Below are 72,089 nucleotides of genomic sequence, written 5' to 3' on the forward strand. Positions count from 1 at the left end.
CTCTTCCATGCTGTGTCTCAGGAACCTCTTCAATACGGTCCGGATTGCTAGCTCTCGTTCATAGTTTTGCTACAGATGATACACGAGGAATCTTTTTATGGCGGTTCTTCCTTCTAATGACCGGCATATCTATGATTCTTTTCTCCCAGATGAAGCAGCAGGCATCGGTCCGTAGAACCTATAAAAAAGAGATGGTTGTGGCACAAATTATTCTTGTGCACCTACGTCACTCAGCTCGCGCGCAACCCCGCCCCGTTATGTTATGGAAGAATTGAGCTTATTGTCGGGCTGGTTATTCAGAGCTGGCAATTGGCTGTCAGATTTCATCCCACAACTAGAAGAAGATCGCTTCGGGGGTCACTGTGGTGTGGCTGAATGTAGAGCAGTCCGCCCTTACAGCCTTCGATCGGTAGATTATTTATAACTTCGGAAGATGGTCAAGGTAGCTTACTTCCAAGCCACTGCACTAGATGCGCATGTAGTCGGCCCAGAATGCCTCTGTTCTATACTAAAAGACTCCTTCGAATGAATGGGGAAGTCGCTCTTTGATCTGCGGAATAAGGCCTACGAGCTCTCTCTTTTATGGCTCCATACCAAGGAACCGAATCGCAACGGATCGAAGCCCTCCTTTTCCTTCCAATTAGTGGGATTATATCTCTTACTTGGAAAATTGTGGTCGACCCCGACTACACCTTCCTCAGAATCGAGACTTTTTACAATTTCCACTAACGAGCTTTCTCGCGAGCTCTTTCTTCTCGGGAACATCTCGAAATCGAGCGGGCAGCAAGAATTAGAATAAACTTAGAAAACATTTGTTTCCATGTAGTCGACATTCTAGAAGCAAAGCTTCCCGACCGCCTGCCTCCTTGTGTGGAAATGCTTTTCATGATCTCCGGCTCTTTCCCACCAGCTCGTTATTTACTAGACATCTAGGCGAACCCGCCGGTACAAACGAATATCGTTTTGAATAAGAGACGGGAGGGTGCAATGAATGCGCTGTAGCTAGCCTTGTCAGCTAGTTTCATTTATCTCCTGTAGAAAGAATAGTCTGGAATAGGGACTGAAGGTCCAGTTAGATCAATTTATATATCAATTACTTTATATCAGCTTTCTGTCGACAAATTACGTGATTGGTTGATAATTGCTCGGGAATTCATTGATAATGACTTTGCTAGGTTCTAGGGGGCTACTCTTCTTTTTTGTCGATCGAGCCGCTCTCCCTCATTCCACTCGTCCAGCCCTCTTCACGAACTTGTACAATCGATGCCACAAAGATAGCCAACTCTATTATCAAAGAAATAAGGAAACGGGCGACGATTTGGCACCAGATATCCGGAGGTGTGGAAAGAGCAGATGCGAGAAGCGGAAAAACCATCAAAAAACGACGATTGTTCGTGGAGGTTTCCGCAGAAAGACCCCTTGGTTCTGGCAAACAGATCACAATTACAGGTACCTGAGAGCATACCGATGGAATGAATGAAATACGAACAGTTAACAGAATATGGTCATAGATCTTGGGTTGTAACTTGATCATGAGCGAATTTGTTGATGTTGCACCCATGAAGTATGAAAAGTGCCAAACATTGGGAACTACCCGGGGAAGAGTTAAAAACAGGAACAAGAAGAAGCGAGAACCACTTAAATGGAGGAATCGATTGTATTTCGTCCTTTGTTCCCCATAGCAACTGGGGATCAAAAAGCACCAAATTTGATGACTTATTAAGGGAAAGACAAGTACGAACATGCTATTGAAGATGTTGCAACATATATCGGGAAGGCCTCCGTTGATTGTGTACGAAAAAAATACGAGTCCAAAGGCAGGGTAAGAAAGGGTTTAGCTAATAGAGATATTAACTCTTCCGGGAACCAGTAACGCGTAAACCATGTCAAACCAAAACCGATCAATATCCGAACGAAACGGATTCGAACTTCTCCTAGAAAAGTTTCCGGTGTGAAATGAAATTCATAGGATATATATGAGTAATTCAAAGGAGAAAGAAAAAAACTTATTCATTTAAAGATTTCTCTGACATAGGCGGGGCCACCTTCTTTGAGCCCTTGCCTCACTAGACCTAAAAAGTGGAGTTCCAATCTGTCTCTTTCCCACACGTGCAACTCTAGCCGGTCCAGTCGTTTCCTTATATTCATTCACTAGCATTTCAAGTTTCTTTGCCATTTTTTGTTTCATCCGACTTAGATTGAACTCATGCATGCTGTCGAAAGTCATCTTTTGTTCGAAGTCTTGTCCAGCCTTATAAGCACCAAAAAGTGCTATCAATCTTCCGATTGTAAGGTGACTAGATTGAGTGGGTTAGAGGGACCTCAGAGCAAGCAAGCAGTCACTGCAAGGAAAGCAAAGAGAGAAGCTAGTCCCGAAAGGGCTTAAGACAACTAATCCCAGGTACGGGAGTCTTGAGTACGCTAATGAGTAAGGGGATTCCCACTTCCATAGTGGAAGGCATAGTATGAGGTACTGCCCGGCTCTCTTCTACCCTATCCACACCGCCTGATCGAGAGCCCGACCCATTCCTTTCCTAAGGGACCTAGCGACCTTACCCCTATCTCACTCAGCATTCGGGACACCTAATCTTAAAAGCCCTTAAAAGCCCTAAGGCTCCGCTATTCTTCCAACTTTCATCGTCTCAGTCCTGTCCCGCCTTGAGTATCAGTGGTTAGAGTATTGGTGAGCGACTAGTTAGAATTTTGACGAGAAAGAAGTGAGTGTGCTACGCTAAAGCCGAGAACACTTTCCGCTGACCAATATCTTACCTTGCTTACTGAACTTGTTAGCTGCAGAAGTCACTCTAAGAGAACAATTTCATTGCCTCAAGTCAAACAATAACTCTAACTCTTAGCGCAAAGGCATAGATTCGAGTCTCAATACTATCTTTTCACATTGATCCTAGGGTAACGAATGGACCCAGAGAGGAGAGGCAGCAAGTAAAGTCTTACTCAAAACTAGCTTTGCCACACGAAGGGATTTCAAACATCGATGCTCATCAATAGTAGGTCTTTTTTCATAGATAGAAAGAGTCGTGAAGTTTTACAACCAGGAATTGAACTGTCTGCGATTCATCCACCAATACTGAATACGATGGTGAAGTTGATATATACTTAAGACCACATACATGCAAATCGAACATTGACGACAAAGCAAAGGTTCGAATCTAGAGACATACCTTTCCAAGGAGCTCACATTCTATCTGATTATTGCCGATTCCGCTAATAGAAGACTCATAGCTCTAAGCGATAGACCTGAGTCCCCATACTCTCACAGTAGGTATTCCTCGATAATTAGATTATAGCTTCTACTGTTCCCATGCCGATTGATTCCTTCCATTGAGGTATCAACCGATTGGGGAGAAAGGAGAAGAATGTGAAATGAAGGAAAAAGTTGTTACTTAGTTGCCAGGTTAGGAAGTATATTGGGTATAGAGATCTTTGGATTCTTTCTACCACTATAGATTTGGAGCCAATCAGGTAGCACCGCATGTCAAACTGTGTCAGGCAGGAGACAGAAGGAAAAAGTTCCATATCATAGAAACATTTTCTTTTTTTATAGAGAAAAAAGCACTAATAGAATATGTCTAATATTCCAAGAATGACTAGAATGAATTCTATACAGATGTATGTTCTCACGTAGCTAACACTCTTAATAGATCAGCATCTTTTAAATGTTGTTCCTGACGATGTCATTTATCGGATTTTCTGGGAAGTTGCCCTTTTGAAGGATATTACCATGATTAATTGTTAACATCAGTTACACCACTGTATAGTTGCTACGTTGAAGGATGAAATCTATCATGACTTATTAGTTCCGTACCTCTATACCAGGAATGTCAAAATACCCGGTTGGATGTTACCCAGGGATTTGTTAGATAGATTGGTGCAAAATGACCCAAGAAATGTTAAGCTTTTAATAACAATTTACCGAAGCTTGGCTAATTTGGGGGAGGAAAGCCCGTACTTTCAAGAAATTCTTTCTTATCTAGAGGATTGTTTCGGATCGGATGAGGGCGAGAGCGGAGGTTGAGACGGAAATGGATGAACGACATAGGTTTGCGGGTGACCCTTTTTTAGATGGACTTGCCCCAGGGAACAGGGAATCGGAAAGCTGCAACCTAACTATCGATAGAATAGGCCATTTCTTCCCTTTAGTTCCAGAGATCACTATGTTCACCGCCCATCATGGATTAGTTCTTCTTGCTAACGTAGATTTCTTCCCTATTGCTGTTTGTCGACTCAGAACGAATGCGTTAATGACTCTCTTTCCCGATAGAAAGAAGAGACTGTATAGATAGCCTCTCGGGGCAAAGCTTCACTCTCACTCTCTGACATTCTTTCGCAAAGTAGCTTGACTCCATAAAAGTCCAAAAGAAGTGAACTCTAAATGCACTGACTTCCCAGACTCATCACCTGTTTCCACCACTTTGCTTCAATAAGGCGATAAAAAAGAAAGTGGGCCCGGGCAAAAGAAAATTTGGATGGTTTGAGCCGCCCTCAATGGTCTGCTATTTCGTTCGTTGTAGCAGAGCGAATAAGGTGTCATTCTCAGTCTCAATTCCTTGTATGGTATGGAAAATGGCATTAATGAGTTGGAGTAAATGCTAATAACATAAAAGTCTCTGATGCTGAAGAAAGGTCGTAGCATATTATAATGTCTTGCTTACTTTCTCCTCTTAGAAGGAGGGTGAAGCTTATAGGTAGTCGCCTAAGCGCTAAGAAGCTTACATCATGCTACTTCAATTATATGCTTAACACATGCAATTCGATGCCCCTAGTCTTTAGGTCTTTAGCAAGCCGTGCATTCGCCAAAGAGCCTACTAGATAGCCCTGCTCTCTTTCTATCAACTGGGCAAATGAGAGTGCCCTTTCTCATTCATTCAGTCGACTATCGCCTTTCATAGAAGAGCGTAGAAGAGCTGGGCTGAGATATTTACGATTTCGTGAGCTCACCTAACGTCCTGAATAAGTCAGTTCGAGGGGATTGGTTGTTCTCGAAGAAGTATTAAGGAAGCCCAGTGGTATCGTATAATAAGAGAGAGGATCGTAAGAGGCTCGACTAGGTAGGAGAGGAAAGAAGTAGCGAGACTGGTACGGAGAGGATAGCGGCGGAGCTAGGTGCATTTTGTGGTGATACAAACAAATATGTATGTCCCCTGCTCTCTCCATGTTTTTCCTGGATCTGTCCCGAACTTCTCCTTATCCACTCGTCCATCGGATTAACTTCAACTCGTGAATCAGATCAACTGGTGAATGGGCAGGAACTTACATAGCGATATCCCCGTCGGAAGGTTCTATGAGCACTAAGAAAAAGGCATTACGACGTCTTAGGCTTGCTGGCCTGATTGAAATTGAAAACTTGGCTCAATTGAAGCCAAACCGGGTTCCTCGCTAGAGTCTATTGAGATGCCAGTCAACGGTTGGCAGGGCTTGTTATGCCCAAAAAAAGGCTTTTGATAAAGGATTCTCGGATTGGCATTATGCCTTGCCTTGATTAGAGTTCGAAATCCCTATCCAAGCTAATCCAACTCGGATTTTACTTAATCTCCAACCCCAGAACCAAAAACCTCCTAGTATTTTTGAGCTTGGTCATCCTTTCTGTGAGGTAGCTTGTCTCCTCCAGCTTGTCTAGTTAATGGGGCTCTCTATTCAAAGATTCAAGAAGTCACTCCGCTTTCTGGGATGGAGAAGTTTCCCTTTCTTTGATTCATTCGCCCTACGTGATCATCTACTTTCTTCCAGTGGAGAAGGGACAGACCTTCCCCGTCTAGTCGAATAAGTCAAAGCGATTTTGGTCACAGAAATGGGAGAGACAAAAGCAAATATCAAATCTTAGCCAATCCCTTTTCAGAAGGCTCTGAAAGACCTCTCGCCTGTGCTTGTGCGTTCCTATCTCTTATGAATGGAGTCAACCGGATCGTGAAGATCTTACTTTATAGAAGCTGCGGAACCAAACCTGGAGTTGATCTGCTCTGAGTCCTCAACTTCGAACCAACTCAAGATCGAATTTAAGGCTAGGTTTTATATAAACAAAACTGGGGTTGGCTCTCACGTTTATTCGTATTCAAGGAGTCAATCTAGCGTAAGCCGTAATACTAGATCGATACGAGATAGCAGTCAAAAGCAGCACCCATTGAGGAATAAAAAAAATCCACCCCCTAACTAGACTATAGAAGATCTTCTTGTTTTGGCTAAACGAATCTCCCCTGTACTGTAACAGGGTCAACACTACCTTTTGAGGTTGGTGTCCGAGCTTTCCGCCCAGCTTTCTTCGATCGTATGCCACGAACTATGTCTTAGATACGTCAGGGCCGAGGGGGCAGACATTGAATACTTCCCTGGTGCCTTAGAACACCTTTCTTTGTAATATGCCTAAAGAGTAAGCCTTAACTAGACTTGACGATCCAAATAGGCCCCCTCTACCTATGAAGTCAGATTCATATACCTTTATGAAAGAGAAGAGTGGGTAGCGCGAAGAAATGGTTCAATCACCACTCCTCCTAGAAGAAGAGGATCCGTACAGACGAGTCCAGGTCTGCTATGTTCCCTTACAAGTTACAAGTTACAAGTAGTAGGCATAGAGTACGAAAGTTCAACCAGATTGCCACATAGAACTACACATAGAATTTGACAAGTTCTCATCTCACAGGAGTGCAATTGATGAATCTAAAAAGTCTTTTACCAAATCGGCTAAAATAGAGCATTCTATCGCAAGAATGGGACTCCATAGGTGTTAAGGTGTTACCAAGGCGACATGAGTGATTCATGCCGCTGGCCTGCCTAGGCGCACAACAGAAGGAAGCAAGAGCAGTTCTGGGGGACAGACTAGGTATCCATCCACATCCAATCTATCCGCTTACCGGCTTGCTTGTGACCCGTGAAAGCGCAACATATCCACAGGTTGATCCCTAGTTTCGACAGGAGAAGGAGTGTAATCAATATTGCATTAGGTTTATGTAGACTTATTATAGCTTAGTAAACTAGCCCAAATCCATTAATCCATTCTATGGCTAAAATTGTGCGATCTATCGCGATTATGGGATCCCATGGGTGTTACGCTACATTAAAGCCTAAACTACGGATATCGGCTAAAGAGAGCTTCCATTGGTAGTTTACTTACTTAGTGTCCTACGCTAAGGGACGAAGAAGGCTCTACAATCTCTGAACCTTTCAAACTTGGCTTTCTTGGCAATCCTAATATGATTCAAGTTGCTCCTTGTGATACATGTGGTGGACATCATCCGGGGAAGCCTTGTTATAGACAGACTGGAGCATCTTTCTTGTGTGGTAGTATGGCACATAGGGCAAAGGATTGTACAGTGTCGCGTAATACTAGTGATGGAGGAAGTGGTAGTGGAGGTCAGCAGAATCAACAAAATCCTTTAGCACATCAGCATCAGGTACCACTTCATAAGGGAACATGTGGATGAAGGTACAGTGGAATTGCACTTTGTTCCAACAGATCAACAACTAGCAGATATCTTCACAAAACCATTGTGTGAAGCCACTTTTACAAGATTGGTAAATGAACTTGGAATGGTTTCAGGTTCTTTCTCTAAATCTGCGTAGTTTTGTTCTGTTATATCAGACTTTATGATCAGTATTTACAGAATTTAATCTCTTTGTGTATTCTGTGCTTAATTGACAAATGTGTTTAAGTACCGACTGTTGTCTGATATATGTTTCTAAACTCTGATAAGTGATATGTCTGTTTAAGTAACTATTCAATCCTATGAGGATAACTGTGCTAGATGCTGACCCAGTAGTCTTTAATAAACAAGGGATCCCATGTAAGAAGAAATTATTTATGTGGACATCTAATGACACAAGCAAATTCTGATAATTGAGCTTAGTTAAGTTTACTTTGTCTATCTTATTACTAAGTCACAAACTAGAATAATGCTACTCATCTGTTAAGTTCTGATGCTAGTAAATCTGCTGAATGCACTAAGTGCTGATAAACCTCACTTATCAAAAGAAAAAGCAAAAGGATCAAAGAATAAAATCAGATACTCCTTTGAGATCTAGAGTAAAAATGTGGAAGGGACGACCCAAGTACATTGCTGGTATTAAGTAAATATGCATTAGAAAAGCAAAATATTTTCTTGGTGACTTTTCACACTCTATGATTACTGGAGAAATACTCTGATAATAGCATAAATTCTGATAAGCAGTCGTGACTCACTTACACTGAGAAGCCACTGTGAAATGGAATTTAAAAAGATGCATAAAATTAGCACAAAAGAGTTGAGGTGTACTCAAGCATGAACTCATTCAACAGTAGGTTTCAGAATAATGACAGCTCTTTAGCAAAGTTTTAGTTATGCCTTATTTCTAAGATGTACTGAAGTGAATCAGACTTTACTCTTTGTCTGACATTTAGCTTAATCCACACACTAATCACTCCATATGAATGAAGAAAATTACTGTGGTGATCTATGTTGTTTTAGAGGAACAGTCATTGTGTCACATTGCACAAATTTTGAGGACAAGTTCTGGGTGCATGTTCTGATGATTAAGTTCTGAAGAATATAAATCAGAACTTGTTTGAGGACTTACTAAGATAGGCATTCCTTTTTCGAGATAAGAAATTATGTTCTGATGACTGTTAAGTTCTGATATAAGTCTAAATTCTGATATTACAGTCCAATTCTTTACTTGACTTATCTGTGGATAAAATTTGATAACAGTCTCGGTTCAAAATAGAATATGTTGAAGTGGGAGATTAATAGTCACTATGGTTAGGGTTAGTGGTACTCGTACTTGAACAGTCAACTTTTACTTGCTTCTTGTGCGCATTAAATCATGTTTTCCCTTTCCAATGAATGTTTTTCTTTTTCCAAGTCTGGGGAGACGAGGTAAAATTAATTCTACCTGTCAGCATTCAATTTCTTTGCGTCTCCTGGCACTCTCTTGCCTATATAAGCAACCACTTCACATCAGCCTTCCCATCAAATCTTTTCTCACACACTTACCTTCATACTTTTTCTATCAAAAACACCATGGTCAGATACAACATGTTTTTGAACTACGAAACCTTCAATATGGAGCTAAGTTGTGCCGATTGGCAGCAGGAATAGCACGTCACTGCCATTCCTGATGATATATGGGACTCTGTGCCCCAGGAGGTACTCACCCACCTTCTGTTCTTCAATATGGATTACCATCGCCATCTGGAGCGATTGGAGGAGTAAAGGCTGGAAGCTCTCCGCCAGCAAGAGCGAATCATTTGACTCGCCATTCTGTTTGTCGAGAGTAGGAAGAAGAAATGATTTATTTTCTTCTTCCTGTTTTTCTTCATCATCAGCCTTGCCCTGCTTCTTGAGCTAGGACTAAGGCTGTTGATGTTAGGTTAGCAGCTTAGGGAAATCTTGTATAAATTCTGATGTAATTTCAATTCCATGAATGTATTCTCTTGATATATTAATGAAATTTGTTTTTGTTTCAAGATTTTGTCTCTGAGATATTTTGTAATGCATTGATAAATCCTGATAAATATTCATATTCTGATGACCATATAAATTCTGTTTTAATTTAAGTTCTGATTTTACTTTATCAGTACTTACTCATCTGATTTAGTTTGGTCATTTTCACTTGACTTCTTTTCAGAATATTAATGTTGCAGTGAAAAATAATTAAATAAGTGGGAACGGTTTCAATTTTGAATTAAAACTGTTTCACCTTGATTAATGGAATATCTGGGTAAGTGGAACGGTTTTTCCTTGAAAAACGGCAAGTGGGTAAGTAATGATTACTGTTTTCTCGTGCCCAGTAACTATCCGTTATTACTGCATGTCTGACAGGTGTCCAACGGTTACATTTTTTTTAAAAAAAAGGAGTATAAGTAAGACAGAGAGAAGATTTTTAATCTTTTATTTCCTTTCATACTTTTTCTCTACTTGCTTCTACTCTCTTTCTTTTTCTCACGTTGGTTTTTCATACAGACATTTTATCAAACACCTAACAGGCACTCTTAAATCTCAATTTTTCACATGGCACCTAAGGATTTAATCATTGATGGAGCTAAATTTGTTCCAAACAACTATGCTGCAATTCTTGATCATGCTGAAGCTCCATCTGAATTGCATTTTGTGCAAGATCTTCTTGCACACAGTGAGATTGGGTATGCATTGACCCAGCCTTCAGTCTTTTCGAGCCAACAAGTTCTGACATTTTGGCGGACTGGGCACTTTGATAATGGTGGTACACATGGCACTCCCAGTATTGTTTTCGAAGTGGGTGATTCTCCATATGCAGTCACTCCTGGTACAATACGCAAGGCTCTACATCTCCCAGAAGGATGTACATTTTCAATTCCAGAGGAATCAGCTCTTCAGGATTTAATGGCCCATTTGGGGTATGAACAGAGTTTGGCAAAGCTTGGGCAGTTGAAACGGGCTCATATCAGAAGAGAATGGAGCTTCTTCTTCGACTGCATCACTGAAGCTTTTGGGAACAAGTGTTCGAATTTTGATGCTATCCCAATTCTGAGTCAGCACATCGGGTATGCTATTATAAACCAAACTCATTTTGATTTTGCAACTACTATAATTGGTTTTATTGGGGATAGGATGACAGAGGATAGGAATGTTATTTACTTTGCTAGATTTTGTCAACTTATATATACTTTTTGTACTGATGAACCTAAATTAGTCAGTTCCTCAACTCCACCTTTTAAGGTTGCAAAACGTTACTTTAATGACCTGATAAATGTTGACACTAAGAAATCAGTGGTTAGACCTTTACAGATTCCTCAGTCTGTAAAACAAATCTTAGTAAATGCTGATCCTGATACTTATAGCTCTGTTTATTCTGATGTCCAACCAACAACAACCACCCAAACACCACAACAACCATCAGCACCTACCACTCATTCTACTCAACCAACCCTCAGGCAATATATTAAATCCTATATCTCCACTTCACAGACCGTTCAACCCTCATCCTCAGCACCTACTGTGAAGTCTTCATCTTCCAAACCTAAGAGGACAAAGACTGTTCCTCAAACACTTCAGAAGAAAAGGAAGATTGCTTTGAGAGATGAATCTGATACTGAGGAACAGGTTCCTTTTTCAGAACATGTTGTTAAAGAAGCTGAGAAAGTGACTTCTCCGAAGGATTCTGGAATTGGGGGATCTAGGCTTCTCAAGAGGCTTAGAAAAATGACAGTTCCTGAAACTCCCAAGGAATCCAAATCTTCAAAGAGATACAAGAAACAGAGGGCAAAAAGACCTGTTTCAGATGATGAAGAAGCAGCAACTCAGGCAGGGGATCAGGAATCTCTGATCTCACAAGAAAAGGAATTTGCTAAAGTCACTTCTTCTCCATCAACTCCATCTCAGGAAGCTATTTCTGAAAAGGTCAACACACCATCTGTATCTCCTGTTGATCCAGGCACAAGTGCTGATATTGATGTTCACAACTTGGTTGTGCCTGAAGTAATTCTATTAGAAGCTCCAACAACATATAATCCATCAACAACACCTGTTACTGATGCTGTTCAAACTCCAGAGTTATCTACTACACCTTCTCTGCATCTAGATGCTGATGATCAGAATTTAGGTGAGCATCAGGATATGGCTGTTGATCAGAACTTAGAACCAGATCAGCAATTAGACGATGCTGAAGCCTCCATTGCTACTCACACTGTTGTCTTATCCGCAGATACTGATTCTATAAGTTCTGATGCTGCAAATGCTGGAGATACTGGTGATGCTGCAGGTCCTTTAGGACATGCTCCTCAACAAACTATTCTTAAGTCTGAACTTGTTAAGAAGTTTGTTACCAGAGAAGCACCAGTGCCTTGGAGTGAAACTCCTGCAGGACAGGAGTGGACTAAGGAATGGAACTCAGTTTCCTGTGTTCCAAATGAAAAGCATCTTGCTGAGCACTTGACTAAAGCTGATGAAATATTAAATTCTGATGATTTTAAAACCCAGCTTAGAGTCACTGCATTGAGTACTAAACATCTACAAGGTCTTCATTCAACTACTCATGCAGAGCTACACAAGATTCAGGAAGAATTCATCAAACAGGAACAAGTTCAAAAGATTGATAAGAAAAAGTTCTTCCAACCTACCTTTGACAGGATTGCTTATATTGAGAAGACTCAAGAGAAACAACAAGCTCAGATTAATGATATTCTGACAAATCAAGCTTCTCAGCAATCTCAACTTACTGAAATCCAAGCCTCAGTGGAATTGCTTGTCTCTCTTCTACTTCCTGCTGATGCCAAAAAGGGGGAGAAAGTAATTAAGTCCAAATACAAGACTGACAAAACACTGAAAGGGAAGGATAATGAAAAGGATGATCAAGGACGCCCTGGAATGGGTAGAGGTCATAGTCAAGGTAGAGGTTTCACATCAAGAAAAGCTGAAATCACAAGTCACAGAACAAGTTCTGATACTGGGAAAAGAATAAGTTCTGCTACTGGTAAAAGGATAAGTTCTGATGAACTTTAAGATCTTGATGAAAAAATGTCAAGATAGTTATTTCTTCAGGAAAATCCAGGAATGGACTTGGAGAGTTTAATGGAAGAAGAAGCCAGACTTAAATCAGAGAAAGTCACATCTAAATCTGAAACTTCTAGTAAAAAGCCACTTCCAAAACTCAAAGGCATTGTGATCAAAGAAAGGACACATACTGAAGCAACATTGGCTAAATCACAACCGCAGATAGATCCAAGATCCAAGGGTAAAGAAAAGGTTGGTGAACCTATCAAGGTTTATGTGCCTCCTGAGAATGAAGAAATCACTGAAAAAAGGATGATCTTGCTCTGACTTCAAGAAAAGTTCTTAAAACAACCTCTGACATGGCTCAAGTTGTTCAGAGTCAAGATAAAGTAAGTTCTGATATTTCAAAGAAGCAAGTAACCTCTAACACAGCTCAAGTTAACTTGATATCAGAAGATAGATAAAGTAAGTTCTGACTTCAAGAAAAGTTCTTAACTCAACCTTTGAAGACTGCTGCAAGTGGTTTTGAAGCAAGAGTAGTTACTGGAAAGGAAGCAAGAGATAAAACTGGATTGGGAAGTGCTGATGAAAGAAGAATACATAATACTACCAATTATCCAACTTCCTTGAGTGAACCAGGTATTGGAGCAACTCCTGAGAGATTGAATCAACTAGAATCTGTACAAATGGTTTACCATACCTACTTGAAAGAACACATCTTGTTGTACTTCATGACAGATGGTAGGGTTTATCATATAAGGCAAAATGTCATTCCATTGAAGTATTTTGAAGAATTGGAACATGTACTATTCTTACTTCAAGTGGATGACAGATTGACAGGAACTGCTGCAAACTATTTAAAGGATCAGATTCAGAGACAGAAAAGGCTTTATTCTGTTAAGTCTGACAGCACATATGTTCCAAAGTACAGATGTCACAAGGGTGATATAGTTGAAATGAAGCCCAATTCTGCTCAAATTATCACTACCTTTCTAGGTTACAGGGCTGTGAAATTCAATCTTGAGTCTGATAAAGCTTATTTGATCAGACTGGATCAGGATATAAGAAAAGCAAAGATTAATGATCTCAGGGCTGCAATCTTTCAAATTGGTGAAGATATTGCAGAGCTTAAAGATGCTAAAAGGAGGATGATTGATGAACTTAGATATGCTGAGAGATGTTTATTGAAGAACTATCTCAGAACAACTCCTGACATCAGAGAGATCAGAAGATGAAGCCAAGTCAAAGATCTACAACTGCTTAAATTCTGATATTTGTACAAACTAAAGCTGTTATCAGAAGTTAAATGTTGGTAAAGAAAGGACTGTAAGTTGTAGTTATCTAGTCTAATTCTCATACATTTGTACTTAATGTTTTTGACATCATCAAATATCTGTTAAACTTGTATATTATGCTAACTTACAAGTTGGGGGAGATTGTTAGATATATTTGATAATGTCATGGTTGATATGATTTATGTTTAGTTTTCAGATCTTACTTAACAGGACAAATCAGTACTTAACTAGGAATCAGTACTTATACTGGAAGTCAGGACTTAAGGATATCAGTACTTATATTATCAGGAGATAATCATCAGAAGATGGATATCAGAACTTAAGTGCTGAAGGACGATCAGATAAGGACAGTAGCTGATTAAAGGAAAGAAGATCGAGATAAACATAAGAAGAGATATGCATGAAGAAGGAGTTTTGTGAAGAATGGAATACTTGGAAGAAAAGATATTTGATTGATATATTTTAGGAAGCAGAATTATATTCCATATCAATTAGCGATTATCTTGTAACTGTGTAGTATATAAACACAGACATAGGGTTTACACTATGAGTGTTATCATATTCGAGAAGATTATTCATTGTAACTCTAGCAGCTCTCGTGATATTTGTTCATCACTAAGAGGTAACAGTTCTATACTGTAACAGAGTTTATTGTTTCAATAAAGTTTGTTTTCTGTTACTTAAGATATTAAAGTTCGATTTGATTGTATTTTACACTGTATTCACCCCCTCTACAGTGTGTGTGACCTAATAATATAGAACGTATTTGAGTTTCCAAATGAATCAAACCATGCGATTCTGAGTGAAATCGGGAGTCACCGGATTTCTTGAAGCTCGCCAGAATCTGCGAGTTTTCCGGCAAGTTCTACTATAATATTCATATCTAAAGCAAGTCTCTTGAGGGTAATTGTACGAATAGACATAACATAATGCAATTGTGAAGGCGTAGATATTGGTACCAACATTTGCTTGTATGATTTTGTTTATGGTATTAACATTTGCTCGTCTCATTCTATTTTACTAATTTTCTCAAATTTTTTAAGTTAATAAATATAAAAAATAGTGATAAACATACTCTTCTCCATGTCATTTGCTATACCTACTCTTCTACTTGTCATTTGCTATAGCTACTCTTCTCCATGTTATCTGCTATAACTGAACGAGTTAGTTAGAAAAGATTTTATTTAGATTCGATTAGTTAGTTAGAATTTTTGTGTAAAATCTTCTAATTAGCACTACCACTGGACGATATAAAGACAGAAGATTAGTTTATTGCTCTAATAATTTGTAACAAACTTTATGAATCTTAAACAAATACATCTTCTTCGTTTAAGTTTTACCGCATTTTAATGGCAAAAATAATCGAGTTTATCATCAAGGTACTTTATTAATTTATATGTTATTCATTTGTATACATTATCACCATTCAATAACATGTTTAGATGTAAGGTTTTATTTTTGAGATAAGTTCGGTCATCAATTCAATCTTTCTCTATATAAATGACGATAATCTTGATAATATATTCTTTAATAAATCGTCAGAAAGTTGGTTTACTAACAGAAATCTTATATATCTTTTAAACTTTATGTCACTGATATCGTATTTGAGTCGAGTTGAATCAAGTCATAGTATTCAGTGTTCCAGTTGCTATCAAGTTGTCAACTCGAACATTAATCGATTCAAAAATTTGTCAAACTTTATTTTCCTCACAAACTATATGTTTTGCTGGCATGCCTCTATATCGAGCATGTTAACAAACTATAAAGTCTGTGTTCCATAATAATTTGGTTTGATTGATTTATAAAACCTAAAAAAATCGTATTTAAATTCATGTAGTATAAAAAAAACTAGCCCAATTCGAATCAGTTGAACCGAACACTCAATTGTTTGTGGGCTTCTCGTCTATAAAGGACAGGTGAATGTTTACCAATTTTGTAATAAAAGAATTTAGCTACTTACAATTTTTTTCATATTAACTTAAATTTTCACAATTATTTTTAATTTGTGCAATTAATTCTATTAGGATGAAGATGCTGATCAATACAACCATACAAGCACAAAAAAATAAGACAACGTGTAATTAATTCAGAGAACCTATTTTACATCTAAAGCATCATATTACTAATTGAAAATTAATTGCAAAATATTTTCAATAATTCACAGTACAACTATTTCAAAGTATTTACTCTTGTTATAAAAGTCAATACAGTATTAAGTTACTATCGGGACTAGTGTTTATTAATTTTATTGTATAACTTCAGGATGTAATGCGTGAACTTAACTAGTCATTTTTTAATGCTCCATTCTTTCAGAATTAGTTTTACTTCTATTAGTAGCAGGCTTAATAGAAAGGCGATTATAACACCGGTCAGTGGTCAGTCATCTAGTATAACAACTTGAAAGGTAAAAGAGCAAGTGCTTCTATTTAGTTCAAACTTTTGGAGCTCTGTTTGCTGTATGGCTGTTTTCATAGTTTGGAATTGTGCTCTACTGTTTTGACTGAGAAAGGTTACAGGTAGGCTTTGGCCGCTTTGCCTTTGGACAAGCGGCTTTTATTGGCAGGTTTTCATTTCCCAGTGTATGTTTGCCTTATATGTTAGCAAATGTTATTGATAGCTGGTGTAAATATGTCAAGATTGATCCAACTTGGTCAGAGAGCCCTGAATCCTAATTATAGTTTATAATCATTAGTATCATATAAATTGGGAAGGGAACAAATGCATGTCGGAAACTAAAAGCCGAGTAGAGTTGATCAGCACAAAAATTTTCTAGTAAGAGCAGAAAGTTTCGTTGCTTGTTAACACAAGGACTGGCAGTTCTCTGATAAGGCGAGATAGTCTTGGTTGATCAGGATGCTACTAGTTGATAATATTTGTAGCTCATGTCTGATCATTTTTTCCGTTACTTGAAGTGGCAGAGAATTTAATATCATTCTGATTAAACTGATCATATTTTTCGTTACTGTGCTCTTTTTCGTGCTCTGATATGTACTCAACTTAGAATATATATTTGTATGATGGACCTGTATTTTAATGTTACAATTTTATGTATATTTTAGGGAAATGCCCGACCGACGACGATGATGTTGATGATGGTGGGGGCAGTGAAAGGACAGAATCTGATGATGACAATGACCGAGATATGAGTGTGTCTTATAACGTAATCTCTCGTGGCGGTCTTATAATTAGGGGTTAAATATTGATGTAATGGGTTATGAATGTTTGCAGGATAATTTGAATTATCCTTGTGAACTAAATTTATGGAAATTTGTAAGATGATCTAAGCTAATGTCAGATTGTTTTAACTTTTTGTATAGTCAAAATGATTTTCTGATAATATTTATGTAAAGTATGGTATCTTTCATATTTAGGTTGGTTTAAATATGTGGATGATTTCTTATTATTGGTTTTGCATATTTTTATATATTTTGGTGTTGAATTGTGCTACGATTGTATATAGATTGAGATTTGTGATTGGACAGGGAAAAAAGCTGGAATCAGAAAAAATAGCAGGATGCTGCTTTTGGAGAGAGAATTTAACGACGGAATTATGGGTAACTTATGACGAAATTTTGTAATTATGTTGGGTACCTACGACGGAATTCTGGGTTACTTGGGACGATTGTTCTTGATGATTTTATTCATTTTTTGTTTTAAATTAATCTTGGAAAGCTTGTGGGCCCAAGATGATAACTTACGACATACAAATTGTCATAAATTAAAGATAAAATGACAGTATATTCCGTCGAAAGTGTAATTATCATCCCACCAAAAGTGGGCTCCACTTCCCTAACTTGCGACGTTTTGCTTCAATTTGTGACGAAATGTATACAAAATGACGAAGACGAATAGGGTGTATTTATAATAATACAAAACCTTATATATTAACCTACAAGTTATCCATATTAGATATTGATCCAAATTTTAGGCCCATTAGTTTAATTCAATTTTAATATCCTAATCTTTATCTAATTTCAATACTTTTTATTCTGTTATTCAATTATTAATATAATTCTAAAAATTATGAGATATTACAGTTATATATGGTATGAGACTTAACAATGATTTGTAAATATTATAGTACGAAGGCCTGAGAGCGGAACTAGTTATCTGTGAAATAGACCATTGCACAAGGTGTCAGTGATCTGTGAAGGAAACTAAGTACTACCATTAAAATAATTATTAAGTGAGGATGAATATGAAGGTTATATGGTTTATACGAAGACTCAGAGAGAAGACGTGAAGATATAACAGTTAAAGGGTTAAATTGTGCTACAGAAACTAAGTCAAGGTGATCACTGCCTTGTAGTAGGAGTCACCAAGGCTATTCTATTACCTAGTAGGAGTAGGTATCTTAAAGTACGGCTAAACAACTAAGTACTAGAAGTGGTCTTGAACTAGTTGGAGTAACATGGAAGAAATGAGATTAAAAATTAAGTCAAAAGTGTGACGTGTTCACTCTCGTCACAAGTAGCCTCCTTTGTATACCTAGTAGGTGCAAGTAGCCTTAATTTTCTAAGGCAAAACACTCTCTTGGAGCTAGTAGGCGCAAATGAAGCCTTATGGTGCCTTGTAAGCGCGCAAGTGAGTGAAGAAACTAAGGCAAAACATCTTTTTGTCCCCTCTTAGCGTAAGTGTGTATAAAAACTAAGTACAAAGAGCCCTTGCGACAACTATAGGCGTAGGTACTGCCATGTACATTCCTTGTAGCCGAAAGTCACTCAAGATTCTAAGTAAAGAAGGTTCCAAATATAATAGCTATGCTTATAACTAATAAATAATGCCGCAAATAATTTTACAATTATACTCACAGTTCAATAAGAAAAATTTGAGACTATGTTGAGACATCTTTTACTTCATTTGCAACAAGTTTTCTCCATTTTTCACTCGTATATATTGCAACTACGTAAATTATTATAAAAAATAAACAATAACTCAAAGACACGTAAAATTAAAATATTTATTATCACTAGAATCGTCAAAACCTGAAAAAAGAAGAAGGAGAATAAATGTTACACAATAAATCATCACTTAAACGTCTAAAAAAATGAACTATTTACCAAGATTTTTTTTATATTAAAAATTATATACTTTTTTTAAGCATAAAAATTGAAATTTTAAAATTTATATACACCGCATTATGATCAGTGTTCTAAAAAACGTTCGATTAACCGATTAATCGAAGTTCGGACGTGTCCCGTCTCGAATAATCGAAAATCGGATCAAACTGCGTTTTTTTTAAAAATTGATCAAAAGTCGGCTAATTCGATCAAAAATCGGGCAGTTCGGTCAAATGGTGAAAATTAATAAATAAATATTTTTTTAAGAAAAATTGAAATTCAATATAATATTTAATCTTTAATTATAATATATTAACTAATACTGACTATCATATGCACCTAAATCCTAATATTTAATAATTGAACAAGTTTCTTCAATTAAATTACTCTTATTCATCATTCACAATTCATCATTCACAATCTCCTGTAGTTGATTTTCTATGTATCTAATTTTAGCAGATTACGAAATTATATTTAATTTATATATAGTGGTGAGTAACTTTCGAACTACTAAATAGTTAATATTAATTATTATGCATAAATCAACTATCAAAAAAATGTATTAAACACTTAAATAGCAAATATGAATTAATGATATGTGATATTGTTTTTAGAGTTATTTGCAAAATGCATCCCCCTGATTTGGCCCAAATACGTTTTTTACTTATACTTTATATAATTGCACTTTGCATCCCCTAACTATTTTTGGCACGACAAATTGCACCATTTTCGTTAATTTTGTTAATATTCTCAGGGGTATTTTAGGAAATTATAATATTTAATTATAATTTTATTATTATTTAAGCTTTTTGACCCTCTAAATGATACTTTTCAGAAAAATTTAAAGAACGGAAGTTGTACAGAACAAAAAAATCTTTTCAAAATAATAACATTAAAAAACTATCAAAAATTTTACGAAACCAAAATTAAATTAAATCTATACTTAATGAATTTATTAAAAAGAATTATAAAAAAAGAATATTTCAGTTTTAAACCTTTTTATTTCTGGAAGATCTTTTCATTTCCTACAACTTTCATTCTTTAATTTTTTTCAAAATGTATCGTTTAGAGGGTTAAAAACGTTAATTAAAGATTTAAAAATAATTAAATGTTTTAATTTCCTAAAATACCCCTGAGAATTTTAACAAAATTAACGAAAAGCGTGCAATTTGTCGCGCCAAAAATAGTTAGAGGATGCAAAGTTCAATTATATAAAGTATAGGTAAAAAACGCATTTGGGCCAAAACATGGGGATGTATTTTGCAAATAACTCTTGTTTTTATAAAATTTATGAAAGGTTAATGAAATTTAAATATAACTATATTATTATTTAATTTATTAAATTATTTCCGATAGATATTTCGATTAATCAATCTGATTAATTATTGATTATTCGATTGATCACTACAAGGTACAGGCACTGAACAATGCCAATTTCCCATTTTAGAAACGGCCCACTAAAAAAACATCGAAAATCTATAGCAAAACGACAACGCCTGCCCAAACCCTTTCCAGTTAAAGTCTTTCCGAAATCGTTCATAAACAGGCCTGTCTGAATCAGCAACATTCACACGTGCCCTTGCAAAACACACAGAACCGGCGCCAATTTTTCAATCTCTCTCTCTCTCTCTCTTTAAAATTCAGTGTTGTGTATCTACTTCAAGACATGCCTCAAGGTTCTTTTCTCTCTACTCTCTCTTCTTGTTTCTTGAAATTATTATTTATTTATTTATTCATGATTATATTGATAGATTGTCTAATTAAATTTGTATATGTTGAATTACAGAGCTTCCAGGTTTCTATTATGATGCTGAGAAGAATAGATACGTCCCTGTTAAAGGCCCTATTCCTGGCTCTTCTCGAATTAATAATAGTCCTTCTTCCTCGAATACTGCTAGTAAATCTTCGATTGAACCTAAACAGGTGTATTTTTTTTTAATTTATTTCGTTTGTTTACCGGAGAATAATTTGATTTTGGAGAATATATATTTCGGGTGAAGTGTTTTTCTGGATAATGAATTGCGGGAAATATTATGAAAAATAGTATGAATAATTGTGAGAACATGTTTTAATAAAGAAAAAGCAGAAAATACTGCATTTGTTTGATTTTTGAAGCCAAACAGATGTTAGAAATTAGGAAAACATTTTCTGTGGAACTATCAAAGCTGAAATTCGTTCCACTACAGTGTGTTTATAGTTTGGTAATTGAATTTACTGTTTTGTGTTTTGTTTATTTACTAGCTATGTGTGCTTCTCCTGTATTTGTACTCATGTTTGAATAGGGAATGCTGTTTGTGATTATTAGTGATCTGGTACATGTTGTTGCTAGTCCTGCTTAATTTAGTTTAGCCAGAAAAGATGATTTCACATAATTGCTTTTTGACATAATGCAATTAGTGTGATTTGACTCAAATCCCATACCCGCCCATGTCATGTCCATCTTCACTCGCCGGAAAATCCAACCATACCCATGTTCGACACTTTTCCGGCACAGACGCTGGATTCGGATTAAATCCACCATCCGAAAAACGAACGCATATGTGTAGATAGTCAGAAGGTGAAGTTTCAAAGAGAGAGAGAGATCATTAAAAATAAAGATGAGCGGGGAAGAAGAAAAAGGTTATGGAATTCTGTGTAGGTGTGTGAAGGAGAATACGTGTCCTTTCTGTTTCACTTTTTGGAAGTGCAATGTATTAGGATAGTGCCTCTTTGTTTTACTTTTTGAAGTGCGATGTATTTTATTATATAGATGTATTTCCGTGTCCAAATTGGAGTGTCGAACCTTTATGAATGTGTCCTTGAGTCTTTGATTTTGGAGTTTAAAGGTTTTGACACTCCAATCTGTGTCCGTGTTGAATCCTTTCAAAAAAGTTCAAACCTAAAAGGATATGGGTACTAGGACAATAGAGAGTCCTGGTGATAGAGGGTAAAAGTGTTTGTCTTTGTGGATGTAATATTCCTATACTATAAATTAGAAAATAGTAGCTTAAGGTTTTTGTTTGTAAAGTATTAACTTCGCAATTATTGAGAAATGCTATTTATTTGCAGATCACATTTCTATTCATACATGTCTTTATTTTAAAGATAATTAATATTTATTTTAGTTGATGAGTAATGCCTTTCTCTTGTTCAGTCTCCTCAGAGCTAACAAATTATTTTGTGCATCACAGGCTAAAGTACGTAAGGAAGTAAAAAGGACAACTATAAAAATGCTTCTAAGTAGGGAGTTGTATGGCCGTGTCATCATTTCTGCGAAAGGAAAATACAACTTCAGAGAGGAATATACAAAAAGACTAGTATCAGAACCTAAGGCATGCCCATCTAATCATAAGCACATAATTTAATACCTTTTATTGTATTAGTTTCCAAATTGTGTTATACATCTAAGTGTGCTTGTATTCCCATGGCATGAACCTGGGTGCAATTCTGGAATGGTAAGTTTCTAGTAAAATTCCAACATCATATTAATTAATACCTATAAAGAATTTGTGAGTCTGTTAAGTGTACCGTGCTGTAATTCAATACTTCTTTCTAACCCTCTCAGGAGGTTCCGCATAGTCTGTATGTGATGTTTTGCGTAGAATTGATGATATTAACAATTACTCCCTCCATCCCATTTTAATAGTCCACTTTGTAAATTCACACATAATAAGAAATAGAAGATACAATGTCCATTTTCTGATTTTCACACAATAATATAACTTAGTTTTTACACATTACATTAATTACACGTAATCAAACAAAAAAGTAAATGTACACGTGTATATATACACACACAAAAACTATAAAATAATGGGCATTTTGTATTTTTATACAAGAACATTTATGAGTAGGGTCTTTTAGTTAATATTAAAACTATAAAATTTGCATCTGTTAAAGAACATGACAAATATTTTGGGAAATTTTTATTTTGCAAAATGGACTACTAAAATGGAATGGAGGGAGTATCATGTTGCAATTAAAGGTGTTATACTCAATTTCAAATTTTTGGTACAATGCGCACTGGAAATCAGCCACTATTGCTTGATATTTGTACATTGTTACTTTCCAATATGTTTTATTATTAGACAAATGCTGAAGTTTATCTCAAATAGTCAAAGTAGTAACTGTAGATTAATTTCATCCTTTTGTGAGACATTCACGATTGGTATATTATTATTATTACTAGTACTTAGATTTAGTTTGTATATTATACTTCAGATTTGGAGGTATAGTGGGACCGATGGTACTTCTTATCGTGCCTAGGAGCAAGTAGATGTCATTACTTCCATGCCAGATGGGGAAGTTAAAACTGACCTTCTACTAGCAGGCGGTAAGAATGGTTCTCTCAGGTATGCCTTTAACTTTACTTTTATGGTATCTTTGAATACATTTTAATTTCAGACTTGCACTACAGTAGCTGGATTTGGTGTAAATTGGTCTTTTTAAAGGAAATTGCCAATATTTGGGACATTTGTACAATTATAATATTATCTATATATGCATAACTCCGTGTACTCTTACTCGTGTTTTATAGACATGCATGACTGGAATGTTTAGAAATCAACAGTAATGCATTTTTTTTAATAATTCATTTGTTTATGTGATTGATTTAGACGTAGGTGTTAAAATAGTAATATTATTTTACAAACAACAAATGAAATCAATTTATGAGATTGAGACCATTTATGCTCGGGATCTTCGGAAAGCCCGGTGGTACCCGTGTCGTCAAGACACGACCTGGAAAATGGACACTTTATCTCAAACAACATATTATAACCTATCTGTAAATGTTTGTTATGCAATATAATTTAACCCTTTAACTTTTGATATTGTATTTATTTTAATTTTATATATAATAAATATATTTTACCCATGATTTTCAAAAGTTTATATATTATTTTATATAAAATGCTAGGTATTTGTTTATTAAAAATATCATATTATATTAAAAATAATAATTTTCATGTCCAAATCTAATTGTCGGATCCTTATAAAACCTAAAACGTGTCCCCGAGTCTATGATTCTGGAGATCGAAGAATCAGACACTCTGGTTTATGTCCATGTCAGATCCTTCTAAAAGATTTTGAGCATCATAGATTGAGACTATTTCTAGATTAAAACATAAGATTTGTTTTTCTTATCGGTGCGTAAGAGTTTGCAGTTACTTAAATGTGTTAAATTTTGTCAGGAAGTGCAGTATCCTAGTATATTAGCAGGGTTATATCAGTCATTATTATAATAATAGTATCTGTATTGTAGTCTTAAGGGTTAAGTAAGGGCATAGTGGTCTTTTAAGAAGTTAGTTACAAGTACTGGCTATATATACCAGGTGTAATGTTATATTTCCATTATGTTGAAATATGTGAAAAGGAACATGGTTTCCACCATTCTCTCTCTCTCTAACTGATTCTCTCTATTTCTCTCTCTAGTTTCTATCTTTCTCTGCAAGTTATCTCTATTCTCTATCTCAGATCTGCTTTCTTCTCTCTAATCTTACTCTATTTCTGCTGATTATCTAGTCTACTTCTCTGTTATTGCTTATTTACTTCTTATTATATACAAAAATACCAAAAACAATTGTAAAACAGCTCAGGAACTTACCAAATCCTGACAAATTGGTATCAGAGCCCACATTTTGATCCAACCAGTGCTTCATCCTTGCTGTGCTAGTCAAAACGAGTCGGACAGTTGTAGAAGTGTTGTAATCACAGTTATAAATCTCCAGTTATGACTAAAGTTGTTAAGGTACTATGTTCTTCTCTTATTAACAGATCTGTTGATTTGAAGTGAAGTTTAGTAGACACTCACTCGTTTTTATTAGTTGTTACTAGTTTTGTGCTTTGCTCATTAAAAAACCACAAAAATAGTAGTGTGGTGAGTTGTTCTGGTAGTATATTGTAGTTGTGATCAAAACCGCATTGGCGCTGAAGGTGTTTGAGTAATTGACTAAGAGAATTAGTGCTTTAGTATTATTGTGTGTTGTAGCTGTATTGTTACTGAGAAGTAATTGAGGTTGAATTCTAGTGGTGAGTCTAGTATTGTTGAGAGTAAGATGACTTATAATACTAGAAGTGTGAAGCAAGCTGAGAGTTCTCAACAAGGATCCTTGAAGATGATGCAACAGGAGTTTCAAGGTTTTATGGAAGGATCTGATGACAAGTTTGGAAAACTTCAGGATCAAATTGGAAAATTACTTACGGTAATGAATGGTTTGATGAAGACACAAGAGGAAGTAGACGGAGAGTATACTGATGACAGTGACAGTGAAATGATAGATGATTCTCATGTCAACCATGAACATAGGAGGGTTTTTAGGGATCCTATTCATGCTGCTAAGATGAGGCAGAAGCAGATTGTTACAGGGCATGAGAGAAGGAATGAAGAGGTAAGGAATGCTAAAATTGGAGGAAGTACTGGTACTTCAGATGTCAACAGCTTGAAACACCTGAAACTTACTTTTCCTTCACTCAAAGAGGGAAGTGATGCGGTGGAATGGCTTAGGGACTGTGAAGAATATTTTCCAATTTTTGAAGTTGACAATACTAGGAGAGCTGCTATAGCTGCTATGCACATGACTGGCACCCCTAGATCCTGGTATAAGTCATTCATGGTGGGAAGGGATAGGGTAACCTGGCATCAGTTCACTCAAGCATTTTTAGCTAGGTTTGGAGAAGTGGAGACTGAATTAGTGTTTGACAGATTCAAGAAGTTACAACAAGTCACCACTGTTGAAGTGTATTTTGATGAGTTTGAAAAATGCAGATGCCAGCTACTAAGCAAGATTCCAAGCTTAACCTCTGAATACTTTATGGAAAACTTCATTGGAGGACTTCAAACTGAAATAAGAGGTATGATAAGGTTGCTGGAACCTTCTTCACTGGAACAGACCTTGAAACTTGCAAGATTCTATTAGCAGACTCAACTCAGTCAGATTAAGAGACAGACTCCATATAAAGGGGGAAGCAATCAAACTTCGGCTTTCAAGGTTAATGGTGAAGGTACTGGAATGCGCACTAACAGCAAGTCTGCACTCATCTCTACCCAACTGTGTGATACCTTGGGACTCCATACTGAGAAACAAGTCCCAATAAGCATTTACTTGGCCAATTGAGCCATACTTAGGAGCTCTGCCTACTAAGCTCAAACTGAAGTGGAAAGACTTAAAAATGGAAGTTAAGGCACATGTGGTGGATTTGCAAGAATGGCATGTTATTTTGGGAGTGCAATGGTTAGAATAGCTAGGGGAATTCAAGTGCAACTATGTGCAGCAGACTCTACAATTCACATGGAACAATGAAGTAGTGGTGTTATCTTCAAATGCCCCAATAGAATTCTTAGCTGAATGTGTTCAAATTACTGAAGTCATACCCCTTTGGATGGGACAGATAGAAGAAAGTTATATTGGAGATGGAGAAATACAAAACATCATTACAGAACTGACCATTGACAAAAGTGGACCAAAAGAATACCACATGAGGCAAGGGTTGCTTCTGTATAAAGGCAAGTGGGTTATTGGCAATAATGGAGGCTTAAGGAGACAAGTGTTTGATGAGCTGCACACTTAGAGTACAGGAGGTCACTCTGGACAAAGAGCTACCCTCAAGAAATTTAAGGAGTACTTTTACAGGCCAACTATAGGGCAAACTGTGGGAAGGTGGATAAGGGAATGTGCTACCTGCCAGCAAAATAAAGGAGGGCATGTCAGGAGTCCAGGGTTGCTACAACAATTACAGATTCCCAGTAAGCCCTGGAGAGACATAGCCATGGATTTTATCACTGGCTTGCCCAAGTCTAAGGGAAATGAAGTAATATGGGTCATAGTGGATAGATTCAGCAGGTACTCTCATTTCTTGGCACTCCGACATCCTATAACTGCTAAAGAATTATCTCTGGTGTTTTTTGAACAATGTTACAGGTTACATGACTTGCCAGAGTCAATTGTTAGTGACAAAGATAGCCTCTTTCTCAGTGAATTCTGGCAAAACCTGTTTAAACTCTCAGGTACTAGGCTTAACATGAGTACAACCTACCATCCCCAGTCAGATGGTAATACTGAAAGAGTAAACCAATGCTTAGAGCAATATCTCAGGAATATGACTAGTGAAGCACCTAAGAATTGGTCTTCTTGGCTAGCAGCTGCAGAATGGTGGTACAATACCACCTTTCACACTGCCCTAAAGGCTACACCCTACCAAATAGTATATGGGATCAAGCCAAGACATCTGGTGTGGCAGGATAGGACCCAGACCAACATTCACAGCTTAGAAACACTGATGCAAGAGAAGCAACAGCAGTGGAACAGGTTAAAGGAATTGTTGGAGGCTGCACAACTAAAGATGAAGAGGTATGTTGATGCTAAAAGGACTGAAAGGGAGTTTGAAAAGGGGGACTGGGTATATCTCAAGCTTCAGACCTACAGACAAGTCTCAGTTGCCATCAGAAAAGCCTAAAATTATCAGCAAAGTACTATGGACCCTATGAGATTTTAGAAAAGGTGTGAAAGGTGGCTTACAAGCTTTGCACTACCAGATTCTTCAAGGGTTCACCCTGTGTTCCATTTATCTCAGCTTAAGAAAGCTATTGGTCAATTAAATGTGCAAAAGCAGTTGCCACAAGTATCTGAACAAGGAACCTTTGAGTTAAAGCCTCTGAGGCAGCTAGATAACAGGAGCATCTTAAGAGACCACAAAATGGTTTATCAAAAGTTGATCCAGTGGCATGGTTGTAGTGTTGATGAAGCAACATGGGAAGATGAAGACCTACTACAGTGCAATTTTCATGACCTTTGGTCACCATGAGGACATGGTTTAGCTGAAGAGGGAAGGAATGTCAGGAAGTGCAGTGACCTAGTATATTAGCAGGGTTATATCAGTCATTATTATAATAATAGTATCTGTATTGCAGTCTTAAGGGTTAAGTAAGGGCATAATGGTCTTCTAAGAAGTTAGTTACAAGTACAGGCTATATATACCAGGTGTAATGTTACATTTCCATTATGTTGAAATATATGAAAAGGAACATGCTTTCCACCACACTCTCTCTCTCTCTAACTGATTCTTTCTATTTCCACCACAATCTTTCTCTGCAAGTTATCTCTATTCTCTATCTCAGATCTTCTTTCTTCTCTCTAATCTCACTCTATTTCTGCTTATTATCTTCTCTCTAATCTCAGTCTATTATCTCAGATTTACATGTTTAATGCCACTGATTTTGTGGTACCAATATGAATATATAGGGTTCTGTTTCTATTAATTGCCCAACTGTTTTTGAAATAACTTTGAGTTGCTTTTGCAAGTCATGCACGCTAGTAATTATCGAGAATACTTTTCCTGTCCCGCAAGAATCCTACAATCTTAACTTTCTCCAGGCGAACCAACTAATGTTAAAACTCAAAATTGAGGCTATTCTATTTATTTCTTTATTTATTCCTAGTAAATGAATGCTAATTTTAGTTTATATATAAATTAATTTTAGTCATATTTCTTCTGAATATCATAATTAAATCCATGGGTATGCTCTCATTTGATATCGAAGGTGGAAATAACTTATTATACTTATTTTTCTCAATGGCGAAAGTATATGTTTTATTTGTGGATTTTGTTATCAATCCTCACCTTTTTGGTTGTATAGGAACCAACCTTGGAGTTACATTAGTGAATATCGAAACTGGAACACAGTCGTGGGTTTGTCGTTGCAAAAGCGATATTTTCTCAGTACAACTGGATCAATCCGTAAGTTCCAAATAGCTCTTTCCGAGTTGTCTATGTTACACGTGCCTATATCTAAATAAGATAAACAAATTAATATAAGAAATGAACATATTTAACTTGCACTTTTTTGAGCAATACATGTTTTAACTAACAAGTAATAAATCTAGATCTCTTATGAGATGCCAACTTTGAGTCGTGAAACCTTTATAAGCAAGCAGTCATAACCCCGCGGCAAAGGGATTACTTTAGACTCCTTGGAGCAACCTCTACCTGACCAAAAAATCATTACAAATGGGAACAACCCAAAACACACACCTTTGCTGCAGTATGTGTTTCCCAATCAAATGATAAGGAGCTTTGTGCTAGTTTTATGAATAGTGTATGCTGACATTTGACATGATATTTAACGTACCCTGGACCTTTTTTGTTTCAGTTGAGAACTTTTAAGTGTCAGGAAAATAGGTATAATACATTACTTAAATATAAAGCCGCACTAGATGAAGCATGTGAAGACGAGCAAGAAATAAAAAGGCAGTGTTGCCCTTTCAAATTATTATAACTTATTTCTTATTGATAATTTAGCCGCGGGGTTGAATCGATAATGTTTTACGCTATGTCCTTGCCCTCCATCTAATTTTCTATATGTTATCAAGGATAAGGCGGAAATAATATATGAAGGTTCGGATGGTCCTGTAGCCATAGGGCCTCTATGTTATAAAATATTCAAAAACGATTGAAGTAATAGATCTTATTATGAAGGAGACTACCAAAAACAGGTAAGAAGCTAATTAGGAAAACGACAACTTTAATATAAAGAAGGGATATGCCAGTATGAAGATAGCATGGAACTAGCTTCAAAGTAGTCTTGTTGTAAACATTTAAGTTTAACTTTTGATATTTAAGTATGTTTTAGTTTCTGTTATTCCCAGTGGACTAACAATGAGATTTACAGAAGGGGAGTTGAATGTAAATCTCAAAACTTTTTCAAGTTTTGAGCAATTTCTAAGGCTAAGTGTTTAAGTGAAGAAATGTGTGTGAATTGCTTGAAGCTGATACAGACAGATATATATTCAAATACAAATGTAAAGAAGACAAAGAACTTAAAAACTTTTCTGGTGGATTTGCTGTTCCACCAGAGATGTGTTATTTCAGAAAATCTGTGATTCAAAGAATTAAATCACAGCTGCTTCCTAGTACAAACTAGATAATTTTCTCTCTTGATATTTCTAAACAGCTCAGAAAAATTCTCTTCTAATTACTAGCTGCTACTTGATTTATATATCACCAAGTTTACAAGTGAAGACAAAACTGTAAAATACAATTGAAAGGATTCTTCACATGTTTCTTCTTCATTTCTCTATCCAATACAATCTAGGATAATCTGTGAATCTTTGAATACTTCCTTGTTTGCATCAGAATGGGAATGCTGCATTTTCTTGATTCCTCCTAGAGGCTTCCACATTCCAGTTTGTCTCTGTCAACCCATGTGCCTCTGTCAGCTTGTGAATTGTCACTATCAACTGCTAATGAACCAAGCATCCGTTGAAGCTTTCATCCGTTGATGCCTTATCTATTGAGGCTTTATCCGTTGAAGCTTTATCCGTTGATGCATTATCAGTTGAAGTCTTTATCCGTTGAAGCACTTATCCGTTGATGGATATTATCCGTTGAAGCATTAGAGACATCCGTTGAAGCTTTGTTTCTTATCCGTTGAAGGTCTTCAATATCCGTTGATACTTCTTCACTCATACAAAATTACAAGGCATGAAATATTTACAATTAGCCCTCCTATTTGTATATCCATTAGTAGTCAACATGACTGATAATTTCCTACAACATCTAAGAATTACAACTTGAAACCAGAGAATGAAATGTGCTACAATACTAAATTTATTGTTAAGTAAAGCTACTCCTTCAACGGATAGCCAAGATGGTCTTACCCGTTGAGACTACAAACACTAGATTTCTACTTAAGTGTTTGGTTTAACTTATCATCAAACTAATACACATATTCCTAACAGTTTCCATATGACCAGTGGCATTAGTTGTACTTAATGCTTATGGATTCAGATAAAGTTTGAATACGGTATCCAAGAAACTTATCCAAGAAACGTGGCTTCTCTTTGTGTTAGGATTGTAATACTCATAATTCTCTGTTAAAATTATATTTTACAAGGTTATGATCTAAGTACTGATTTCTTTGTCTATGGTGCTTACTTCTAGATTGGATCTTCAGCCAAATGAACTTATGTTTTTTTTTCAGGAAAAAATTGCATTATGCGGACTGCGAAATGGAGCAATTGTGACCATTGATGTTCGTCAGAGACCAGTCAACTTTGCTAGACTTACTAGACAACGGATTCTTCTGCATTCTCACAAAACTAGGGAGTCTTTAAGCGGATGTAATCAAAATACTTCGAAAGACTGGTTTGAGGTTATTCGTATACCTATATGTGCATAACATTATAATGTCGTTATTTCTACCTGTCATATTGTTTACCCTTTCTTATTTTTCTCTAAGTAGTTAGTGTTAGCTTCACTTTTATTACATGTGTTTAGCAATGCATTGTAATGTAATTAAAAGAATTTTCTTGTTTAACCTAGTCTTGTATTCAACTTGTGATCTTCATTTTGAACAATTTTGGTGTTATGTAGACTACTCACTTTTGTAATTAATGACCAGATAGTAATATTGATTGTTTATTTTAAAGTTTATAACAATCATTTTAAGATTAAATTAGATCTTGGACTTGCGGCTTGTAGCAATACATGTTGTTACTCTTGTTTAATCCTTTTTAAATCTGATGTTATGCAGCTTAAGGGGCGGATATGTCAATCTGGTACAATATCAATGCCTTCATCTATTTCCTGGTATGTTCATTTATTCACACCCTATTCCAGTTGCAGCCCCATTCCAAAAAAAAACCACCCACAACATTCTGATGATCCATGTTTTTTTAAATGTAGTTTGGCATCTCTTAAGTTGTTTGAGCAGTACTTCTTGGCGAGCTCCATGGATGGATCTGTAAGTTCTAATATTTCCTTAATTTATAAAGATATTTTTTATGTATATGTTCTATCTTTTTCTTAGCCCACCTCTAATTTAGTGCATTCACCAAATTGAACCCTAACTTTTCATTTAAACATAAAGTCTTCAAAAGCATCCTAAGGCCCAGTTCAGTAGATCTTCCTGAAGCTTTTGAGGAAATCTAGGGCTTAACAATTGAACTTGCAGATCAATAAGCAAAAAGAAAGTTTGTTCACTGAAGATGATAAGAATAGGAGTAGATAGCTTAGCTAGTAATTATTCTTATTTTTAATCAGCTCCAAGCCTCCAACAAGTTGGATAAAATTTTACGATTGGTTGGCTCAGACTTACAACAGTATTCAGAACTAATAAGATCTTCATAACATAATTTTCCATTTTAAACACGTGCAAGTCTGAGCTTTTCGAAAGAAAAAAAATGCTAGCTTTAGTAGATCACATAAATGTGGTAGTGGGAGTTCGGACCCATTTTCTGATTCATTTGAGGAAACTCGCGCGTGGAAGCATCATGCTTCCTTATAAAATGGCCGTTCCAATGAAAATGCCATGTAAACAAGATAAAGACTGATTGCCTAATGCCTCCCCCCATCAAAAAAAAGGAAAAGAAAGAAAAGGAAGAAGAGTAAATTTAGTAATGGTTGACCAAGGAGGCAAACTGTTGGGAAATTGCTGACTATGCTATATTCCAGCACCTATAACCGTTTGAACTAAAGCTTTAACGATCAATAGGCTGATGATATTCTAATTGAATTTCCCTTAAGAGTAACTCCTTGAGTCCAGGATTGCTCTCATGTTTAATCTCCATGCTTGCAAATGTTTGTTTTTACCTGACTGGGGCAGTCATAACATGTTTACCTATTCCCAGATCAAACTTTATGATCATAGAATGGTTCAGAGAGGGGCTGTACAGTGTTACGAGGGAAATGTGAATTCTCATACTCACATTCAGCTCGGAGTTGACCCATCAGAGAAATTTGTCATGTCAGGTTACAGTTTTAAGCATTTAAGCATATTACCGTTTTCTTCGCATACATCTTTAGTTAACAAAAACGAGTCCAAGCTTATTCAAATATAAATCAAAATAGGCGGGGAAGACAACAAATTGCGGCTTTGGAGTATTAGGTCGGGAGAACTACTATTGGAGGAGAAGTTAATGAGTTCTACCCCCTCAGTTGTTTGCTGGCAGAAAGAAGGTATAGTATAGATGCTCTAAGCCTACACCTTGTAAATGGTCTTTGATATCATTGATGCCTCCCTGATACAATCAAAAAAGAGATGACATGCACATACACACACTTGCACGTCAATAAGTTAATTTCAGGGATATTTTATATGACACTGCCTGGCAGATATCTGTGCAAGGGATGGATATATAGATGACAACCACTCTCACTGGGGGGGAGCCTGGCTCGGATCCCGGGACGGTCTCTTCCGTATGCGGTGGTCATAGCTTCTCTTCGCCTTAAAAATCGAAGTCATTGTCTTCTGTATTGGTTCTTGTCCACCCATTATATCAGCCAGCTCTACCTGAAATTCATCGAAGTGCTGAAGAGGACATACCTCTGATTGATCACCGCACCCAATTCCTTAAAGTCGGTGGCATGGTAACTAAACAAGGTAAGAGAGTTCGACCTAGTGCTTTTGATCCAGATCAATTATAAATCTCCAAATTTTATCTTGGAACCAAGAATATAACCCCACTCCTGGTAAGCAACTCTACAATCTCAAATATTTATTTTGGCAGTAGGGTTGAATACTGCTTGCTCATGATGGTCCACTTTTGAAATCAAATGTCTACTCTTCAATTGGACTTACAAACGAGGCGAGGGACGTCTTAATCAAAACATGACTTATGCACTCGCGCACATATACTTTCCTACTTGGCAGCAATGTTTTGTATTTTCATGTTGATGTTTACCATTTGAAGTCGAATTTTTTGCAAGAAGCCTGAAGTAGCATTACATTGTTTTTTAATTTTGAGTTCCTATTTAGTTTGGCTGCTATAAGAATAGAGTCTGTTTTGACCAAAGAGCTCCTTCTGGGGTAGTGCTTTCACTCCTTTTTACGAGAAGAGATCGAGGATTTGAACAACGGTACTTGAATGTCTTGTAAGCAGCCTAGTAGGTGAATAGAAGTAGGGATATATTATAAACAATAATGCAACATCTCACCGGTAGGTCTCCTCTAGTCCTCAGTTCCACCACCAGCTACGGCAGGTTCTGCTGATGTTAAAAGATGGTGAATAAGGCCAGAAGCCAAATATCAAGGGTAAGGGTCTTAGCTCATCTCACTGGGCTATTGAAATAAAAGTAATTAATAATGTGTATCCTAGGGACTGGACATTTTATCTTGTGGACTAAATTTGTAAAAACAATTGGACAAACATAAGTTTAAAATTAATGTTTATTTCAGTGGATTGTTTAAAAGAAGGCAAATTTAAATTTTATATGCATGTGTTAAGAAATTAATTTTTTTGAAGATAACATCAACTTAACTTAAATAATTGATAGCCTTTATTTATCTTTGTCATAGTATTTTTCTTATGCAGTTTATTCTTTTTAACACCCATTTTTTAACATGTGAATGTTATACTTTTTATAAGATAATCCTTTTTACTAGATTAGATGATGAAATTGGAGGGATTTTTATGAGCAATATTTTTTAAAAATGCCAATAAATAAATAAATTATTTTCCCATGCAGTTCATTTTAACATCATTAGTATTGGTGTAATTGCCCTAAAAAAGTATTTATACAATTATTGTTTATATTTAACAATATTATTTATTTTAATCATTATATAGCTCCGTTATTCAATTTATTGTGTTCTACTTTTTTATAATTTGTAATTCTTTGTAAGTTGCAAAAATAATAACAATGTATCATAATTATTGCTCAGTTTTAATGGATTGAAAGTAGACAAAAAATCCAAATAGTTTTAAAATTGATGGCTCATTTCTTATGTCCAATAGTTTTAAAATTTTGTATATTAATTTCAATTTATACATATTTCAAATATATGATAACTTCATTCTATAAACTTATAAGAACACACCTTTCTATGATTCTAGTCATCAAGAAAGTAAAATTCGGATTCTTTTTATATAATTGAATTTAAGTAATAAAGATAAAAATATCACTTATCTTTTCTAATAATTTATTTAAAATTAATTTTAGGTTTCACAATTGATTATAAAGTTAATACAAAGTAGTATTATAATGAAACTTATACCATTATTAAGTTAAAACTAATATTGATCTAGATTGTTAATAATAACAATGTACCATAATTATTGCTCAGTGTTTAAATATACAGAAAGTAGACAAAGTAGTCCAAATAATTGTTTTAAAATTAATGACTCATTTCTTATGTCCAATTATTTCAATAATTTGTATATCAATTTCAGTTTATACATATTTTAAATATATGATAACTTAGAACTATAAAAGAATAGTTAATACATTTTTATCATCTAAGATTATTGATTTTATTATGTTATCATGTTTGTGATTATAAATATAAAGAATTATATATGTTAATTAAACTTATAATAACACACCATTCTATGATTTTAGTCACAAAGAAAGTAAAGATTTGGATTTTTTTACATGTTTTTTCTAATTAAATTTAAATAAAAAAGATAAAAATATCACTTATCTTTTTTAGTAATTTATTTAAAGTTAACCTTAGGTTTTGCATGTGATTATAAGTTAATACAAAATAGTATTAGAATAAAACCTACATAATTCTTTTTAATTAAAACTAAATTTATTGGGATGGTTAGGAATCACATTACATCACATTTATCACACTTATCTGTATTTAATTTCAATTATTAAAAAATCTAAAACTACGTAATCATTACCTTAGACGTGCCTATATCTTAGGCGTCCACGTATTTTCTACTAGCTCTCGTCTCTTCCTCTTCATTTTAACCCCTTCCCAGCTCTCTTCTCTTCCTCTTCATTTTAACCCTTTCCCTGATATCAGAGTTGGTTGCTGGTCAGTAGTACTATTCTGATACATTAATAGTACTATTGATTAAGTTATTTCTCATAATTTCATTGAAATAAGTCTAATTATATCTAGAAATGATGAGAAACCAAGATATAGTTAATTCAGAAGATGAATACACAAACACACCTGCTCTGCCCCAAAATAAGTCTGAGAATACAAATAATGTAGCAGATACAAATAAACAAATAAACGGTAATGGTAAAGTTGTGAACTATGATTCACATGGTAGTATCTCGGTGAAGGGAAGAAGGAAATATATGGAGGATGCTTTGACGGTAGACTTGGGGTTTTTAATGTGGGAATCAAATAATTATGACTATTTTGGTGTGTATGATGGTCATGGTGGCTCAGAAGTAGCTCGGGCTTGTCGTGACCACTTACACCTGTTGGTTAAAAATGAGGTCGAAAAACAGGCAGGGAAAATTATAGACTGGGAGAAGGTAATGGTCACAAGTTTTCTTAGGATGGATGAACATGTGCTTGCTGAAGGAGTTGAGGGTTCAACAGGATCAACTGCGATTGTTGTTGTGGTTGGGGAGGAGGTTTTGGTGGTTGCTAACTGCGGAGATTCCAGAGGTGTTTTGTCACGTTCATCCACTGTTGTGCCATTGTCTTTTGATCAAAGGTATGTTAGTAAATTTAGAGTCCAAGACTAGTAAATAATTATCTCCATACCAGAGAGTACTGAGTACCATAAATACTATGTAAACATAACATGGCGTGTTCATAAATTTTTTCTAAAGAAAAATTTTCTGTAACAAGATTTTATACTTCATAAACATACGTGGATGTAAACAGTTACATATATTTGTAGAGAATAAGGTTCGTGTTTGTTAAATTTGTGTTTTGAACACCTCCTGTACACATTATTGCATTGCATCCTTGGAGTGCACGGTTTATCCCAATGTGATCATATGCACATAGACATTTTTATCTGACTAGTTCGTAAGAATTTTAGCCATCATCAACTGAGCAACCTATTATATTATAATGTTGAATTTACATTTTGAGTTACATTTATTTTAAATTTTCTTTTTGTTAAATTGCCTAATTCAATCTTTTAAATTATGATTAGCCTGATCGACCGGATGAGTTGAAGAGGATCGAAGTCTCTGGTGGAGTGGTTGTCAACTGGAACGGGAAAAGAGTTCAAGGAGTTCTTTCAACTTCAAGATCTATTGGTACTTAAGTGATAATCCTATGATTTCAAATACAATGATATATAAAAGAGTCATCTTTCATAAGAACATAGGATAGAATAAGTTAAAATTTAACCGATTAGTCATTTTTATTTAATATGTTTAAATCATATTGAATCCTAATTTAGGGGACGAGCACTTGAAACCATATGTAGTAGCTCAAGCAGAAGTTACAGTGAAAGCGAGAAGCGACCTTGATGAGTTCATAATAGTAGCTAGTGATGGTTTATGGGACGTAATGTCAAATGAAGATGCATGCAAAGTTGTTAGATTTTGTTTGCAGCGACAATCACAGGAAGGATCAAAGAAGAAGTCTAGTGTAACCCCCGGCAATGAGAATGAGCCTAAGAGTCGGGCTGCTGTAGCTGCACTAAATCTTAAAAGGATAGCAATGAAGCGAGGCAGCCAAGATAACATAAGTGTTATCGTCATCGATCTGCAGAAACTCCACAAAACTTCTGCCTAGAAGAGTTTTGAGGGAGCTCTTTCGTTGATATCAGTCTTTGAGTCAAGACTATTCTAAGTCCACTCGAAATTCGTCTAAATTTAAATTACTGTGTACCTTATGTGAACTATGTGTGCTTATGAATTTCCATGTCAGTCTGCAACTCTTTATGTCCTGTTTTCGAATTATTACCCCAGTGTTGTAATATAAATCTATCTCTGTTTTTCAACTTTTAATCCGTGTTGTGATGTAAAATATCTATGTTTTGATTTATTTTCCGTAGTGATCTATGACCAGTACATATGTTTGATTGACTGTAAAATCAATATTTGGTCAAGAAGCTGACTTGCTTGGATACTTTGACTAATAAAAAATATGGAACGGTCATCGTCAACCCATTGTCAGCCGTATATTGTATCGAAGAAATTTTTCGCGCTTTTCTTGATATAATATATGTTGTAACAATTGCTTGCCTCCAACTAACGCCCACTGAACATTACATGTGCTAATAACAATTCCGAAAAACGGATAATTTTGCTGAATTAATAGTATGTTTGAGATAGAGTCCATACTATATGCTTTCCGTTATCATTAGTCTCTATCAGATTGTTTTAGTACTTGTGTGAGTTGATCATTAGATGGACAAGAATATTTAACTCTTATTTATATACACCAGTAGATTCTCAACATCGTATAAAGCCAAAACTTTCTGTACGTATGTCTAACTTCGCAGCAGATTAGTAGAGAAAATATCTATATCTATATTTTAAATTATCATTGATAGTATACATAGAAAAAACTGATGCACAGATAGTACATATATATATAACTTCGAAATAAGATAGTTCCACTGCCACAGATAAAAACATTGATAGTTCAGAATTCAGATAGGCAAAACAATGCACAGGTAGCCGTAGTACTGAAGATAATAGTAATTCTAAGTAATCCAAATTTTATATCAAAATAGTTATCAAATGACGTGACGTGATAAGTGTCGAAATTTATCACGTGCTTTCATTTTCCATTTGCATGTCTGCACACACACACATATTACTAATACAATCACAAGTTTATAGTTAGTTGTAAATTTATGGTATATTTTGATAATCACACTGACATGCTCTTCATCCACCACCATATTGGTTTTGCATTCTTGTGAAGTAGTAATTACTAGTAGAAGATTGGGGAAGATGGAGTTGGAGGATAGTTAGAGAGTGACCCTGGCCATTAAAACTCCAAAGCAGATAAAATTGACCCTTTCAAGAAGCAGACATTGCGTTCCCAATGCACATCCAGTTTTTACACTATATTTAGAAAATACATGACCCATGAAAGAGAAACAACAAGATTAATAAGCCTGTTTCTTGAGTGCTTCCATTCATATACAACCAAATATGCATGCAGATGAATGCAAATATAATAACATAATGAAACTCCTCTGTTTCAAAATAATTATCCACTTTTTACAAAATTGTATTGTTTCAAAATAATTGTACACTTTTAATGTCACTATTCAAATTATAAAGTTCACTTTATATTTTTAAGATGAATTTTATACCACACAATTATTATATCACTAATTTCTATTTCAAGATTAATTCTTTATCATAAACAATGTTGTAGTTAATGCAATAAATATGATAACTTATACAGTATAACTTTTTTAATAATGTTAAAGTTTTTAATATGAGTAATCTTTTTAAAAGTGGACAATTATATAGAGAGCATACAAAACTCATACGGCCGTATCACACAAATCCACATTGGCAGTATCTGGAATCTCGGTTGGAGTCGCGTGAGTAAGAGTGGTGCCCCAGAGTACACAGACCTCGTGTTTATCTATTCTTCCAGATGAATAAGTGAAAACTAATGGTAAATTATTCAACCAACCTGTACCCCAACTATTCTCCTCCTTCAAGAATAACAATTTTTATACAAACTTAATTGGCAGAGAAGAGGAACCAGTACTGTATAGATTCCTGCATGGTTCATGTATTTTTGTTGCGGATAATGTTAGAGAGCACACAAATAGTTTACTAAAAATTTCCTTAAGGACATGATAAATAATGTGATACAATAATACATTTTGATTGGAATATTAATTAAATTTTTTTACTACTAATTATAATGGTGTTAGAATAATATAAGAACCTTCTCTGACACCTTGTGGTTTTAGAGTAAATGGTTTATGTCCCAAAGAGAGGGAGTGTTAGAATAATATAAGATCATGGAAAGTGTCATTCTCTAACACCTTGAGATTTAAGATTTTAGAGTAACTTTTCCAGCCACAACTTTTTTTTTATCAATACACATAGATTAGATTACTCAGACGAGTGATATTAAAGTCATAAAGATTCTCATCTTTATTTTGTCTCTTTACTTTCTGATTCGATTTGTATATCTACTCAAAGGAATAAGAGCATTTCAAGAGATTCTTAACTCACTCTTTAAAAATAATATAAAAAATTAGCTTCTAGCAAGATAATGTAGGTTCATCTCCATTTTTAGACTTACTCTTTATATATTATTTTATAATTAAAAGTATATTAAAGTTATAAAAGGACAAAAGAAGAGAGAGAAAGAAAGTGGAGAAATTATTTTAATATAAAATATAAGTTAAGAGTCAGTTAGATGCTTTTAGAATAGAATTGAGGAGATACAAGAGGCTCTAAAAATCTCTTGGAGCTCAAATTTTAGCATCACTAACTATTTTTAAATTTAAGACTCCTTTTGGATTGGGGGTTGGGGAGGGATGGGTTGGGTTGAGAGGGGTTCAAATATAACAATCCTTGTTTGGGAAGAAAATGAAACGGAAGGTTGGTGTTTGAGAGGGTTGGCAGAGGGTTATGGGGTAACCTAAAACATGGAGACTTTCAACACCCCAAATCGGGTTGTTAGGGGGAATTTTTTTCGCCGAAGTTGTCGACTATTTTCTCATTTTAACATTTTTTTGCTAGGATTTTTACTTTCTTTAACATATATTGATGCAGGATCTTTATTCGTTTAAAATTATTTTGGTACATAGATAACATACTTAGAAATATAATTTATTTTAATTGTAATTAAATATATTACATATATTAATCATACTTGCTTAATTAATTAATCATACTTGCTTATTTTCATGTAAACGTATTTTATTTAGTTTTTCTTAGAAAGTAATTCTTCATTTCTAATTCAAATATCAACATTAGAAATTTTATAATAATAATAATAATAATAATAATAATAATAATAATAATAATAATAATAATAATAATAATAATAATAACAACAACAACTTTTTTAGAAAAATCAAATCTGGCTTACCAACCCTTACCCCTCTAACTTTTATATCCAAATAAGAAAAAAGTTGAACCCTACATATCCTAACCCAACCCAACCTAACCCAACCTAACCAAACCTAGCCCAGCCCAACCCAACCGAACCCAACCCTTATCTCCTCAAACCTCGATCCAAATAGAGAATAGGAGTCCATATAAAGAGTTTGTTGGTGATACTCTAAGAAAACTTTTCTAAGCACGTACTAAAGGTTACCAGGGATAAAATGCAATTTCATATTTTTTATTTATTTTTTCAATATTTGTATTCAGGTTACTTTAAATAGTAAATACACATGTTGGGATGCGTATTTCTTATAAAACTTTAAAAAACTGAATTTGCATGTCTAATATGTGTATACAGATATTTAGCGCAAACAATTTAAACTAAATGTATTTTGGCAATTGTACCTGAAAAATAAGATTTTTTTTTCATGTTTGGTAGCAGTACTCAACCAAAAAAAATTATTTTTCACACTTAAAGGTACACTGCTAAAGCAAATTTCCTTCAACCATTCCGGTAGTTAAATTGACGAGCATATTTGTCTAGCATCTTTAGGGGCGGACCGAAGATTTAATCTCTACCGGGGCTAAAATAAATTTTTTTAACGCAAACTCATCAATGTTTATTTGAGCAAAATAATTTAAAAATACAAAAAAAACATGAGCTGAATCATAATATTAACAACAGTAGTTTACAACAAAAAGACTAATTCTGTTCCAAAGCAAGCTCAACCACCACTACGCCATAGATGGTCTATCGCAATGGTTTAATCATGCATGTTACAAAATTATGTTACCTTGGGTATGCTCATCTTAGCCTACCGCAACGTAGTATTTTTAATATTACCATAGCCTTTATAACATGTTACTATAACTTCAAAGTGTTACAAACTAGTAACATGTAGGAACTTATGTTACAATAGGGTGTTAATAGATAAAAAAGTAATATTTTACAAATAATTAAATATATATAATTATTTGACTTAAAAATTAATCAATTTTTATAATATAATTAAGCAATAATATTAATATTAGCTATGATTAATAAAAAAAATTAATTTTTTAAATTGCACTAATTAATAATTGATAATTTTTTATCAATAAAAAATTTAAACACTATTTAAACTTAAAATTTATTAAAAAAAGAAGTAAAATTAGCTGTTGTTTTTTGGACTCTCGGTGGCTTTCAATCGGGCGGGCTCAAAATTTTTGGAAAAGCGGGTAAAATTTCAGACATATCTCTGATCTCTCTCTCATTCTAAACATATCCCTTATCTCTCTTTCATTGGCTCTCTCACGTTGTGCACATCTCTCTCTCAGTCGCTATCTGAGATTAGCTCTCACCGATTCGAGCTAGGGTTTCTAACGGGAAAAGTGGGTAACATTTTGAAGAAGCGGAGAAGCGAGTCACAGATTGGCTAGGATTTCTACTTGAAATTGGGGTCAAACCAGCTTGGGATTCAACATTAAGGTAATACCTCTCTCTCTCTGATTTTATTTATATATGTATATATCAGTCTCTCTCTCTACCCCTCTCTCTCTCCCCTGAGCCAAAATGCACAAGATCTCAAAGCGCTCTGTCTCTTCTCTGCTTAGAAACAACGTCGTTCGTTATAGAATGCCCGCTGCTCCTCTCTCAGCTCTCAATCTCTCAAATATTTCGGTAATTGACACTTTTAACCCTATCATATATCATATTATGTGGGTATAATTTTGATTTATGATGTTTTTCGTGTAAATTGACTGTGCTAATTGATGTGTAGTGATAAAAAAAGATTACTTCTTTTAATTTTTTATGATTTATGTTCCTCTTTGTGTATTTGTGTGTGATTAATTGTGTTAATTATGCTAATTGTTTTTCAGAAGCAAGAACACTACGGGTTGTGTTCTTTTTTCGTTTGTTTGTTTGTAATTAACAATATGTTCAATGTGATGTTAAACTACTCTATTACACTTTATGCGTGATTGTAATATATTTTTACTTAATTTTTTAGTATGTATAAACTAGTTTATTAATATATTATTAAAAATTAGTTTGTTATTATAAAAGCTTGATCATGATTTGATGTATGTGTTTCGTGTTAAATTCTCATTTTGAGATGGATGGAGTGTCTTAAATTTTATTCTGTGTTGGAATGAGTTTGTGTACTCCAGATGCTCTATATCATTATTATATGAAATTGAGTTAATTTTGAACCTGCACAGGCAGGAGAGGTTGACACTAAACAGAGATGGTTATCCGCCCTACGTGCTGGTACATCCAGTGGTTTTGTATCCTCTAAGATTATAAAAACGAAAACTGAGTTTTCTTTAGGGAAATGATTCGATTCATCTGTTGTAGCTTCTGAATCATCAGACCCTCCATTTGAGAAATATGAGTATGAAGCGGAGGTTGGTTTTTCAACAGTGTATTATTACCCTGTCATCAAACAACATAAAGATATGTTCATTTTATGATGTTGCGACTGAAACAGGTGAGCCGACTCATGGATCTCATTGTCAACAGCTTGTACAGCAACAAAGAGGTGTTTCTTCGGGAACTTATCAGGTATTCAAGTCCAGATTTTTAATTTATAGTCCAGATTTTAAATTCATACTGTATAATTTGGGTGAACTGTTGCTTTATGTTAAATGTCACTTAGTTAATTAAACTGAGGCACCTAAGAATGGTTTTAACTTCTAACCGGTCAAAAATGTTCATACTTTTAATTGTACTTTTGTATGTGATATTTGGCACCTGGTTCATTGTTTACATGCTCCTGCCAATGCATTGGTGATGACCTCTGATGATGTAAAGAAAGTCAGGAAATTTTTAGTATGCATCAATGATGATATGGGGAAGAGTGCATCTAGCGGTAACTTAATTGAAGTTTTAGGGAAGGTTATAATAAACTACTTGTATGAGTAAATCGACATGGACCCGTGAAGTTAAATCTAACAAAGTACATAACTATTCTTGATTTGTTTATATTTATACTAGAGAAAATACAACTGCTGGTATATTGAAGCAGCAACAGAGCCACCTAAATGAACTGCAATTAAGCTTAATTACTCGGGTTATAGCTGAACCGAGAAGCATAACCCCTTCTCAGCCTAAATGTGCGGAGTTCAGGTGAAAAATGCAACTTGCAGTAGTTCGTTAAAGTGTCATGTAGTAGTTTAAGTAAGTTATATATAAAAGAGGCGTGGTTATGTCATCTGTTATAAAATCATGCTGAATTGCAATTATTTTACATCTTCTCATTTGTCAAAAACATTATGAATTCGGAGTAGTTAGTTGTTCATAGTTTCTACAGCTTATTAAAAACAATATATTCCACAATCAAATATATATATAGTGGTTGTTTGGTTAACATGTCAAAATAGAACTTCAACTTTTTAGGAAGTGCACATTAATAAAGTTGCTTGGTCGACAAAAATAAGGGAAGTTCAACTTGAAGATGCCCTTATGAAAACCTATTCATGTCGTTAGATCAAAATTTTTAGATGTAACTCATCATGTCTATAAATATCAATTTTAAAATGGAAAAAGGCAAAATTAGGGTTCTACATGTATCTTCCTATCAACAAAATTGATTGTGTTCAATTTATTTATACATTAGGCCAGATGTCTACTGTTAGTCTCTGCATATTTAACACCCTCCACACCGACTTCATATCGACTTGAGAGAAGAAAATAAGTACTTGATCATCAGTATCATCTTCTCTGCATTTCTTCAACTTCTTCAGTATGCAGTTTCCACTTCTAATCTGATCTTTTAGCATCCTATCCTTCTGCATGCCAAAATTATATTAAATTAAACGTTATAGTTCTAGCCTCTAGACTGCATGATGATCAAAGATAAGTGCACACCTTTTTGAAATCCTTTTGGACTTCTTTAAATGTTTGAGAGTCTGCAGGGTCTTGAAGTAGGATCTGCCCCTTCCTGCTTTTCAATAATGCAGTATTGCAGTTCTTGTCAGCACGAATGAAGCGCCAATAGATTCGTATTGATTCTTCAACGATCTCCACTAGCATATCACTGGTAATGGAATATTCGTCTCATTTTCTCTTTCTTGCTTTCTTTTCGTCCTTGAAGATGTCCTATGTCAAAGCAAAGAAGTATGGACTGATGTTGTACATTATACATTTTTGACCGGTTAAAAGTTAAAACCATACAAATGTTCTACCTTAACCGAAAGAAAGAATATGTTCTTGCTCTTTTATACATGTCCATAGAAATGCAACTTCGGTGTTTTACTTTTTTTTGTGCAAAGAATGAAATACTAATGTGTTGTTAAATTTATTTTTTCTTAGTGTTACAAATAGTGAGCTTATAAAAGATGAAGTTGATCTTGATATTCGTATCCAGGCTGACAAGGATAATGGAATAATTACAATCACGTAAGTTTTGTAGCAAAAGATAGTTGATGTTGGTTATGTTTTATTAGTCAGTGCACTGAGTTTAATCCAATATTTATATTGCAGCTATTCTGGTATTGGTATGACAAGTGAAGAACTAATTGATTGTCTGGGTATGATTGCACAAAGTGGGACAACCAAGTTTCTTACTGCATTGAAGATTCCTCACACCAGTTACTACAGGCTCTGACCTTTAGATTTTAGACGTGTATCTTTTTACATATCTTATTTTGCGTACTAGTACCAAGTGTTATCGTACCAGATTTTAGATGTATTTTTATCGTCCTAAACTAAGTACATGTTCTTTGGAGTATGTGGAGTTGGTGAATTGTGTGAAAACTGTTGTATTTGCTGGAGGTTTGTAAAAATTGATTTGGTGATTGGTTTGAATTGTTTATTTTGTTGACTTGGATGAAAAACAGGTTTTATGGCATGTTGAATTTATAAACAATTCCTATCAATTTTTTTTAAGAAATATGTTACATTAGGTACTTAAATGTTAAAAAACAAATTGGTATAAAACCATTATTGTTACCCAGTGGGCCCCACAGGTGGGCCCCATTTTTTGGAAATTCTAAGTGCAAAGGTAACATACATAATGTGATATTATAGACATAGATTGATGTTACCTTTGACTGCTATTGTAACACAAATTCCAATATTACACCAGGGCAAAAGTAATGTTACCTTAGGGGCCAAAGGTAACTCGAAAAAAAGCAACTCAATTTTTATGTTACCTTAGGCCTTTTTCTGGCTGTTTTTTGGGCCTGTTGTAACATTTTCTTGGTGTTGTTGTAGGCCATTTATGGTGTAGTGCACTATTAAACTAAATTAACCTAATATCATCAAATAAGATTTAACTAAATGCCAGAATTAGAACCTCCAAATCGCAAATCATTACATACCTCATAGATTTTTTTTCAAATTATCCATTACATTATTTCAATAAAAATTCAAATTATAACCATCCCACATATTAAAAATAAGAATTGACATAAATAAGAAACAAAATTGTAATTTTTATTAATAAATCAAGATCAAAACCCTGGATATAAAATTGGAAAATTAGAAATCCTAATTAAATTGCAAATATAATTTTGTTTAATTAGATTCTATCCTAAAGAACCAGTTTGATGATTTTAAACAAATTTATATTGGGTTCATCTATACAAATTTATGGGCCGAGCCCTAAATATTCATTTGGATCTCATTTATAAATAGACAACATAATTACAGGGCTGATTATTTATTTTTCCTACATGGGCTGGATTTTATTGAGGGCTTATATACTTAATGGTCCGCTGGACTTTGACCTGGGCTGGAGCCCACCCCAGCCCCTTCAACGGTCCTCCCTTGAGCATCTTGAAACTATATATTTTTTCCGTCTTAGTATATTCAAAATTTGGGTGTGGAACAAAAATTAATATTTTATCAAGAAAAAGAGTTAATAGCTATCTTTTCGAGCATAAATTCTTTATTAAGCTCTTAAGTCAAAATATAAAGAAAAAGAATGAAAATGTAATTCAAACTGAATTTTTAGTGATTTCTTAAAACGCGAAGAGCCCCTTTTTCTTTTTTATTTTTAAAAGTCACAACTCACTCTTAATTTATATTTTATAATAAAATAATCTCTTCATTTCCTTTTTCTCTCCCAATTTTTTTATTCTTTTAGAACTTTAATGTACTTACAATTATAAAATAATAAATAAAGGGTTGATTTAAGAATTACTGTTGGGATGCACATATTTTATCTTTTTAATAACTAATTATTTATAATATTTATAAATAGTGGGTTAAGACTTAAAAAGCTGTTAGACTTGCTCTTGAAATAAAGGAGAGAATAGATTTTTAAAATAAAAAAATTACTAGAAATTTATTGGAGTTAACTTTTTTAACATACTCTTTATATTTTGGCTTAAGCCGGTTAAACCTGTTGGAAACAGGAGGTGCAACTTACTCATCTGTCGCTATTATCACTCAAACTCAAACTCCAATCGACCAAAATAACCATGAGCAGCTACGATATTATAGGTTTCTTGAATAATGGATAAAGAGATCCATTGAACTTGCTCTTACTATAACCTGGTTGGGGTGGCATTAGTTGCAGAGTTTTCGGTGTGTGTACAGACACACACTCAATGTCACACTTCTCAACCAAATTAACGCTAGTTTTTTTAGTTGCAGTCTTGTCGTTAGTGTTGACATAACTAAAGCGCGAGAAATGACCAAAATGATATAATTTGGAGATAAAATTTCAAAATGACATAATTTGAATAAATGATACTCCCTCTATCCATCCCATTTGTTTACACTTTTCTTTTTGAAATGTCCCTTCCAATTATTTACATTTCAAAATTTTCCAAAAATAGTAAAATTTTTATAATTTTTAAAATAATTATATCCACTACTTCTCTCCACTATACCCACTTTATACATATAATTATATCCACTACTTCTCTCCACTATACCCACTTTTCCGAATACAAGTTTAAACATTCTATTTTTATTCAGAAAAAAAATTTTAAAAATAAATAAATTATAGAACTATATTTTTTATTCATCTTAAAATTTGTGTCGGACACTCTCTCAGAAATGATAACAATTGACGGGGATCTAGAAAGTACATAAAGTAGCATTTTGAAAACAAATCAAAATAAGCCGTTTTGACTGCACGATGTATTGTATTTTTTTAATGCACAGATTGTAGCGTTTTGCGTTTTGCGTTTTGTGTTTAGTTTTATTTTATTTATTTTTATTTTGAGCTTCTTATTGTATGTTATTTTGGGACCAGAAACATCATTTTATGTTACGTTTTTTACAATCATTTTTAAATTTAAAGGCGTACCTTAATTTGACAATTTTTAATTTTTCAGGGTTTAATAATTCCTTTTGAGTTATAAAAAATATTAAAAAATTGAATAAAAGACACGATTAATTTAACAATTTATAACATTTTAGGCTTCGCCAATCCCAATTTAGATTTGAAATATTAAATTGATTTAAGGGTTAGAGCCGAGTCTAAACCCAAATTTAATCTAGGGTTTAGGGCCCTAATAATCAAACTCTAATTTAAATTTTAGACCCAAATTTAACAGTTTAAGTGTTAAAAATTCTCCATTTAAAATTTTAATTTTTATAAATGTCTAAAAGACAACAAAAAGTAGCCTTTCCCCGTAAACATCATTTTATATAGCGTTTAAGTCTCACAATAAATACAATATTTTGGACTTTTCTTCCCCAACTAATAGCCTTTTACGCGCCTTGTAGTGTTATTTTGATCCATTTTTACAGCACAATATTTTGGATCTTTTTTCCCCAACTAGTGATATATATGGCTTTCGAGTAAATCCACATAAAATAAGAAGAGTACGTTACAAAATGGTGGTTGAACTTTATCCCGTTTTACATTTTAGTGATCGAAATTTAAATTTTATAATTTATATACGCAATATTTGGCCAACATATTGCAATTTCAACTCCAACCATGTAACTGTAAAATTGGATATTTTAAACTCCAGTCATGTAACTGTAAAATTAGATATTTCAAACTCCAGCCATGAAACTATAAAATTGGATAAAATTTATTAACCAATTTTTAATTTACTTTCATAAGATTAATGATATGCAAAATTGTTTAAAATTCATTCACCAATTTGTAATTTACTCTAATAAGAATAATGATGATGCCTAGGGGTGATCATCAAATCGCAAAAAATAGCCCACACTGTACTACGAAAAATGGTTTTTAATTCTCACGGTACGGTCGCGGTTTGAATTTTTGATTAACCGCGCGGTACGGTACATGTTACGGTTTGATATCAGAATAGTGTGGTTCAAATCACACTCCAACGCAAGTTTATTTATTATATATTATATAAAATTATATAAGTACATATATAATAATTCGACCTTTAAATTAAAAATATTTTTATTAATGTTTGTTGTGCAAGACATGCATATACTATAACAAGACTAAGTCAAATTGACAACCCTAAGTAAGTTGTATTGTAATCTTAGTTTGTATTTTGTATTATAGCATTTAAAGTCTGTAAAAATGTCAAAGAGCAGAATGGAGTCTTTTTCTGTAAACAGTATCAAGCCTAAGAATTTTATCTGAAAGAAGATCAAGAAGATCATGCCTTAGAAGAATTATGAAGAAATTTGGACTTGAATAAATCTATTTTGAGAAAAATGTTCTAATCAAGATTTCTATAAGTCACAGATTTACTGTTACAGAGAAGTCATTCGAGAACTCCAGAATGACTTATAGAGAAGTCAGGAAAGCTACTAGAGAACTCAGAGATATCGACAAGTCAAATTGAATACATGAAGATTGGAGATATCGACAAGTCAAATTTCACTGGAGAACTCAGAGATGTCGACAAGTCAAATTTCACTAGAGAACTCAGAGATATCGACAAGTCAAATTTCACTAGAGAACTCAGAGATATCGACATGTCAAATTTTACTAGAGAACCCTGAGATATCGACAAGTCAAATATTACTAGAGAACTCTGAGATATCGACAAGTCAAATATCACTAGAGAACTCTGAGTTATCGACAAGTTAATTAGTCACTAGAGAACTCAGAGATATCAATAAGCCAAAGTGAAGACATGAAGATGAGAGACCTCGACAAGCTAAATTTTCTTATAGAGAATTCAAAGACCTCTACAAGTCAAAATAATTATAGAGTAATGAGAGATCTCGATAGGTCATTATACTTATCGAGATGTCAAGTTCTCTATATACCAAACTGGAGATCTCGAGATAAAACTCAAAGTACAAAGTGCAGACCAGTTCAATATCCAAGATTAACAATCAACAAATAATCTAATCAAGTTGGATTGACAAGTCTACAAAAGCAGCTTGAAGAGTACAAGATCAAAGGCCAAGATTAACTGACAGAGTAAAGTCACAAGCGTGCAAGATTAGCAAGATACACGAAGCCATAAATAAATAGATTTGATTATCTATAAATAGGGTTTAGTACATGTTGTTGCATGCTGTGTAATAACTAGTGTTTACTATTCTATAAAGTAAACACTGGATGCTTTGCAAGGAGTAACAATTTAGATAAGAAAAATCTTGTATTCTCTCAAGGAAGAAGCTAAGCTCTTTATCAACAAAGAGTCTAGAAATTTTGTAGCAAAATATTCTTAATTTTAATATAAAATTAATTGATTTTTGAAAGATTTGTGTCCAGTATTCTTATTTGTTTAATTTCAGTATTAACACAATTCACTACAAGATTTAATTTACTTTGTTCACCACCTTAAATATTCAAGAAAAGCAGAAAAACACAAAAACACATTCACCCCCCCCCCTCCGTGTGTGATTCATTATCTAACAAGTGGTATCAGAGCAAAATCCGAAAGTAAACAGATTCAAGATCTTGGAAGAATGAATACACAGAAAATCAATAGCATTAAAATCCCTACTTTTGATAAAACTAACTACACTCTTTGGAAGAAGAAAATATTGCTGTTTATCAGGATGGCCAATCCACTATACATTCAGATTTTCAAAAATGGGCCCTTCACTCCTATGGTTAGAATTGAGGAATTTACAGATGGTGACATGGTCATCCCAACTCATTATATTCCTAAAGATCCTTCAGAGTACACTGAACCTGAGAAAGAAAAAGTTTTCCTGGATAGTGGCTTGCAGTTGATCCTAATAGAGTCGCTTGATAATGTAATGTACAATAATATTATCAACTATGACACTGCTAAGCAGATCTGGGAAAAGATAGAGATATTATGTGAAGGAACTGAGGAAGTTAGGTCAAATCAAAGAAGGATACTGATTTCACAGTATGAGGGTTTCATGACAAAGCCAAAAGAAAGTATTACTGATGTGTTTGAAAGGTTTAACAAGCTGATTAATGACTTGTAGCTGCATGACAAATACTATGAAGCTGAAGAAGTGAACTTGAAGTTTCTGCTCACACTCCCTGACCATTTGGAACAGAAAATTTCAGCAATCAGAGAAGGGAGAGACTTGAGTAGGATAACTCTGGAAGTTTTATATGGAATCTTAAAAATATATGAATTGGAAATGATTCAAAGGAAATCAGTAGAGGCTGGTCAAGGGCATGTTGTAGATGGTTCAAGTGCTCTAGTTGTCAATGAAAGCCAGACCTCTAATGATGAGCCAAGATCCCAGACTTCAGTTGTCTCAACAAGTGAGCAAAGAAACAATAATTCAAAGGATCAAGTCATACTAGAATTGGAAGAAGATGAATTCTACACCTTGGATGAACTTGATGAGCTAGATCAGTCAATGACCTATTTGGCAAGAAAGTTCTCTAACATTAGAGTAAAGAAGCCAAGATTCTTCAAGGGTGAAGGACAATCATTCAACAAAGACAGAAGCTGGAAAGGAAAAGGGAAGTACACATCTGATAGCAAAAATGGTTACAAAATTGGATCTGTTGACAGATAAAAAATAAGGTGTTATAACTGTGATGAGCTAGGACATTTTGCTATAGAATGCAGGAAACCCAAGAAAACAAAGAAAGACAAAACTTATCTTGAACTAGAAGCAAAGTATGAAGCTCTTTTGAAGAAACAACAAAACAAAGCTTACATTGCAGAGGGAAAGAGTTGGGATGATTCTGATAATGATGAAGATGAGGAAGTTGGAAATTATGCACTTATGGCTTTGGAGCAAGGAGAGTCATCCTCATAAAAAATACAGGTACCAACTCTTACCACCATTAATTTAAATGTGAGTCAATATAAGGAAACTGATGAAAGGATGAGCACAGAAATGTTTCACATTCATACAAGTATAGTTGCTGCTAGTGAAGAGGTTAGCAGATTAACAAAGATATATGAGAAGCTTGAAAATGAGAAACAAGAAACTGAATTGTTACTGGTAGAGCTTGAAGCTGTGAAATAAGAAAATGCATATCTAAAGAACAAGCTTAAGTGTGCAAATGAGATTGAAGCTGTGTTAATGAAGAAGTTAGAAAAGAATGAAGTCAAGTTGAAATCTTTCAGAAATGCATCTGAATTGGTTAAACAATACCATGAGAAGAACAAGCCATATGCAAATATTGCTATTGGTCTTGATTATGATGCCTTGAACGATAAGAAGAAAGTTGTAGGTGAAAAAGGAAAAGCAAATGAAAATGAAGATGTTCCAGCTATGCTGAAAAAGGTTGGTTCACCTATGTTTAAAGCATGTGAAACAGACTTCAGTGAAAAGGAGTTGATCATAAAGCAAGAAATTGCTGATGAAGACAAGGAGAAGAAAAATACAGAAATAGCTCAATCTTCCAAGACTGAAGAGAAGCTCATAGACAACCAAGGTTTCAAGATACCTGTCTAGGAAACAAAAACTGAAGATGCAAGAAAGAAGAAGAAAAATAGAAATGGTAAGATTGGAATAAACAAAAGTAACAATTTTGCTTATGTTGCAGATGCTCCAAGAAAGAAATGTGAGAAATGTGGCTCTGTGAATCACCTAACTCACCCAAGATTCATGGAAAATTTTGGGAAGAAGTTGTTAACACTGCATGCTATACTCAAAATATATATCTCATCAACAAGATTCATGGAAAATCACCTTACTCAATCATGTTTAAGAGAAAGCCTACTGTAAATCATCTTCATGTGTTTGGAAGCAAGTATTACATTTTAAAAGACAACTGTGAATATGTGGGAAAATTTAACTCAAAGGTTTTTGAAGCAATTTTTCTGGGATATTCATTGGAGAGAACTGCCTACAAGGTTTATTTAATTGATCAAAAGAAAATTATGGAGAGCACAGATGTGACCTTTGATGATGAAAAGTGTCCATGCTTGGAATGCCTTGATGAAAATGAAGCTAAAGTCCATGCATCTGAAAACCTCAACATTAACAGTGATTCTGATGAAGAAGATGAAGTCAATGCACAACAAATGATGTATGAAGAGACTATTGAACTTGAAAATCATGAAAATAGAAACTCATCTCATACACCTGAATTTGATAGCACAAACTCAGGGGGATAGAAGTCACACTAGAGAAGCAATATTGGTGATCCAACTGCTGGTGTGAGAACTAGAAGTGCAACTGCTAATGAGTGCCTACATGCTTTCTGTCTCAAGTAGAGCCTAAGAAAAATGAAGAAGCTCTAATGGATCCTGATTGGATATCTGCTATGCAGGAAGAGCTGAATCAGTTTGAAAGAAAAAAGTTTGAGAGTTAGTTCCCGCACCAAAGAACAGAAGTGTAATTGGAATAAAATAGGTGTTCAGGAACAAGATGGATGAAAATGGTATAGTTACTAGAAACAAGGCAAGGTTGGTTATAAAAGGCTACTCACAAGAAGAAGGAATTGATTATGATGAAACTTTTGCTCCAGTTGCAAGACTTGAAGCAATAAGGATTTTTCTAGCATTTGCTGCTCATTCAAACTTCAAAGTGTATCAAATGGATGTCAAAAGTGTCTTCCTAAATTATGAGTAGGAAGAAGAAGTTTATGTGCAACAGCCACCTGGATTTGAAGATCCAGAATTTCCAGATTTTGTGTACAAGCTACTCAAGGCTCTATATGGACTAAAGCAGGCACCTAGAGTTTGGTATGACACATTGTCAGTATTCTTACTTAAACATGGTTTTACTAAAGGCACTATAGATAAAACTCTCTTCTACAAGAAGCATGGTGATGATAGGATCCTAGTTCAGATTTATGTGGATGATATCATCTTTGATTCTACCAATGAAAAGCTTTGCCAAAGATTTTCCAGGCTTATGCAGAGTGAATATGAAATGAGTATGATGGGGGAATTATGTTATTTTCTTGTACTTCAAGTCAGTTAAAGGAATGATGGAATCTTCATCAGCCAAACTAAGTATGTCAAAGATTTATTGAAAAAGTTTGGTATGGTTGATTGTTCACCTGAATCTACACCAATGTCTACAACAACAAAGTTGGATGAAGATAAAAAGGGCAAAAGTGTAGATATTTCAAGCTACAGAGGGATGATTGGATCATTGCTTTATTTAACTGCAAGTAGACTAGACATCATGTTTGCTACATATCTGTATGGAAGATTTCAAGCCAATCCAAAAGAATCACATTTGATGGCTGTAAAGAGGATTTTCATATATTTGAAGGGGACTCCAAACTTGGGATTATGGTATGCTAAGGGAACTGGTTTTGAAGTTGTTGGCTACACAGATGCAGATTTTGCTGGATGCAGGGTTGACAGAAAGAGTACTAGTGGAAGCTGTCAATTTCTAGGACAAAGACTTGTATCCTGGTATAGCAAGAAACAACAATCTGTGTCAACTTCTACAGTAGAGGCTGAATACATAGCTACAGGAAGTTGTGCTCAAGTGCTTTGGATTAGAAATCAGCTAATGGATTATGGCCTAGTGTTACACAAAATTCCAATTATGTGTGACAATACTAGTGCTATATCTATAGTGGCTAATCCAGTCAATCACTCTAGAACAAAGCACATTGATGTAAGATGCCATTTTATTAGAGAAAATGTTGCAAATGGTACCATTGAGCTCATTTTTGTTCCAACAGAAAAACAATTAGCTGATATTTTTACTAAACCTTTGGATGAAGCAACTTTCACTAGACTTGTAGGTGAAATTGGAATGCTTAATTCTTCATCCTAAGGCAAGAACTCAGCTAATGTTTTGCAGCAGATTAATTTCTAGTAAATCAACATTTATTTGATTTAACTGGAAATTAATTGAAATATGAATTATAAATATTTCAAAAATCTCTGCATATTTATTTTTCAAAAATTCAAAATTCATCTTGGAATTTTTCAAAATTCTAAGTAAACTGCTCATTTGTTAATTTACATCCTTAATATGTAAAATCAACACAAGGCAGAATCAAAGTGATAAAAAGTATATAGAAAACTGAGTTCTCGATAAGTTTAACTGACTTATCGACAAGTCATTTTGAGACTTCTCGAGTGAGTTCTCGATAAGTCAATTTACTGACTTCTCGAGTGACTTCTCGATAAGCTTTATTATGACTTATCGATAAGTCATTGTAGAGTTCTCTATAAGTAATATCTTACAGAGTTCTCTACAAGTATAATTTCTAGACTTATAGAAAACTCAGAACTAAAATAATTTAATCCAATAAATTATTTTGGTAAAATACTTTTGGCAAAATTATTATGATTTTACTTTTATTGATTCAAGTAAAAATTGGAATCAAATTCAGTTCATTTTGGACAAACTGGGTATTTATTTGACATTTCGATAAGCTTATTTTTAGTTCTCTACAAGAATAGATAAAATGACTTATCGATATGTTTTTCACATTTCAAAATGACTTCTCGATAAGTATATTCCAAACGTCTATTTTTGACTTCTCGACAAGTCATTTGCTTTTACTATAAATACCCAGACATCTCGATACATATACATACTTACACATTCGAGAACTCTAAGTGACCTAGCTTTTTTATTCGAAAACCGATTTCTCTCTCGTTTTCACTCCTTTCTCACTAATTTTTCTTACCCACTAAATTTCATACTCAAAACAATGGCAGCAAACAATATTGTACCTTTCATCCCAAAGGAGACCAACTTCCTTGCATTTTTAGATGCAAATCAAGCACCTGAAACTTTCAAATATTTTGTCAAGTTCTTATTTGACACCTACTTTGTAGGGGCTCTTACTGCTAATCTTATGCTTTACTTGGATGTGTTAGGGGATTTTTGGAACACAGCAGTAACAAGGACAATTGTGCATGAGAACCAGGCTGTATCAATTGTGATAAACTGCACAATCAAGGGCCAACAGGTGGAGATCTTTGAGGATGATGTCAATATGGCATTGGGAATACCTATTGATAAGCTGGTGGAGGCTCCAACTCAGGATTAACTCTATGAATTTATAGACTTCATTAACTATTCTGAGAAGATCAATCTATCAAGCATGAACAAGAAGCACCTGAGGAGAGAATGGTCCTTCCTGTTTGATTCAGTGATAAGGGATTTCACTTGCAGGAAGTCAGGGTTTGACAACATAGCTAGTGTTGTCCAGAAACTGGTTTACTCAATGGCTCACAACAAACAGCTCAATGTAGGACACTATATACTGGAGAAATTGAGCACCGGGCTAACAATTCCATTGGAGTCAAGAGGTAAGGAAATCTTTCTTCCTAGATTCATTATGTTTGCTTTAAACCATAAAGTCAATGATATACATATGCTTGAAGGAGTAAATAGGTCATTAATTGGAAACTGTAAGCAAGTGTCCAAAATTCTATTTGGATCATTTATTACTAAGAATAAGGTTCCAATGGGTCTTAAGTTAACACCTTTCATGATTGAAAGATTTAAGACCTACCCTTATTCCATGCCAGACATGAGAACCAGTGCAAGCCAACCTAGTACAACAATGGTTCCTGAGCCTATGGAAGTACAAACACAGGCACACCCACAGGAACCTACCCATGTTGAACCTATTTCTTCACAACCATTAGCAGCTAGGAAACCAACCACTTCATCCTCTCAAAAGTTTGAAGTGAGCAAAAAGAAGAGAAAGGAGATAACCCTCACAGTAATAGATGAGAGTGGTGAAGATTAAACACAAACTGAGTCACCCTTGGTCAAAAAACCAAAGAATGTTAAGAAATATGAGCTGACCACTCAAACCACCTCTGTATCCTCCCAAAAGGATGCAATTATAAAAATGGGGACTAAACAGACTCTAGATACATCCTCTCAACAAGGTGTATCTATTGAAAAGAGCATTCTCCCCAATACATCTTGTACAGAGTCTGCACAGCCAACACTTGAACAAATTTAAGTGTATGGTAGAAGAAATAAGGATGGCACACACAGTGAGAGCACATCTATTGAAGCTCCCTCACTTACTCAGGGGGAGCTGCCAACACTCACTACTGAACAACAATTCTTAATCTCTCAAATGTCTTCTTCACATACAACACTTGAATCCATTTCTCAAGTACAAGCTCATTCAAGTGACTTGGTTCAAGAAACCTTGCTCACCATTCAAACACTACAATCAGATGGTGAGAGGCTACTAGGTGGGGTAGACCTTGATGATACCATCAAAACCATGAGGGGTTCATTAGTTTTTACTGAAGACCCCATAAATGTTTCAAATGCACCTTCATGTGCAAATCATCCTTCACAAGCTGTTTGGTTTGAAGGTAGTACTCCTGAGGGGGAGCTATCTAAATCCTCTCCAATTTAATTGGAGGTTCCTGTTCAAGGAAAAACTCCCCTCAAAATCCTAGCAGAAATTGCATTAGCAGTTGATGCTAGGAGTACAATTTCCAATGACCCAACTATGGGAGAGGCAAGTTTATCACATTCATGTGACAGTGCTTTGCAAGAAGCACAAGGGTTTGAGACAGGTGCACATGACAGTAACCCAGTCAAATCTCCTCTAATTCAATTGGAGATTCCCACAACTAGTGTGGAAAAACAACTTGTCATAACCACAGTACCTATTGTGAGTCAAACTGTGACCTCTGTCACAGGTGGTTCTGATCTTTCTCACCCACCTTCAACATCACAACCTCAACAACCATATCTTCTTTCAAATTGGCTACAAGAAGCTGCACCTTTATCTAATCTGGAAGATTTCAGGGTTGATCAGCTTGCAGGACTTGCACAAATCTCTCAACAGTTGTTGACCTTAGATATGTCTAACTAGGACTATCAAACCATTATGCTCTCCTATTAAACAGATGTCCAAGAGCAACAAGACAAAATTGCTAATGAAGCTGAACAGGATGGCAACTGTGGTGCTTGGCTGAACAAGGACTACAATCTGGAAATAGAGGGTGTTCTAGCTAAGTTCATGGAAGATTATTTGACTATTTTAGGCAGCAATGCTAAAGCACTGACTCCTGGTCAAGTTTATGATGCCATTAATGAAGTTTCCAAGGCTCAACTCAAAGCTTTCCATCTCTTTGGAAAAGCACTAGAACTCAAATTGATTGGTCATGAAGACAGGGTGAGAAAAATGGTAAATGAGAAGATGGATGAGATTATACCTTCTCAGGTCAAGATCACCTCAAAGTTTCAACACTTTGTTGACCAAATGAAAATACCATATTTGACCACTATGAAAAGAGATGTCAAAAATCTCAGACAGTCTTTTATTGCTCTTCATGAAGTGGTCCAACAGCAAATCACTAATTCCAATGATACAGAGATCAAGCTGGACCAGCTTCATCAGACCAGATATGAGCCTTCTACTTTGCTTATGAATGGAATCAAACAAGCTGTAGAAGCGACTTTTGGCTCCTCAACATCTATCAGTTCTCATCAACCTGCCTCAACCTCTATAAATATTAAAATCCAAGCACTTCAAGGTCAAGTCAACACTCTGCAAACTTCAAATGACCAGCTCACAGCTCAGGTACATGCTCTCACTACACTGGTGAAGAGTCAACAGACTGACATTCAAGCCTTGGTGGACTCCCACAAGCACCTATAAATGCAAAATTCCGTTGCTTTGGGAGCCATCATGGGTAAGCTAAACATCCCATTTCCTGCACTTCCTGAAGCTGTGAGGCCCGAAATCCCTACTCCCCTTCTCATGCCTGCCAACAAGACTAAGGGGAGATTGAGGCTAGGCTATCAAGATCAAGATCATCTACTCAAAATGTCCAAGCTGCTGAAAAGAGCATAATTCAAGAAGTAGATATTGGTATGGAGAGGCTCATTAGGGCAGCTGAGAGACCAAGTCTGAGCAGGGAATTTGATGAATTGCTCAAGGCTCTCAGGGCTTCTCTCAATAACAATTTCTTCACCTACAAGAAAGCCTTGGACATGACAATAAACTCAATAAGGGTGATCTTGGTAACAAAAGACAACTTTTAGGAGAAGAGGATTGTGGTCAACATAAATGACTCAGGGGTAGACAGGTGTATGCAGGTTTTCCTCAACTATCTTATCTCTAGGAGGGCATCTGAGTTGGACATTCTGATAAGCAAATTCAGAATAGTGATTCATGAAGACACTCTCTTGCTAACTCAATTGAAAAATGCTCAAGTGGCTGCTTTTCCTGAAGCATACCTACAACCAACCAAGGGAGTGGCACACATCTGTCCTACCACCAAACATTTCAAACACTTTCAGATTCCCAAACAATATGTCATGGCCAACAAAAAGCTTATCATGATTCTGGAAACTGAGTTGAAGGCCAAGAAAAAAAAACTATTGAGGATGAAGAAATGATTAAGTTGTTGAAGAGGTATCTAAGAAATCCAGAAGCTAACTTGCCTAAAACTCAAATCAATAAGGCTAATTAGGATGATGATGAGTAGAAAGATGATCAAAAACCTTCTGGCTCAAATCCAAGTCAATCCTCTAAGGCAACTGGTAGCAAGGATAAGAAGCAAGAAGAGAAGAAAGATGATGATAAGAAGAAAAGAAGTGAGAGGAAAAGCAAAGAGAGACAAGATGGCCGAGAACCACATCAAACCCTAAAAATCCAAACAAATCTAGCTCGACCTTCAAAACTATCAAACTCCAACATCAAACCACCTTAAACCTCTAAGCCTAAATTCCTATATAAACAAACTACTAACACATTTCTAAAAATACCAATTACCACAGGCCAAACATCTCTCAAGAAAATCACAAACCTTCCTTCTGTCAAGCCATCACACAAAAGTCATTTCAAGTCTGTTGGGAGAAAACCTAAGAAGGCTAAACCTACTGAAAAAATTGAAGTCACTGAAAGGGCCATCTGGAATTGTTTCAAGCAGAATGATTTTCTATCTTTAAATTGGTGCATTTCAGATGAAGACTATTTTCATCAACTAGCTGAGGAAATAGTTAGAGTCTGGGTTGTTACTCTAAGGGAAGTGAGAATTTACTATGAAGATGGATACTTCACATTTCTAGGCTGTACCTTGATGGACACTCTCTCTCCCACAAAAATTAAAAGAGTGATAATCTTATTTAAGGATAAGGATACTGCTACAAGAGCATGGAGATCTGTTTTAGCTGAATGGTTGATTGAAAGGGAGGAAAGAAGAGCAAGGAATAAAGCTGAATCTGAGGAGAGGATAAGGAAATATAATGAGGAGATTGAAATGAAATGTACATGAAAAGATTAGAAGAACTCAAGACCAAAGGAATGAGCAGAATTTCTAAAGATGGAAATTTTCTAAATATCAAAGCTGGAAAATTCACAAGATTTAGGATTGATTTGTTAAATGGTTATCCAAAGGCAGATAGACTTAAACTTGTGGAAGCTCTAAGCGAGACATCAATCATAGAAGAACTTGAAATTCTTGTTTACTTAAAGGATCTCATTAGAGAAGAAACAGAAGCAAAATAGTCTTTACCTGATGCTTGTAACTATTTAAACTCTGTAAATTACCTAATGTATAAATGCTACAATTTTGTCAATTTTTATGTATTAGTCTTATTTTCCATTGAAGCTTGAGTCTTGTTAACAGACATGAATTTGTGTTAAGCAATCTTCTCACAAATTGGGGGAGATTGTTGTGCAAGACATGTCTTTACTATAACAAGACTAAGTCAAATTGACAACCCTAAGTAAGTTGTATTGTAATCTTAGTTTGCATTTTGTATTATAACATTTAAAGTCTGTAAAAATGTCAAAGAGCAGACTGAAGTCTTTTTCTATAAACAGTATCAAGCCTAAGAATTCTATCTGAAAGAAGATCAAGAAGATCATGCCTTAGAAGAATTATGAAGAAACTTGGAGTTGAATAAATCTGTTTTGAGAAAAATGTTCTAAGTCAAGATCTCTATAAGTCACATATTTAATGTTATAGAGAAGTCATTCGAGAAGTCCATAATGACTTATAGAGAAGTCATGAAAGCTACTAGAGAACTCAGAGATATCGACAAGTCAAATTGAAGACATGAAGATTGGAGATATCAACAAGTCATTTCTTCACTAGAGAACTCAGAGATATCGACAAGTCAAATTTCACTAGAGAACTCAGAGATATCGACAAGTCAAATTTCACTAGAGAACTCTGAGATATCGACAAGTCAAATATCACTAGAGAACTCTGAGTTATCGACAAGTTAATTAGTCACTAGAGAACTCAGAGATATCGATAAGTCAAAGTGAGGACATGAAGATGAGAGACCTCGACAAGCTAAATTCTCTTATAGAGAATTCAAAGGCCTCTACAAGTCAAAATAATTATAGAGTAATGAGAGATCTCGATAGATCATTATACTTATCGAGATGTCAAATTCTCTATATACCAAACTGGAGATCTCGAGATAAAACTCAATGTACAATGTGCAGACCAGTTCAAACTCAAACTTGGATTGACAAGTCTACAAAAGCAGCTTGAAGAGTACAAGATGAAAGGTCAAGATTAACTGGCAGAGTAAAGTCACAGGTGTGCAAGATTAGCAAGATACATTAAGCCAGAAATAGAAAGATTTGATTATCTATAAATAGGGTTTAGTACATATTATTGTATGTTGTGTAATAATAACCAGTGTTTACTATTCTATAAAGTAAACACTGGATGCTTTGCAAGGAGTAACAATTTAGATAAGACAAATCTTGTATTCACTTAAGGAAGAAGCTAAGCTCTTTATCAACAAAAAGCCTAGAAATTTTGTAGCAAAACATACTTAATTTTAATATAAAATTAAGTGAGTTTTGAAAGATCTGTGTCCACTGTTCTTGTTTAATTTCAGTATTAACACAGTTCACTACAAGATTTAATTTACTTTGTTCACCACCTTAAATATTCAAGAAAAGTAGAAAAACACAAAAATACATTCACCCCGGTGTGTGATTCATTATCCAACAATGTTGATTTAATATCACAATATTTTTACTAGAATGTTGGAAACCTACTTTAGCAAATGATTCAACTTCGATAACAATAGTATTACACATTGATGTGAAATTTTATTATTATTATTATTATTATTATTATTATTATTGTTATTGTTATTAATATTATTGATAATTTTTATATTTTTTGAAGCAAATGCTAGTCTACTCTATGCGGAATTCAGTATTTACAATTAATACTGTCATTTTTAAATAAGAAATGGAATTAAATATATGTGAGTTACATATATTTGTTTAGTGACTAATGACAAAAGGAGTTACAAATAAAAGTATTAATTATAGTGATTGTAAAATTGATTAATAATTCTAGGCAGTAACATATTATGGGGGGAGACATTGAAGGTTAAACCTATATATAGAGGATTATTTCCTACAAGAAAAAGTATCCAAACATAACTTGTTCACTCTATTTCTAGAACCCCATAAAACATATTTTTCTAAAACTATATTGCATGTCTAAACTACACTTGTATCACATCGATGTTAAGTATGTCCATACTTAAAATAATCGTAAAACTAATTAAGAAATATTGTTTTTTTACAAATTAAATATGTCAAGTCAAATAAATCTATTGCACAATATGAGATACATTAAACTTCCTACTCTTAATATGATAAATTTAAGAGTTCATATTCCACATTACTCATTTTTAATATTTTTTTTTAGTTTTGCGATATAGATCCGTTATGTAAATCTTACATCTTGGCATGATTATTAAATATAGTTATTAGATTTAAAATGAGATAGACATTTTTTTCATTAACTGGCATTTTTGGAATATTAAAAGGTACTAGCAACTTTGGTTGTAGTCGAGAAAAAAAATTATAATCTTTTTGCAGTTTTAAAATTGTCACTAAAAGAGATGATATTATTTTGGCATGTACTCCCATTGTCCCATTCATTTCTATACACTTTCCTTTTTTGGATGTCCCATTCAATTGTATACATTTCAAATTTACCAAAAATAATAAAAATTTAATAATATAAAAATCAACTACATCCACTACTTACTCAAACTACACTCACTTTATCCATTAGATATTGATTGGTCCAACCACTTTACCCAACTTTATATTTTCTTCTCACTAAATTATACTTTTTCTTTCTCTCTCATCCCACTATCTTACCAAATTTATCAAAAATAATATTATTTTACTACTATGTCTTGTCCTCCGTACCCAAACCACTTGTATATAAATGGCTGGGACGGAGGGAGTATGAAATAAAATATTTGTGATTATATATGGTTTTATTATTTGCTGGATTTTTTCATTGAATGAAATTTTTTTGAGTAAATATCCAGAAAACTTGAAAGAAATAAGATAAGTATCGGTGACAAATTGTTTTGAGATTGTCCATTTAGACAATAGTGAGCAAATTGATGAAGTAAAAAAAAATTTTGTTAAAAAATGAGATATTAATGGTTTTGAGATAATATATAAATATCATTGAAAAAATGACTACATTTTATGGACTCCGTGAAAGTGGGAGTCACGCTAATTATTTAAATATGACGAATAGTGAATGCATGTGATTTGAATTTTTTTGTTAAAATAGACAATATTATACTAGAGAAAATTACTAGTGGAGCTCTGAATAAAGGAAATGAGTGTAAATGTTAATTTATCTGTTAGCATGATCGTATAAAATATTGGTTATTCGATGGTAGATATTGATTAGTGGTGATTTATTCGATGTATCACGTCATATGTAAAGAATGATTAGATACAATTGACATTCGTTGAAATATTTTTACAAATGATATGTAAAGAAAAGAATAATCAGATTAATATTTGTGGAAAATTTGGATAAAGTTGGCAACGGTACAAAATACATAAACTAAGTCGTACAGTTCGCTTTTTTGAATGCTCCAAGATAATTAAAAAATATACAAACTAACATATTGCTTTTTTTCTTCAAAATATATACAAAAAGATTCGACCAAAAAATTGGACACAATTGAATTGGAGAACTATCCAAATGCACAAACTGAAGTAAACTCCTTAAAAAAAGCTGGCATGACGCTCCAGCGCCTCCTCCTTGTTGATCCTCAATCCCGACATATAAATTTCATCCTTCACCACCTCCGAACACAGCCCGCGGATCCACCTCTCCCGATACCCCTCTTGCACACGTGCAATATATGCGATCGTATATTCTTATGTGAGTTGCAACACTCGTATTTGACGACTTAAACTTCCGCACGGGTGGAGTACGTTATGATTGTCACTTTCTTCTCCTCCGACGGAGGTGACATCACCATAACCTCACCTTTTTGATCTTCCGGTAATCCAATTTTTCATGTCGGACTCGCCGGTCCATTTTCTTCTCATTATACACGGGCTCCGCCATTGCTACTATAACAAATTATATATGCACACAACCAAACATGAAATAAGCATAAAAATTAATCTAATTATAATTCATATATGTCGAAACACAAATATATATAAGTGTATTGACCTATATAAAATCTAAAATCGAACATATATGAATTAAACTATGGTAATGTAAATAACATTAACACACAATTAAATGACAAATAGTGTGCATGATAGATTTTAGGATGTTGGATAGGGTGGTCTCATCCTCATTTCTCCTTTAGGTTGCCCTTGAAAGGATATATATTTCAAAATATATTAAAAGTGTTTTTCAGAATATATTAAGCCTTTCGCAAAATGAAATTTTTTCACAATGACTTGAACAATAAACAAACACAATTATGCATTCATGGCAAAATAACATCTAATCATATTTGTAAATTTATGAACAAAATTATTCATCGCTCTAATCAACAGACCACTAAATTCTTAATATTTTATTGAAATGTGCACAACCTTTATTAATGTAAATCTAAAACTAAAAGTGTCCAACATTGATAACTAATATTTTACGCCCAATAATAAATTTCTAAAAACAACTGTAAACCCATGATCATCACTATTCTAGTAAACAGGTTTTGAGGCCCAATTCATTACTAGGCTACTGTCACTATATTACAAAAAAGGTTCGAGGCCCAATTTATTATAAGTTTGTTAATGAAAAGAAATTTAATATAAATATTTGTACGTAGAATGTAGTCCACATACATGCTCTTATATATACAAACATACATATTTATAAAAATATGTCATAGTACAAAATATCGTTAAAATTTATTTACAAATCATTGAACCTTAAAATCATTGTGAATATAAACTTTTAGTCCCAGTTAAAATCACCGTCTTTGTCATTAATATATTTAATTCATTATATTCATTAAAAAATCAATAAGCCCAGAAAATTTTGTTGAAATATGCACACGTTGAGCCCTTTATAAAAGTATATCTAGAACTAGAAGTTTTTTATATTGATAAAAATATTTGCTCCAAACAGAAATTATTTAAAACAACCATAAATAATCATCACTCTACTAGTAAAAAGGTTTGGAAGCCCGATTCATTAGTATGCTGTCGACATTTTATTATCGAAAAGGCTTTGAGGCCCAATTCAATAATAGGTTGGTAATAAAAGGATACTTATTATAAAATATTTGTATCTAGAATATCTGCACTTATATATACGCACACACATATGCACATAATTATTGTCCTCGCCTCTTCCTATCATAGGTTTTCCCTTTTCTTTATCGGCCACAATCTCATCGTTTAATTTAAAACCTAGTTGAAATCGAATTGATTCTAGTTTATTTATGTCTAGCGAGAACAAATCTTTCGTATTATTCTTGATTTAATATAATACCAAACAAATTCAGATATTAAACTTAGAGCTGCTTACAGTTTTGATATGTTATCAATTCGGTTTTTGCTAAGAGGCTCTTATATCATCATTAATTTGTACCCAAAAATATTAATTATTGGGTTGTTGTAAACAATGAAGAAATTGCTCCATGAAGATCGAAGTGAATGAAGAAATAATTCATCGGGTAAGATTTTTATACCTTTATTCAGTTAATGTATCCCCACTATTTATAATTTTAATTGATTCATTTTTATAGAAGACAAAATTCCATAATATCTGATGAGTGCTTGATCGGTTTCGATCTGAATGAATTATACCGATCCTGATTTCTTGAATTTAAGTTTACAATTTAAACTTGAAATAATTGTGATTGATATTTTAAACATTACCGATCTAAAACCCAATTCAAAATCTTAACCCGACCCGGATTTAAAAATTGGAGACTCGAAAAATCATTTTAACCGCCCGCAGGGGTTGGCTCAGTTGGTTAAGGAGGGGATAATTATCCTCTTGGTCACAGGTTCAAATCCTATGGAAGGAGAATTTATGATTATACCTCCTGAACCAGAGCCTGTCGCTTAAGTGCGGTTTATCTTGGTTCATGTGGTTTGCAGTCTATTACGTGAGCCCGTGGGGTTTACCCGGTGCGCACCCGAATGATAGCGGTTGCGGGTTCCCTACGATAAAAAAATCATGTTAACCTAAATTATGTACTAATATATCTTATATTATCTATAATCATATGTTAGATATTCATGATTTAGAGCCGTGTAAATAAAATTCAAGTCATCATAAAAAATAATAGTTTGGTAACATAACTTAATTTTTCTATATTATGTATCTATACTACACCACACTATAATAACTGAAATAGGGTATAATTTGGTTCACCTCTCATTTTAGTTTTTTTGGTTATTTTTTCAAATCAATTATTATCGGAATCGTTGGATCCAAATATTAAAAGAATACATTATCCAAGTTCCACATCTACGAAACAACATAGTTTATTTCATTATATTTTCTACCCCTTCCCCCTCCATAGGGTCATTTTTCGTTCCATTTTCTTACATTATTTAGGTTTTCTCTAAAGCCTTCAAAGCTTATAAGTTGTTAAGTACAATGTAAATAGAAAATTATATTTTTGTTATAATAAACTAGAATCCTAATGCAGAAAGTCAAGGTGCTACATAAAAGACTCCTTTCATTAATTATTATCTCTAGATGTATGGCAGGGAAGAATAAAAATATTAGTTACCAAAATTAGTAAATACATGTGAATTAATAAATTTCTTTAGGCTAAGTATGTGTGTAGATCATGCTCATTTCCTAAAAAATTAGCAAGCTAGTTGGGTTTGGGATATAATTTTTACTATTGTGAATGCAGCAAACACGTGTTTCCACGTGTGGACACGTGTTGACAGTTGTACAATAAAGGTCCTACTTTTACGGAAATGTAAAACAAGGTAACCAACCACCAACTATGGTCGAAGATGAGGGTTAAACATGACCAAATGTTATAACTGACCAGGTTAAAACCGACCATAGTAGGTGGTCAGTTTTAAGCTTCATAACTGGCCATTTTTTGGCATAACCGACTATTTTTTATGGTCGGTTATCCCCTTTTTCCTGTACTGATTGGATCTCAACGACTGTTAGGTCATTGAATATTGTCCTCCTTGAGTAAAGAAAGCATCAGAATGTGCAAGGGTATTTTTATTCTGTTTGTTTTTTAAGGTATTTTTATTTGTTCTGTATTTTTATGGTTACTAAATATCTAGAACTTGTATATGCGTAGATGTTTCGATTCCGTACAATAAATGCAGAGTGATTTTTTAGTGAAGAACAAGCTTGAACCCCTACTCAAGGTACTCTTAACATATTGAGAAATAACAAATTTTTGGCTCATGAACACATCAATTACATGGTATTATACGATGAAAGCATATTCTATTGGAGAAGGCATGTTAATACAATCACTTGTTTGAAAATTATAGCTGCACAACCAACTTGTTGCTGGTGGTGGATCAATTCGTAGGCAGTGAAGTACTGGAATAGCGACCTGACGTCTCAAAGAGTTATCCAACGTTACGTTTATTAAATTTTATTGAATTTCCTTGATCTGCTTATGGAGTTACGAGCCATATTTATCATGATAAACTTGTGTGGTGAAACCCAGAGCCAGACCGAGAGCTGCATTCTGTCTGCTTATGAATTGTAAAAAATGTCAGAGAACTTTGCAATAATATTAGTTACCAAAATTAGTAAATAAGTGTGAATTAATAAATTTATTTAGGCTGAATATGTGTGTAGATCATGCTCAATTCTAAAAAATTGGCAAGCTTGTTGGGTTTGGGACATAATTTGTTTGTTTAAATCATGTAAAAGTCAACTTTATGTGTAGGGACATTTTGCACAGACAATGAAATCAGTTTAAAGCGATGATGCGTCATCAACCAACAATTCCTAATTCTTAAATAAAAAACATTAATGATCGTCTAGTTTAAAAGAACCAAGAGTTGTTTTTTATTCTTTTATGCTAAACTATTTTTTACCTAGTTCACCATACCCCCAACCTCTTATATGTTGATTTTATCTTTCTCAAAACATGGTTTACTGCAGTACAATCTTATCCTCAAACTATGAGTGTCTACGAGGAAGAACTATTTACCACACAAAACTCCTCATAGTTAAGGTACCATCCTTAAAGAATTTTAAATTAAAGGAAAGTAAATGTAATATCCCATATTTTCACAAATTATTATTATTATTATTTGAATAATTTTATGTGATTGTTTCAATTTGGAGGGAAAAAAATTATAAATATTTTATTCATGTTTCATGGGTTCGTACCTTTAAATGGTTAATGTGCTAATTTATGGTTTGTCTTGATCTTAGTCGGTGTTGTGAAAGTATTTTGATTACTTTTACTATATTCAAAACTTTAATTTAAAAGCCAATCATTTTATCGATATCGGTAAATTGAGTTTGCTTTACAATGTTGGGATCAAGTAGATATTTTATCCGCATCAAAATTATATTTGGTATTTGATCCGGGCTCATTCGGGTAGTGGGTGAATTGTGGAAATATTTAAAAATAGTTTTTAACAACTATTTTGTTATGTGTTAATTGAATAATTATGTATTTATTATTACTTAAAATGTTGCTTGCCATATTTTTTGGATAATTTTTATGTGTCTAAAACGCAATTATACGCGATCTGGACGTGTGTTTATTAGAGTTTATTGCGTGGTACATGTTCTGTCTCGTTCTCTGTGCATTTGCATACGTTATATTTATTTTCAGGATTTATTATTAATTTAGAAAATATTTCAGTTTATCAAAAATTATTGGACCGGGCCCCAACTAGGATATCAAAGCCCACAAAAATTGCGTTTTTATTTTTATAAAATTAAAGATCATTCGAATGTTCCGTGTTTTCAGTTTTTTGAATTATTCGTAATTTTTAGGGAATTTTGACATAAATATTGTATTTATTTGAAAATATTATTTTTAAAATTTTTCCCTATAATTATTATTTTTGAGTCTAATTATTTTAATTAAGGGATAAAAACACCATTAATTAATTTTTAGGGTATAGATTTTTTGTAAGTATAAATAGCTAACACACATTTCTTTGATTTTAGTCACCAAAAAAGTAAAGATTTGTATTTTTTACATGTTCTTTCTAATTAAATTCAAATAAAAAAGATAAAAATATCACTTATCTTTTCTAGTAATTTATTTAAAGTTAACCTTAGGTTTTCGCATGTGATTATAAGTTAATATAAAATAGTATTAGAATAAAACTTACACAATTCTTTTTAATTAAAACTAAATTTATTGGGATGGTTAGGAATCACATTACATCACATTTATCTGTATTTAATTCCAATTATTAAAAACTCTAAAAACTAGGTAATCATCATCTTAGACGTGCCTATATCTTAGGCGTCCACGTATTCTCTACTGGCTCTCGTCTTTTCCTCTTCATTTTAACCCCTTCCCAGCTCTCTTCTCTTCCTCTTCATTTTAACCCCTTCCCCGTTATCAGAGTTGGTTGTAGGTTCAGTAGTACTATTCTGATGCATTAATAGTACTATTGATTGAGTTATTTCTCATAATTTCATTGAAATAAGTCTAATTATATCTAGAAATGATGAGAAACCAAGATATAGTTAATTCAGAAGATGAGTACACAAACACACATGCTCTGCCGCAAAATAAGTCGGAGAATACAAATAATGTAGCAGATATAGATAAACAAATAAACGGTAATGGTAAAGTTGTGAACTATGATTCACATGGTAGTATCTCGGTGAAGGGAAGAAGGAAATATATGGAGGATGCTTTGACAGTAGACTTGGGGTTTTTAATGTGGGAATCAAATAATTATGACTATTTTGGTGTGTATGATGGTCATGGTGGCTCAGAAGTAGCTCAGGCTTGTCGTGACCACTTACACCTGTTGGTTAAAAATGAGGTTGAAAAACAGGCAAGGAAAATTACAGACTGGGAGAAGGTAATGGTCACAAGTTTTCTTAGGATGGATGAATATGTGCTTGCTGAAGGAGTTGAGGGTTCAACATGATCAACTGCGATTGTTGTTGTGGTTGGGGAGGAGGTTCTGGTGGTTGCTAACTGCGGAGATTCCAGAGGTGTTTTATCACGTTCATCCACTGTTGTGCCATTGTCTTTTGATCATAAGGTATGTTAGTAAATTTAGAGTCCAAGGCTAGTAAATAATTATCTTCATACCAGAGACAGAGAGTGAGTACCATAAATACTATGTAAACATAACATGGTGTGTTCATAAATTTTTTCTAAAGAAAAATTTTCTTTAACAAGATTTTATACTTCATAAACATATGTGGATGCAGTTACATATATTTGTAGAGAATAAGGTTCATGTTTGTAAATTTGTGTTTTGAACACCTCCCGTAAACATTGTTGCATTGCATCCTTGGAGTGCACGGTTTATCCCAATGTGATCATATGCACATAGACATTTTTATCTGACCAGTTCGTAAGAATTTTAGCCATCATCAACTGAGCAACCTATTATATTATAATATTGAATTTACATTTTGAGTTACATTTATTTTAAATTTTCTTTTTGTTGAATTGCCTAATTCAATCTTTTAAATTATGATTAGCCTGATCAACCCGATGAGTTGAAGAGGATCGAAGTCTCTGGTGGAGTGGTTGTCAACTGGAACGGGAAAAGAGTTCAAGGAGTTCTTTCAACTTCAAGATCTATTGGTACTTAAGTGATAATCCTATGATTTCAAATACAATGATATATAAAAGAGTCATCTTTCATAAGAACATAGGATGAAATAAGTTAAAATTTAACCGATTAGTCATTTTTATTGAATCAACAAATTATCAAAGGTAATTAAAATTTGTGATGGTTACCTTAATATCCCGACTTAATTAATCAGTTGAGGAATACAGCATTACTGATAAGCGTATTTATGAAATTGCATTACATTGTTGTTGTTAAAAAATATATGTTTAAATCATATTGAATCGTGATTTAGGGGACGAGCACTTGAAACCATATGTAGTAGCTCAAGCAGAAGTTACAGTGAAAGCGAGAAGCGACCTTGATGAGTTCATAATAGTAGCTAGTGATGGTTTATGGGACGTAATGTCAAATGAAGATGCATGCAAAGTTGTTAGATTTTGTTTGCAGCGACAATCACAGGAAGGATCAAAGAAGAAGTCTAGTGTAACCCCCGGCAATGAGAATGAGCCTAAGAGTCGGGCTGCTGTAGCTGCACTAAATCTTAAAAGGATAGCAATGAAGCGAGGCAGCCAAGATAACATAAGTGTTATCGTCATCGATCTGCAGAAACTCCACAAAACTTCTGCCTAGAAGAGTTTTGAGGGAGCTCTTTCGTTGATGTCAGTCTTTGAGTCGAGACTATTCTAAGTCCACTCGAAATTCGTCTAAATTTAAATTACTGTGTACCTTGTGTGAACTATGTGTGCTTATGAATTTCCATGTCAGTCTGCAACTCTTTATGTCCTGTTTTCGAATTATTACCCCAGTGTTGTAATATAAATCTATCTATGTTTTTCAACTTTTAATCCGTGTTGTGATGTAAAATATCTATGTTTTGATTTATTTTCCGTAGTGATCTATGACCAGTACATATGTTTGATTGACTGTAAAATCAATATTTGGTCAAGAAGCTGACTTGCTTGGATACTTTGACTAATAAAAAATATGGAACGGTCATCGTCAACAGATTGTCAGCCGTATATTGTATCGAAGAAATTTTTCGCGCTTTTCTTGATATAATATATGTTGTAACAATCGCTTGCCTGCAACTAACGCCCACTGAACATTACATGTGCTAATAACAATTCCGAAAAATGGATAATTTTGCTGAATTAATAGTATGTTTGAGATAGAGTCCATACTATGCTTTCCGTTATCATTAGTCTCTATCAGATTGTTTTAGTACTTGTGTGAGTTGATCATTAGATGGACAAGAATATTTAACACTTATTTATATACACCAGTAGATTCTCAACATCGTATAAAGCCAAAACTTTCTGTACGTATGTCTAACTTCGC

General features: G+C 34.2%; 2 protein-coding genes across 5 annotated transcripts; both read left to right on the forward strand.

Moving 5' to 3' along the window:
- Positions 1–20,250: 20,250 nt before the first annotated feature.
- Positions 20,251–33,955, forward strand: LOC141684201 (uncharacterized). 4 transcript variants are annotated; one of them, XM_074489050.1, is made up of 12 exons: positions 20,251–20,486; positions 20,597–21,448; positions 21,981–22,121; positions 23,011–23,141; positions 28,424–28,524; positions 30,767–30,937; positions 31,319–31,374; positions 31,471–31,528; positions 32,415–32,535; positions 32,635–32,742; positions 32,899–33,166; positions 33,294–33,955. In XM_074489050.1, the coding sequence occupies exons 4-11, from the start codon at positions 23,129–23,131 to the stop codon at positions 32,997–32,999; spliced, it is 729 nt and encodes a 242-aa protein (XP_074345151.1). In that variant the 5' UTR covers positions 20,251–20,486; positions 20,597–21,448; positions 21,981–22,121; positions 23,011–23,128; the 3' UTR covers positions 33,000–33,166; positions 33,294–33,955. The 4 variants fall into 4 exon arrangements, with proteins under 4 accessions (XP_074345151.1, XP_074345150.1, XP_074345152.1 ...); XM_074489049.1 differs by having other exon boundaries at positions 20,597–20,733; XM_074489051.1 differs by having other exon boundaries at positions 20,597–22,121; positions 33,297–33,955.
- Positions 33,956–35,351: 1,396 nt separating this feature from the next.
- Positions 35,352–37,401, forward strand: LOC141686642 (protein phosphatase 2C 51-like). The gene is made up of 3 exons (XM_074491683.1): positions 35,352–36,191; positions 36,642–36,747; positions 36,894–37,401. Exons 1-2 carry the CDS (start codon positions 35,641–35,643, stop codon positions 36,661–36,663), a joined length of 573 nt encoding a protein of 190 aa, XP_074347784.1. The 5' UTR covers positions 35,352–35,640; the 3' UTR covers positions 36,664–36,747; positions 36,894–37,401.
- Positions 37,402–72,089: the final 34,688 nt, after the last annotated feature.

The sequence above is a fragment of the Apium graveolens genome, chromosome 9 (genome assembly GCF_009905375.1).
Source record: "Apium graveolens cultivar Ventura chromosome 9, ASM990537v1, whole genome shotgun sequence".
Lineage (NCBI taxonomy): Eukaryota > Viridiplantae > Streptophyta > Magnoliopsida > Apiales > Apiaceae > Apium > Apium graveolens.

Bases quoted from the DNA above. Each gene is read 5' to 3' on its own strand.
- LOC141684201 (XM_074489051.1), top strand. The intron at 30,938-31,318 runs GTTATTCGTATA...GATGTTATGCAG, and splicing joins CTTCGAAAGACTGGTTTGAG to CTTAAGGGGCGGATATGTCA. The intron at 31,375-31,470 runs GTATGTTCATTT...TTTTAAATGTAG, and splicing joins ATGCCTTCATCTATTTCCTG to TTTGGCATCTCTTAAGTTGT.
- LOC141686642 (XM_074491683.1), top strand. From the start codon at position 35,641: ATGATGAGAAACCAAGATATAGTTAATTCAGAAGATGAATACACAAAC. The intron at 36,192-36,641 runs GTATGTTAGTAA...AATTATGATTAG, and splicing joins CCATTGTCTTTTGATCAAAG to CCTGATCGACCGGATGAGTT.